The sequence below is a fragment of the Apium graveolens genome, chromosome 2 (genome assembly GCF_009905375.1).
Source record: "Apium graveolens cultivar Ventura chromosome 2, ASM990537v1, whole genome shotgun sequence".
Classification (NCBI taxonomy): domain Eukaryota; kingdom Viridiplantae; phylum Streptophyta; class Magnoliopsida; order Apiales; family Apiaceae; genus Apium; species Apium graveolens.
In genome coordinates, this window is record NC_133648.1 from 84,114,050 (window position 1) to 84,186,138 (window position 72,089).

The window sequence follows — 72,089 nt, forward strand, 5'->3', positions numbered from 1 at the left end:
TTACAAATATATATATATATTTTTTTAATTTTTATTCATATTCATTGACAACGATTTTTCTACAATTCAAATTCAATTTACAGATATTTATATATATATGAATTTTATAATTACACAAACATTTTGTGTAACAAAATCATTTCCGGTTACAATTATATTAATAAAAAAGTTCATCAAATACTACCTACAAAATTTTAACATTATTAGGCCAATCAAAGCAAAAGCAAAAGCAAAATTTTCATCTTTTATTTCTCTCACTATTTTCTCTTACCTCAAATCCAAATTCATAAATTTTATCACGTAACTTCATTTTTTGGGCCATATATTCTTTATTGATTGAATATATACTTTTAAGAAACAAATTTATTAAACAAAAATTATTAGTAAATCGTGCGTAGCGGGCAAGGCCTACTAGTTTTGTTTATTTTGGCTTCGTGTTGTTTTTATACTCCTGTCGGTGGTTTAAGTTTAACAACCCTGAAAAAAGTTCAACACCCTTCACTCCTCACGCCTCACTTCGTAAAGAAACAATAAAGCAGAAAACCAGCTGAACCACTATTTCAGGAGAATATCCGGTTTGGTTTATTATCTATAATTAAACAGACGACCTGCACCGATAATTTGGAACATTGAAGAGTTCTTTTGGGGATGCTACACCTCACAAGTTTGCACATTATACAAAAATTTATTATTTTTTTTTGAGTTAATTGCACTTTGCAACCCTAAACCTTTCATTTAAGATCAAAACAGTATATCTACTTTGCAAAATACAGTTTGCAACCCTTAACTTTCAATATCAACTAAAACATACATCCCTTGCGGTTATAAAATTGAAATTGAGATGTTAATATTAATAACTAAAATTTCAAATTAATTAAAATATTTATTTTAATAAATTTTTTACATGAAAAAAATTATAGCTATTTTCTATTAGTAATACTCTAATTTAATTATAATGCTAAATACTTAAAATATATTTATTAAGCAAAATATACGTTTATATATATATAATCATAAAGTTTCTAAATATATCTATATTTTAGAATTTTAAAAATTATACTGAGTAATAAAATAATTGACATTAATATTATTTTTATAATTTGAAATTCTAAATTTTAGTTTAATTTAAAAAAATTAAAATTATAATTTAAATATTTTGCTGAATTTCAATTTTACCATCAACAATATAAATATTTTTAACAAAATCGTTAAAGGGATACATATTGTATTTGATGTCTAAAGTTAGGGGTTGCAAACTGTATTTTTAAAAGTAAGTATATAGTTTTATTATTCAATGAAAGGTAGAGGTTGCAAAATGTAATTAAATCTTTTTTTTATACTTGGAACTTGGCAATTCCTTTACGGTGATCGGAGATTCAAGGATTTACTAGTTTTCTCCAGTAGAACTGGAGATGATTGGATTTGCAAATGGATGTCAAATCTGGAGATGTTTTACAGAATGATATATGATCACGGAATAGATACAATGGCAAAGGGAATAATAGTGACCTGCATACACTTGGCAGTTTTAGAGATGATTTCATTTAAAATAATGAATTTGATTTTGTCTATTACTTACTACATGCAAAAAATAACCATATTAATTAATACGAAAATGCATGCACCTTCCCTCGCCTTCCCTCTTTAGGGTTGTGTAGATATATAAACGATCCATAATAATAACCCCCAGAAATTGGGTGAAAGATTTACCAAAACATAGAATACCCATAGAATATACTGATGCTAGTGATATAGGATGGGGAGCAGTCCTAATAGCATATGAGAAGGATGACATAGATAAAGAAAATACACATATATGTGGATATGCAGGAGGAACTTGGAAACCTAATGAATCAAACTACCACATAAATGAAAAAGAACTATTAGCTGTAAAATATGGGATTAAAAAGTTTCATTATCATTTATTACCTGTTAAATTTGTAGTAAGAACAGATAATACTCAAGTAAAAGCCTTTATTACTAATAAAATAGAATTATTACCAGAATTAAATAAAAGAAGAAAATGGCAATCTTTTTTCTGTTGTTATGATTTTGTAATAAAAAATATATCAGGAACAAAAAATGTGTTAGCTGACTATCTTAGCAGAGAAAATAAACAATGAAAATAGAATATACAAGAAGACAAGCTCAACCATGGAAAATCATATCGGGATCTTTAATAATATGGACTACTACTTCAGAAGCTGTAGAATTTATAAAAAATTTTGCTCTCGAAGGATTAGATGAAAATAATACAGAAAAACTAGAAGAAGCATACAAAGGATTTCTAGAAATAGAAAAACACATTGGTTATTATTTCACTCCTAATAGAAGGTATATTGATGAATTATTAATATCAATTATTAGAAAATTAAATGCCATTGAATGTCATGCATTTTGTTTTTGTAAAGGGAAAATTTAATTGTTTGTTGCTCTTAGCAGGATATGGAAAATTTTGAGAAATATATCACTGATGTCACTTCTCATATCTCAACCAATAATGAGAAAATCACCAAACTCCAAAAGGAGATAGAAACCCTGGTTCAGGAGAACCAACATTTTCTGAAACAAATTATGGAAGCTATAAAAGACAAAACAACTCTACAAGCTTCAGTTGCAATCCCTACAATAAAACCTATAACATTTTCATCAAAGCTTGTAACCATGCCATCACCTTCAACCAACATATCAACTATTCTGTCAAATTTATCAATGAGTGATAGACTGAAACACTCACCTGAGATAGTGAAAACATATGAGCAAATGATGAAATATTATGATTATAAATCTAACCCTGATGTTTGCAGACTGACAAAATCTACAAAATATCCCAGATATATTTGTTGTGAAAATGCAAAACCTGACATAGTGTATAACCTGTTTATACATGGTTTTGTTGACAAGATCTTAACAAATGAAACCATGTATTGTATATCAAAGCTACCAAGTATAATTGTCAAATCCGTGGAAGCTATGATACGGGAAATGGGAGCAGGCTCATATGGAATACAAGTTTTTGATGCATCAACCGATCTAGTTGGAAAACCCATAATAATATGTCAACTATTTAAATTGGGAAGGAATATGGCAGATATTGTGGGAGAAACCAAAAGCTTGAAATTGCCAAATCCCTGTGATATTAACAAATTCCAGGAATGGTTATGTGAAAAACGAGCCATTGGACTAGCTACCCTCAGGTCCAAAATACAAGATATACTACGAGCTCGGAAAGCTATAATTATTTCTGAAAGCCATGGTGGAGGTTTCACCGAAAGTATAATAACCTTATATTATGATAATATTATACAAAATTCAGGAACTATGGCATTAGCGATAATGCTTGATAAAATAGAAAACCTGAAATATAATCATGCAAAACATACTACTGAATATTATCAAAGAATAACAGGTCCTCGAAAGAGACCTATTATCAGTCTAAAAGATGATGACAAAGGGATGAATTCTGATCCCTTTGCATAATACAAAAATGGTGTAATGCACCAGAACACTGCAAATTGAATGGTGAAAACCAAAAAGTTATATTACCAGGAGATTCCAAAAATATCATGGCAGACAAAGATGGAGAAAGAAGAAAAGAAAAAGCAGATTCCCTGGAAAAAGATGTCAGATCCTGCAAGATATCATGGCAGACACAAAAGATAAAGATGAAGAAAATATGAAGAGACGACAAAAAGAAGAAATGGCAGACAAAGAAAAGAAAAGATTCCTGAATTATTAGTAATTATGTAAAAGAAACCGGTTATCCCGGTAATCTGTAACCATATAGAAAGACTACTATAAATAAGTCCATACATGAAATGGAAAGGAGATATCTGAAAAATTTCTGAAGTTCAATTCTCTCTCTCTCTGAATATGTCTGGCTAAAACTTCTTCACTCTCTATAAACTCTACTAGGAATATATCATAATAATAGAAACAGATTATTTTATAAGTATTATATACAATCAGAATTGGTTCAGAAAAATAATATCTTGAAGAATAGCGATATGGAAGAGACCGTGTGAGGACTCCTGCATCCAGCCAAAGAATATCCAAAGGAGCTTGGAGAGCGTTATGGATAATAGGGCAAAGGTGAGTTGAGACTTCCGGTGACCAGAAAGCTATTGTAAGAGGTAAAAAATTCTGATTTAAATCTGATTGTGTATGATAGCATTATAAAATAATGTTTTCTGAGATTATGATGTATAATTATGTTGAGGTTATAGAGATGATTTCATTTAGAATAATGAATTTGATTTTGTCTATTGCTTACTACATGCAAAAAATAACCATATTAATTAATACGAAAATGCATGCACCTTCCCTCGCCTTCCCTCTTTAGGGTTGTGTAGATATATAAACGATCCATAATAATAACCCCCAGAAATTGGTATCAGAGCTAGTAATAGGCGGGAAATGAACAGTAAAACACTGTAGCAAAATGAGACCTCCGACAAGAATAAATAGAGAAAGGAATAAAAGATATAAATCTAAAATAATAGCAACTCTATTAATTTTATTTATAGTAGAAACAAAGTAACACGACAGATGTGTAAGAAAATTTTATACAGACAATTAATCTGACTTATGGAAGATTTAAGGATACGATCAATTCAGTATATAGCTGATAAAGAACCAACATATAATAGACTAATAAATCAACATATTGAAAGTTGTAAGATAAGCATGCAAATAATAAATGAAAAATTAGATATTATAGCTATATTACAAACAATGTTGGAAGAAAGAAATGAAAAAATTAGGAAACTAGAGGAAGAAAAACTTTTATTAAAACGAGAAAAATTTATTAAAGAAACTAATTTAGAAATCGAAATAAAAGACTTAAAAGAAGTATTAACTGAACAATATAGATTAATAGACGATTTAAAACAAAAAATTAAAAAATGAATTGGACAGATCCAAATGCAATAACTAGAAATAATAGAAAACTAAAGCAATTAATAAAAAATCAAGAAAAATTAGAAATAGATCTGGAAAAATTACTAGAAAGAAAAAATAAAATAACATGGACAAGAGAGAATAACGAAGAAATTATGAGAATTTACCAACAACTTGGAAATATGATAATAACATTTAGAAATGATAAACTAAGAATATAAGGACTTAAAAGAATAATTTTAACAAATAATATAACTGGATAAAATATAGATGGATAAAATGTCATTAGAAGAAATAAGTGAAAAACAAGATATGTATTATCAAATGGATGAATACGAAGGAGGAACATCACAAACCCTAAGTTTTAAACCAGATATATATAATCAAATTCAAAGTGAAACAGAAGAATTAACAATAAAAAAGATATTCAAGACATCATATTTTGAAAGAAATAAGGAAGTTAGGTATATAGCCCAAAAACATGAGAATGTAATAGATATAGATACAATAAATGGAAAAACAAGAATAAATTTAATAACAGATGGATTAATAAAAAGAGAATTATCCAAATTAAAACAAAAGGAAGCAAATAAACTAAAAAACATATATTTTGGAGCAATAGAATTTACAATAAAAGCATATTTTCACAAATATCGATACTCCTATACAGATATATGTATTGGATGATAGAATAATAGGAAATATACAAGATTTATTAATAGCAGTAATAAAAGGAAACTTGATATATCAGAAATTAAAATTTATAATACAACCCGATTTCAGTATATCACTAAGGGATGAAAATAAAGAAAGATCTTTAACATTATACTATAAGTTAGATGGAATAAAAATGCAAAAAGGAAGTAAAATTATTAGTATAGAAACCAAAATGGTTTATGCTATGACTGGAAACCATCACGTAAAGAAACAAACGGAATTAGGAATAATAGTACCAAAGTTATATAATGATATATTAGAAAAAATTGAACATAAAGAAGAATCTCAAATAACAATCTCAGAAGAAATTACAATAGATTTTAGTAATAGACAAATGATTCCAAGGCAAAGAATTAAACCAATATTAGAAGGATCTAGATTAAGTTTTAGAAAAGAACAAAATCCTATAAGATTAATTAGATCAATGAGTATGACGAGTAGAAAGATAGATTTAATAAAAATAGATACTGATAGTTTGAAAATAAAAATAATAATATTTGACGAAACAATAACAAGAGACTGTATAGCAGAAATTAATACAGGAGCTACCAAAAGTTTTATTCATATAAGCAAGGTAAATGAAGAAAATTGTAAGTGGATAGAACCTCAGACTTACAGATATGCAGAAAATGATAGAGAAATATTTATTACTAAATGTACTAATTTAAAGTTTAAAATATTAGACTTGGAATATAATATAAATATAGGAGTAATAGAATATGATAGTTCGAGTGAATTATTATTAGGAAGCGACTTCTTAAAAATGATAAATTATAAAATTAATAATAATGGAATAAAGATACTAGATCAAGGAAAAGAAAGATTTATAGAAAAACTATGAATATACAAGAAAAATTAAGGAATAAGAAAGAAAAGTTAAAGAAAATACAGAGTATGTTAGAAAGCGAAATAGATTCACAAATAAAATATTTAGAATATAAGGAAAGACAAACAAAGTTAGAAAATGATATTAAGAAATTAGAAGAACAGAGTAAAAATACTAGTAAATATTGGATAGATGTTGGAAATGGTTGGAAGAAGCGAATCAACAAATAATAAAATGTCAGACTCAGAATTTATAAAAAATTTATGGGAAGAAATAATAGTTAAGGAAAAACTAAATGCAATAATGAGATTGGTAGAAAAACAAGATAATCAAGAAAATTTGAGACAAATAATAAGAGAAGAGTTAACAAGCTTATGGAATAATTCTGAAATACCTACTTTAAAAATGATACTAGACAAGTTAATAAAATTAGAAGAAGGAAAACAAAAAATTATACCAGAAAAAGAAATTACAAATAAGCCAGAACTAAAAGCCATAAATGCATGGAGAAGAGTTAATGAGCCAATGATGATAGATATAAGTAAAATGAAACCTAATATATCTGAACCAATAGGAAAGGTATTAGATAATTTGGGACAACTTAGTAAAAAAGGAAAGTTCTAATGGAAACTAAAGAACAAAAAGAATATAACGTGATAACATTTTTAAAGAATCATGGAAAAGAAATTTTAGAAAGAGAAAAATATAAGTATGAACCATTAAAAAAGGAAACAACTAGTGAAAGCAAAGCTGAGTTTAAGATTGATACAACTGTGATAGAATATTTAAAGTCAAAATTAGAACAACAAAAGGAAGAAATAGAAGAAATAAGGATGGAGAATAAAAAATTACGATTAAATACTAATGAAGAATGGTTAGAAAAATATAAAAAATATAAAAATAAATATAAAGAAACTAAAAAGGAACTAAAAGATGTAAAAAGAGATTTAAGACAAACAAAAAAGGAATTAAATGAAAAAACAGAAGAAAATAAAAAAGAAATAGAAATATTGAAAATGCAATTAAATAAGTTAAAAGGAAAAAAAAAAGATACAAGTGAAGTTTCTAGTACTGTATCTACAAATAATAATACAAGTACTAGTGAATTGGAACAAGATAATTTAGGAAAAACGGTGAATATAATAGAAGAATATAACAGTAGTTATGAGGAAAATTCTGAAATGGAAATAGAAAATAAAAATATAATAGAAGCTTTAGAAAGAATGAAAAATGTAAATGCAGTAATAAAACAAGAATCGAATAGTGACCAAGAAGATAAAAATAATTATACTGATATAGAAACTGAAGGAATAAAAAATGAGGAGATGGATAACTACCCAGAAGAAGAAGTAACCGACCATAATATGGAAGTTATAACAAGATATAGGAACACGATACCAAAACACATACCAATAGGACAACATAATGAATTTAAAGAATTTATAGGATCAATGTCACAAGGCGTAAACTTGAATGGATACTTTTTAGACTTAGATAATGTATATGAAGAACAAGAAATTAGCAGGAGAATTACTGATTGGAATTTAGGAATGTATATAGCATTAATGAATTATACTCATACAGATGAGTTAGAATATACTTATAACTTGATCTCAAAAACGTTAATTGGAAAGGTAGCATATTGATTAGAATCCATAGAATATCAGTTAAAAACTGAAGTACTAAGGTATGCAACGGATTGGAAATCAATGTTACAAATATTTGATATGATATTAAAAAGAGAATTCTTAGGAGAACCTTGGATAGTAGCTAGAGACCAAGTTTTAATAGAAAGAAAAATAGAAATAATAATGAATCTAAATAACATGAAATGCTGTAAAATTAACAAGTTACCAGAATATACTATAAGTTTTACTAAATTCTTTTATGAAACTAGATTCTTACCCGAAGAAGGACATATATATCAACAATAATATTATGATCATTTACCAGAACCTTATAATACTGAGATAACTAAGGAATATAATAAGTTAGAACCTCGTGAGAACACTCTGGGTGAAAGAATAAGAGTACTAAGAGGATATCTAATGAGAAAATGTGAAGAATATAGGGTACAACAGAAGGTTAAAAGGATAAAAAACTAGGATTAAGAGAAATATGTGGATTCACTGAAAGAAGATTAGTATTTGGATGTGAAGATAAAAAACCCTATGGGAACTATAAGAAGAGGTATAATAAGAAAAAATCATATGATAAGTACAGAAGCAAACAAAATAGAAATAATTATCCTTATAAATACAACAGATATAAGAGAAAAAGATTTAGGAAATTTAGAAATACACCAGAAAATAGGAGAAGATATAAAAATAAGAGAAAGTTTAGAAGAAAACCTTTTAAAAAGAAAGATATAAGTGAATGTAAATGTTGGAATTGTAATGAAAAAGGATATTATGCTAATAAATGTCCTAAACTGAAAGAAAAGAAAGTAAAATATATAAATACATCACAATTCATAATGGAAATAGAACAAATTAAAGAAGATGACAATAAATGGTATGAATATGAAGAGTTTTATATTAGTGAAACTGATAATGAAATAAACTTTATAAATTATGAATCATCTAGTGAAAGCAATTGGGAGGAATGGTAGCAATATACATAGAAGCAGATGTAGAATATAAAAAATATAAATTTCTAAGACAAAAAATATTTATAGATAGTGGAGCAGATCTATGTCTAGTAAAAAAGGAAGTTTTAGCTTCATATAGATGGGAAAAATCTAATGCACATAGAACTAGGGTATCAGGATTTAATGAACAAAAGAAGGAATTATATGTAATAGCAAAAAACATGAGAATAAAGCTAAATAAAACATTATTCAGTTTACCTATTGTATATCAGAATAAGATGAAGCAATCTATATTATTAGGAAATAACTTTTTAGATTATTTTAAAACACATATAGTAACTTCAAATACCCTATCATTACAAACTCCGTGTAATAAGTGGATAGTATTAAAAAGAATTATGCCAATAAGTACTATAAATACTATAAGAATAAACAATCTAAAAATAGAAAGAAATAATAATCTACAAGAATTAACTGAAAAATATAATAATTTATTAAAATCCAACTTCGGAGAAAATCCTATGAGGTTATGGGATAAGGAAAAGATATATGCTGAAATAAAATTATTAAACCCTAATGATATAATAAGATCTAAACCTATAAGGTATAGCCCTTCAGACCAAAAAGAATTTGATAATCAAATCAATGAATTATTAAAACTAAAATTAATACAAGAAAGTAAAAGTCCACATAGTAGCCCGGCTTTCCTTGTAAGAAAACATAATGAACAGAAAAGGGGAAAAGCCCGTATGGTAATAGACTATAGAGAATTAAATAAGAAAACTATATTTGATGGATATTTCTTACCATACAAAAGAAATCTTATAAATAGACTAGGAAATAAGAAATGGTTTATTAAATTTGATTGTAAAAGTGGATTTTGGCAAATAAAATTAACCAAAGAATCAAGGCCTTTAACAGCCTTTAGTGCTCCGCAAGGACATTATGAATGGATAGTATTACCCTTTGGATTAAAAAATGCGCCACAAATATTTCAACGAAGAATGGACCAAATCTTTAGGAAATTAAAAGATTTCTGTATAGTATATGTAGACGATATATTAATATATAGTGAAACTCTAGAAGAGCATATAAAACATTTAGAGCAATTTATAAAAACAATAAACCAGCATGGAATATTACTGTCTGAAAAGAAATCTGAAATATTTAAGAATAAGATAGAATATTTAGGATACAAAATAGATAAAGAAGATATACAATTACAAGATCATATAGTAACAAAGATTGTAAATTTTAAGGACAAATTAGAAAATAAAAAAGAGGTACAACAATTTTTAGGAATAATAAATTATGCCTCAGATCATATTAAAGACTTACCTAAATCAAAAAATCAATCTGAATGCCTATAAATGCTAAATAATCTTGAAAAACAATGTACTGCAAACCAAAAATTCAAACTGTCAAACACCATGCTATCCAACATATCAAAAGCACCATTTCCAGCTACTCCTGATTGCTATCATCCCTTGAATAATTTCCCATTCTCCCGCGATTACGACCATAACCACCTCTTACCCTTCCTCCATCCCTGCCTCTAGCATCTTGATAATCTGTCAACATACAATATTAACAGTGTTAAATCATATTTTCTATTGTTACTGCACCACTAGTGAATATATAAATAATTAGGCAAAAAATAGACATCATATAATGAGCTACTAACATTGCACAGATAGTACAAGATATGTGAACTAACCACGATTGTAGCTTCCATCATGGCCACCCCTTTGTCCCCGGTTTCGGTAGTTACCAGTTTCTAAGATAGATATCAATAAAAATCATGTAAATTCAATATTAAATGGGGAACAAGACAAATATGTCATAATCCTCATACCTTGATAGTTCTCTTGGTAGTTCCCTTGGTAGTTTCCCCTATAGTTTCCTTCATCGCTTCCATATCCACTTCTACTCCACCCTCGTCCTCTCCCTCTACCTCGGGCCCCACCACCACCTCGCCCATATGAATCTAAAATTTTAATCAGATCCAATATAATTTAATACTACTAATTTGACAAAAAAATTGAGTTTACAAAACAGATGGTTTCTGTTTTAATAATATCACCTTCATCAGCAACATTGTAATTTTGTCGTGCTTGTCTAGTAAAATTTGGTTCCTGCTGCACATAATTGTTCTGTGTCCTTGATTGCTGCTGTTGCTGATAATTGTTTTGCGACCTTATGGGCTGGGGTGGCTGAGTGTTATATGTCCTTGATTGCTGTTGTTGCTGATAATTGTTTCGTGGCTTTGGGGGCTGCTGTTGGTGATAATTGTTCTGCGGCCTTGACTGCTGTTGTAAATAATTGTTCTGCGGCCTTGAGGACTGCTGTTGGTGATAATTGTCTCGTGGCCCTCGCTGCTGTTGCTGATAATTCTGTTGTGGCCTTGATTGTGGCTGTTGCCTCGCTTGTTCTGCATTAGCTGGAGACTGATACCTATTTAGAAGATAATCGGTTAAAACAAAGAAACAACAACTTCAAATGATATCACTGGGAATTAACTTCAAGGAGCAGTACTAAATGAAGAACCAAAAATAGGGTGAACAGACAAGTTTATACTTTATAAGATAGTACAAACTAGATTGCGCTAAAACAAAATGCCTACTTTACAAATTAAGACAAATTTCAAGCATTTATTTAGTTCTAAGCACAGTAGAGAGTGCAGTAATTTGTATAGTTCTGCATGTATTGGCTAGTAAAAAGAGTTACAAATTTACCCTGGAGAGTTCTTGTTCAACTCCTTAGTTGACAAGGTGATTGAAATCATTGAGACATTGCGGCTTGTCTCCACACTGCAATAGATATTAAGGTTCAAACATGGTAAGAACCTACTATATTAAATAAATAAGTCTTAAAACTGATATCAGATGAAATACTCACGGAAGAAGACCCTCCTCGATGGGCTCCCATACATCCACAATGCTTACTGAACTGATGACAGTATCTTGGTGCAATTGAGGCATTCGTCTCTGTCCAAAATAAATGCAATAAGCCAACAAGTTAAAATATTAAGGGAAAGGGAGCTTTACTCTGAGTGTAAAACGAACCAACCTTAATAATCTCTGTGATGGAGACCGTCTTGTTTATTGCTTGTCCCATAGCTTTGAGTACAATTTCACTTCCATTCCCCTCCTAAATATTAACAATTAATTGTTAAATTCCTCCTTTCTAAATTAGTTGAAGCAAACGAACTTTTATTTGTTCCAAAGAGATAGTTTGATACTCAAATAAGTTTAAAGTTGCCAGTACTTAACTGACAAAAAGAAACATAAGCCTAACAAACTCATTAATTTTAAGTTTTAACTTAAGGTGTCAAAAGTAATATTGGCCTAACAATTTAATCGAGTTAAAATAAAAATAAGTATAACAAAATATAGACTGTATGATACATTACAGAATGACAAAAAGACGAAGACACTAATATTTCATTTCCATTTATTTATTACCTAGTAGCATAAGCTGATTACATTCGATTATGTCGTAACACATAAGGTACTACCACATCGGCAAGTTGATATAACTAGTTAAAATAATCATTTATATGTCTAAGCCATTAAGGATAATGTTCTATTATATAACATATGAACTATAATATTAACAGTCTACTAAGTCACCACAGATACTGAACTATTGCCTAGGATATAATGGATGATACTGATGTGTGAAAACTTCAAGCATGACTTATTGATGTATTACACTTATTGCAAAGAAAACGTATTAAACTAAAATAAAACATCAAGCAACAAGATTAAGGTTAATTTCCATCGAACTGTATGAGTACCACAATCAGAATAGTAGAGTATGAAACTAGAGTCAACCAGTCACCGAATGACCAATACATTTAAGCAATTATCAAGTTAAGTAACAAAATTTCACCTATGTACTTGCGCAAAGAAACTCCGGCCGAAGTTACTCTTATAAGAATTTACCAATACTGGCTTCAAATAATGACATACTATTACTTACACTTAAACAAGAAAACTACAAACTAGAGTTTGGTAAACAGCATGTAATAATGACAATGAATAGATGTATCATGGAAAAGCAACATATGCGAGATGCATAGATAACCAACTATCTATACAATAACTCTAAATCCTATAGATATTTATTCCAAATTAGTTTAAACCAAATGAACTCTTTATATTGTTCCCCAATTGATAGTTAGATACTCCAATAATTTTTATGGTTACAGTGACTTAATGCCAAAATTAAATATTGGCCTGACAATTCACTGATTCATAGAAAAACAGAAAAATAAGCACAATAACGTTTCATCTCCGCACATGTCCTACCTAGATGCCTAAGGAAATTAATATTTGATTATGGCCTAAAAGATAAAAAACCTACAAAAAGCTAGTTGAAACAATCAATGACTTTGCAAAAGTAAAGGCACATACTAATTTCTAAATTTAGAGTGCATAAACGATTCCTTGATGTACTACAGCCGCAACTCATCAAGCATGACCAGAAGAACAACAATCCTAACTAATTTCTTCAGTATCAATCTCTTTAACTAAACCACAAATATATGCTATAAGAAGCAACTCGAAACATCTCGAGAAACTCAACAAGCAGTCATGTTTACACCCTACCTAGAATTAACCACATAAATAGGTATCATCTCGAAATCAAACAACAAACGGACATTGCAGTAACCAAATATAATCTACTACTATCGCGAAATCATAAAAACCGGAAAATCAACACAATTAAGCAAACATAATCATAATTAAAAGCAAAATAAAGTGAGAATCGAAGAATAAGGGGAGCGATTAGTACCTGAAGCAGAGAAGTGGCGTAGGTGATGTAGTTACGAACCAAGCCTTTAGCAGTGATTCTGATCTCATTCTCATTAATAGCGGTCTCAGCCTTAGGGTTCTGCACTTTTCTGTATCTATCCATGGAAAGAGGTCGAGCGAGTAAATTTGTGTGTATAATAGACTGTGAGAGATGAAGAATGAGACACCAATTCCCTAAAACCCTAGATTTTGCTACTGCTGGTAAAACCTCAATTTGTAGGATCAGATATTAATATTTTCTTATATTTATTAAATTATTTATTTACTCAGGAAAATATAGAGAAAGTTATACGAAGACCATATTTTTCTAGGAAACGTGTTATTCTACAATGAGAATACTATCAAATATATTATTTTATGAAGTATGTTTTACGGATATTACTAATTTATTAAAATTGTTGAAGATCATTTAAGTTTAATAAGTATAATTTATATATTCTGCAATTTAAATAGATGTTCTAGAAATAAACATATTTTGTATAATAAAATATTTTGTAATGTTCTACATGCAGTACATGTATGATTGTCAAGATTTTGAATAAAATAATGATATTTGTAGAACATAATTCACAAAATAATACGTTTTACAATACATGATTTTCTTATAACCCGACTTCAGGAAATATCCATTTTTTTTTATTTCGAGCAAATATAACCCTGCATTTATTCTTGAAAAAATTAAGATAAGGATAATTTGATAATTTTATACATTTTTTCATAAATAAAAAAACTCCTGAAATAATAGTTTCCTTTATTTATTTGCTAAAGAACTAAAATATCAAGGCTATAATGCTAAATAGCACACCCAATCTCTGTTATAGAAATCAGCCGATTTTTCAAAAATCGCCGATAAATCGCTCAAAAATCGGTCAAAAATATTGATCCGATTTGACCGATTCCCGATAAATCGCCGATAAATTAACCGAATTTTTAAAAATCGTCCGATAAATCGTAAATCAGTACCTCAACCGAATAATTTCGATTTCCGAAATCTGTAACACTGCACCCGATAAGCATATAATCAGAATAATTGATCCTAAATATAGACCAGAGTATCTTGAGATTTTCATAACGTGCATCACGGGTTTTCCTTGATTTGAGTAGGTAAAAATTGAAAATAGTAAAATTAATAATAATGCAAGATATGCACTTCTGATGCATATATGGGGATTGAAAAAATAATTAGAAATAGAATACTCTATTTTTAAAGTCTTTTAGCCTAAAATATAATGTCACTGGGAATGTCCTAAATACCCTCCGATTATGCTGCAATCTGCATAGTAACGCGTATATATACCCGACCCGCCGACCCAATTCACATTGACACATTACAATTTACGATCAAACACACGAGAGCTTCTTGAATTAAATTATACATAAAACTGACGAACACCATGGATTGAGATTCGATAAACACAATAGCATTGTAGTATTATGTTATATTCCTGCCATCTAATCACTTCTTCTTCAAGTCCGCTTGCCATTTTATGTAAGTTTAATGTAATTCACTCATTAAATTAAGATGATTTTAATCGATAAGTTTAGATTTTGTACTCCTGCTCCGTTTGGTAAGTTTGTATATATTTACACTTTGCTAGCTATCTATTTTTATTTATTGTGATTTAATGATTATTAGAATTTAGGTTTTGCTGTTTCATTGGGATTTTGGTTTTATTGTTTGGAAAGATACACAATTACAATTAGTTGTCATATAACATAATTTGTATTTGGCTATAAATAAGCTTGCATTCATTTGAAATGATTCATACAATTTTGGGCTACTTGGTTCCTTTTGTATAATCTGGTACGCCCAACTCCAGCCTTCAAGATTAACAGTTGCATGTATTTAGGAATTCCTTTTCTGACCAACGGTCTTCGCAATGTTTGTGCTAAGCTATAATTCAATTTAATGGAATAAGAAACATTGTGAGAAAATTAATAAACGCCATAATGTACCGTTGAAGTTGAGAGGGTGAGATAACAATGTCATATTCCAGAATAAAAATTCATACTTAGCAAGCTCCACAAATAACATACTAGGTAACATAGTCAAGAGTTTGATATAGCAATGACATATAACCGAATAAGAATTCATATCTAGCAATGTCATAATATATGGTACTTATTATAATCTTTGCTATAATTGATACTCTTTGTTCTTGAATCTCGCATATATGAAGCTCTATCTTCCAGCTAAATTATGTACTTGTTTTGATGCATTGATCTTATAAGTAAAATAAATCAGTAATATTAGAGATTATGCTTTAAATTAGTAATTGACCCAAATGCCCAAATGCTCGGACTTCGGAGGTATAATGTTAGAGGAGATATACATCACTCAACTAGATGATTTTCAGGTTCCTGGTACGGAAGACTATGTTAGCAAGTTATTGAAGTCTTTGTATGGACTAAAATAGTCTCCGAGACAATGATATAAGAAATCCGACAACTATATTATAGGTATTGGCTGCACCAGGAGTCTGTATGATTGATGTGTTTATTATAGTAAGACAACAAATGGTTCTTTGATCTATCCGGTCTTGTATGTAGATGATATGTTGATAGCTGCAGAGAACAAGTCTGATATTCAAAAGTTAAAGGGTCTTCTTAGTGTTGAGTTTGAAATGAAAGATTTTGGGTGCGGCTCGAAAAGTTCTTGGAATAGTGATTTATAGGGATATAAGCAAAAGAAGACTATTCTTATCACAAAAGGGATACATTCAGAAGATTTTGTCAAGGTTTGTCATGTCTACAGAAAAGCCCATTTCGTCGCTTATGCACCTAAGTCTGCTGAGGAGAAGGAGTACATGTCTCGAGTTCCCTATACCGGTGCAGTAGGAAGCTTGATATATGCAATGGTATGCATTAGACCCGATCTTGCACAGTCTGTCAGTGTTATTAGTAGGTTTATGGGTGATCCAGATAAGGAGTATTGGCAAGCCGTGAATAGGGTTTTTCGGTACTTAAAAGGTACGTCTAATGTTGATCCCATTTATGAAGATGATACAGAGGGTTTGGTGACAGGGTTTTCATGTTCTGATTATGTCGGAGATGTTAATAAGAGAATATTTATGATTGGTTATGCTTTCACTCTGGGTGGTTCAATTGTTAGTTGGAAAGCTCCTCTGCAACTTACGTTGTATTTGTCTACCACAGATGCAGAGTACATGACATTGACAAAAACCATAAAAGAATGAATCTGGTTGAAAGATTTTGTTAGTGATTTGGGTCTACATCATGATCAGGTTACATTATATTGTGACAATCTCAGTGCAATCTGTTTAGCCAAGGATCAGGTCCATCATGAGCGGACTAAGCACATAGATCTAAGATATCATTTTCTGAAAAGTGAGAGGAGAATTAAGGTGAGCAAAATGGGTACTACTGATAACCCATCTGATATGCTTACCAAGCCGATTCTACATTGCAAGTTTCAACGTTGTTTGGGTTTGCTAAATGTTAGGAGTTGTTGATTGCCCATTTAGGGCAAAATCTAAGGTAAAAGAGTTTTTTCCTGGTATATATGACATTATTATGGTGCATATGGTATATCTATTTTTGTGAGAGAATATGCTTTTACGATATCTTATGTTATATGTTAGAATTATATGTTTTGGGTCTATTTTCTGAGTTTTTCTATAATCTTCTAGAGAGTATTATATAAACTCTCCAGGGCAAAATTTAAATCTAAGTGTATGCTGTAATCTGTATTCTCAAGATTAATAAAAAATTTCTCTTCTACCTATTTGTGTTTTTTTATGTTTATTATAATCTTTCTTGTTTTCATTATAACAAGTAATACTATAACTTCAAGAAGAAGGAATCATGTAGATTTAGGGCTAATAATTGAATAATGAGAGTAATATCATTATTACTTTATGACATAAGATTATTAAATTTATTTGAGTACAAAAGGCATAATGCATTTGCTGGTATCAGCCATCACACGGAGCCATCACACGGATTAAGTACATTGTTGTGTTTGTATCCCTCCTGTTTGGAGGAGGTCTGGTTGTCTTTAATCATAAGTTGTTGTTAACCAAATTAACAACTTGTTGTATATTGTTTTAAAAATTGATTGATATCATTTTCCGAAAAGTGCACTCCGGTAATTTCTTCGATCACTGATTACCGCTGCAGATTTTGATTTCGACTGTGAAATGTTAACCAAATTTCTCCGTTAACGCATATTAATAAAGGATTAAATTGATAACTAATCAAAATATTATCTATAGTCCTTACATGTCATTCAACCCACAAAATTCTTTACTTTCAACTTTGAACATTTTTCCATCCAAGTTGGACAAATTTAGATAGTTACATTTAGTAAATAATGATTTTGATATAGTTTTCTACATATTAGGAAAGAGGTTATCTATTAGATTACTGACCTTTTTAATATTTAAATATGTAACTTCATCATTAGTCAGTACTCCTTTTTAGTTGTCCCTGTATAGTTGTCGTATTTTTATTTCAATGCACTTTTTAACAAAATTTTCCATTTTTACCTCTATATTTCTATTTACAATGTTTGATTTCATAACTAATACACACATCTAACTCAATATTTAATACAATAATTAGGGAATATTTAATACAATAATTAGGGGTATATGAAAACAAGTTATAAAATTAATTTTTTGTCATATATTTTTATGTCAATATATAATAACTGAAAGGGGATGGAGGGACTATATTATAACATAATTGGATTTATAACATAATTGGATTGCCCATGAACTTTATAGAAAAATGCACATGATTTTCATGGCTGGCTTTCATAAACAACAATGGACAAGTGTACAAATTACAAAACACCAATAGCTTTAATAAATTGGCTAAATTAACACTTGCTGCATTATACAGATTGAGGCCTTCATCAAGATCTAATCTTTATAGCTCCAGCACCACATCTGTCACAAAACATGAAAATAATACATGTACTATGAGTAAATAGTAGTAGCATAAACTTAATACATACTATACAGATGTGAAAGGTACATAACATGCATGTAATATTCTATAATGTGTTTATAGATTAAAAATAGTTGAGACATGAATTATTGAACTAGAGAGCAGAGTACTTACATTCAGAATCTGTTGTGATCCAGCTTCCTGGTTTACTATCTTGGTCAGCATTCCTAGTGGAAGAAGACACTGAAAAAGCAGAGTAAACAGAGGAAGATATGTTTGAACAATTCTCCACATCCCACCTAAAACTAATCTTCGGAGACTCATTATTTATATCATCATCTGGAATTGCTTTTAGTGTTGCCTTGTTTCGAAAATGCAAAACCTGAAACAAGATTGGAACTTATGAAAGAAGATCCTAGACCTTAAAACTTAGAACTAAGGAAAAAAATGGATTTCGTAATAATTTTAACTTGTCGTACCTTGCAACTTGTACATTTCCCTTTCATTTCAGTTTTTGCAGCCGCAACCCATCTCAAAATCTCCTTCACTTTAGATGATGCCTTTGTTTTGTCAGCCTTAGCATTCTGAGCACTTTTTTCGTAGTTTTTACAGTATTGACCGGATGATAATACAATTGCAGAATCAGAGACAGGCAAAACCTTGGTATTTCGGACGTGAGCTGCTGCAGAATCTACCCCTTTGTTGAAACTAATGCCTAGTCCTCTAGCAATATTTTCTCTCTTTATCTTCATGGTATGAATTCTCTTTAGATTGAGCGTGCTGTAGAAGCTAGTTTCTTTGTAAATGTCTAAGTTCTTGCAAGAACTGATTATCCTGAAACCTACAGTCTTCTGGCTTTGTTTGCTCCTAAAATAATTATGTGGAACAACTCCGGATTGAACTGGACAAAGACCAATGAAACAAACAATTTATTTTGTTAGTGGAAAATTGTGCAGTAATTTATGAAGTGGGAAAATGTATGTCTTACCAATGCAGTTTTTCTTCTTGATAGTTGGAGTTGAAGTAAGTCTTTCTCTTTGCGGTTCTACTACATTGAGGAGCCACTTGAAAATCTGTATATATATAGACAAGTACAGCTTATCATCAGTTATGTGTATGTCTTTCACAGCAACCAGGTTGGCAGTAATATGCCTTCCGTACGATACTAATCAGTAATAGCAGATGAAATGATTCTACTATATTTCCACATGTAATTGTAGAATTGCTGTGGACCAGCGCCATGTTGCGTGTGTGTACATGTGTCTAAAACTTATAGAGGCAATGGGTTATGTATTGAGGTATCGGTCTTTGTATTTGAAAGGTTTTGTACAATTTAATAAGAGTGTAAACTTGTGGAAAAAAAATTATATGAACTGTTATCACTGTCTCCAGGTCTTTTTGATTGTTTTTTCCTAGCGTATAACATAGATAAACTTGCAAAAACAAATTTCTACTTATAAATTAGAGAAACCTCTTATAAGTTATTGAGTTTCTAAGTTATCTGGTTGTTGCAGATCACCTAAGGGCTAAGGTTACATCTGAGTTTGAACACAAAAAAGAGTTTTGAAATAGCTAATTGCACGCATGTTATAATTGTAAGCACAAGATATATTAAAAAAGCTAGCTAATTACCTGCATGTTATAATTGTGCCTATGGAATATTGCAATCGATATGGTTAATATATGGTAACACAGAATGGACAAATGGACAGCACAGAGGAGATTTATGTGTGCTGTCTGGATTACCAGAGATTTCTTCTTCTAACAAGAGTATTTGCCTACTAAAGCCTTTTTCGAAGAACAAAACAAAGGAACTTGAACTAAATCTCAAAGATGATTAACAGCAAGGCAGTTAGTGTAGGTCGGTTGGATCATGATTCCTTTGCAATGTAAAACTATCTATATATAATAATTACGGTAACTACTAGGATTATAATACGAGATTATCATGCAGATGGTGGGGAACTACTGATTAAGGAAGTTAATCAAGAATCATGCACCAATTAGAATTAAGTCAGTAAGATAATAAGTGTAGCGTTGGTGGACCATCTCTATGCCATACACCTGAACAAATATCGATACTCTGATGCCTGTGGTCCTGTAGAATATATCTAGGAATGCTTGTTGGCTTAAGGGATTAAAGAGTTGCTCATGAGGTCACTGCTGACATTAATGTTGTACTTAACTTATTTACCCTGTGATAACTGCAGATGAAACTCAAGCTGCCCCCTGTTGAGGCCAGTTAATTTAATCAAAGGAAGTACAATATTGGAACTTTTATAGAAATCTGAACTTGCTAGTTTCTACCAATATTTGACCATGTTAATTTGGCAGTATAAAGTAGTAGTAGTATATAGGACAGGACAGACAAATTTTAGTTTTTCACTCGCCTATGGATCAGCTATAGAAGTAAAATTATTATCTTGTGCACAAGTTTCCCCTCCAGTATACAGTTTGAATTCATAATTAACACATTACAAGTACACACTTGATTATCGCGACTTGATGCATGGTCTGAATCAGTGATCTAGCTAAAAGCAGGTAGGCTTCGTAACAAGCAAAACTTTCAGAATTTAGCTATAATAATAGAAAAATTAAACTAGAAGGAACTTGTCGCTATGTTCCATTGGACCGCATGTGTTTTGCGGTTTTCTAGCCTTCTTCGGCCTTCTCTCGGTTTCCAGTGGTTTCAGGTGTTTAGGACGTGTTACTTTATTCTCCATTCATCTATGGCTTCCGAGGTTGACTTGCACATTCAAATTATATTGGTTGCAGGTTGAGATAAACAAGGAGACACTTTACAGCAAATCATTCATATACCAGTATCTAACATGAACACAAGGAAGATGTTTTGGGAGATATCAACAATAATAACTAAATTTATAAGCTTAAAGCACTTTAAGCACCTGTACTACACGCACTATTTCAAGACAAGTGCGGTAATATGATTGTTCAAGTCATTTTAGCCTCTAGCAAAGAAGAGAAAATGTGCATCCTTCGTCATTGTATGCATGAATTCTTTATACTTAAAATTACGATCACAATTCACAAGCGCATACATCGTAAAAGCTACATTGAAACTATAATTGACATCTGATTTGTGAAAATTTTACACTTGCGCACTTGCAGCTGTACAGTGTGGCGTTAACGTTTCAAAAATCTATAGTTAATGTTGACATGAAAAATTTGGTAGCAACAAAGTTTGAGGTTCGTAATCGGAAACAAGATTCACGACGGTTGTTCTTCGTTGAAAAATGTGAATAGTACTCGTCGAATTTTATGAACAGTGTTTGGTGAGAATGATTATTGTGGCTGTGAGATTACTTAGGATTAGTGGCGGCTCATTTGCGCTCTCATTTCTTATCCCTTACAATTTGCCTATGTATCACTATTTATAGGGAATCAAGCTTCTTGGGTAACAAGAAACCTAATGGGTTTAGATCTCTTGTCCCGAGACCCAGTAGAAAATCTATTAGAAACCGTCTTCTACTAGTTTTAGGATGTCCGCCGATGAGGCCCAAGCACAAAGGCCCAAGACTCGTCCGCGGCTTAGAAACTTCACGGACAAGGCATCTCCCTGGCTAACGTTATCCCTCCGCTGCCAGCTGTTTCTCTAATCCGTGGACGCAGGTATAGCCGTGGTTCACCCCAAATGTTGGAAGCATCCTTGTCCCCCAAATAAGGAGCCTAAACCAGATTGCATGACAAGTGATCCCAAGCTTTTGGGTGCAAAGTGCAGGATACTCCGAAGTCTACCAACACCCGTTGACTATAGAGACCGGGCTCCCAAAACACATACCAGAATTCACCCCGCATCCCCAATGAGGACACTCATTGACTACAGGAGGAAGCCTTCCATCCAGGCATACCCTTAGAGGTCTCTGACCACGGACACCGCCTTCCTGAGGTTGCATTACAGGAAGGAGTTCTTCAATAGAGTATCTGCATCAAATAGGTTAGTAAAAATAATCTCATTTTCTTCTTGAATCCTCCAAAGAACCCGTCCAAGTAACCAAGCTAACAAGACTTCTAAAATTATCCTCTTTACTTAGGGCGCACCCTAATACCTCAGGGGATAGCTTTAAAAATCAGTTGAATTCCTTTTCTCATATATCAACAGGGCGCGCCTCCTTCACTAATGAGGGCGCACCTTGATTATGTAAGACTTCAGCATTATTCTTCTCGTACGCATAAGGGCGCGCCTCCTCATATATGTAGGGCACGCCTTCTTCCCTCATAATAAATATATTTTCCTTAATTTTAGGCACCAATATCCCAATTCTGATCAATTGACCCGATTTTGACCCGAACAAGGTTTATACCAAATTTTGGGCATAACAACTACCCCCAAATTTCATATGCTATTTAAAATGGGATTGTAATTTCTTATCTATATTCAAAATTCGTATAAATTCATATGTATTCTTACAGTTCCTCTACAAGGCGTGCCTTGTCCGTAAGGCGCGGTCTTTGCAAATCCAGATTATCTGCATCATCCATAATTTCTAATCATTAAGGAAAGTGCGTCATCCTGAGGGCGTGTCCTTGGAATTTTAATCGACTAGTTAGTGCGTATCTTTTGATTTCGGGAATCGTGATCGACATGATTGATAAGATTGATTTTGACAGCTGTCTCATTCAGCTATAAATACAAGTAAAAAATCATTGTTTTTACTTTTCACTTTTACCATTACCTTTTCTCCTTTCTCTCTCTTAAAAACCAAAACCGCTGGAAAAGCTTTAATTCTCGAAATCAGTTCTGTTCTTAACGGTTTCAAAGCTTCATCCTTGTCAATTTACTCATCAGACGAAAAGGTACATGACCATCCTCTTCTTTTCAGATTTCACGAAGTTGATTTTGAGCAATATTTCAATGACTGTTTATTTTCCATTTCTTGTGTTCTTCATGATTATAATGTTCGTGTATGTATCTATGTATGTATTTGCACAAATCTCAAATTGGCAGGTTAGATCCATGATCCTAGGGTTTTAAATTTGAATTTATGTTTTTAGAATTTCAACCGTTGTTTGGGATTTTTTTAGGGCCAACCCTGATTTTTGAATTACGGTTTCTTTTACCTGGCGCGTCCTCTTAGCTTAGGGCGCGCCTATTGATGTTGATAGTCTAGATTGAGTACACATAAAGCAAAAAATTTTTTTAGTAGAATAAAGCGCGCCGTTTTCTCGATTATCCGTTACTCCCTCATCATCCTCTTTGTATTTAGTGTGGACCTTCCACTTTCCCTTTCATGCCTGTGTTGTATATTTTGATAGTTCTCTGGGCGCATTCTTTCTCTATTGTTCCTTATTTTATATTTATCTTTCTCTAGACGTGCCCTCAATAAATTTTGCTTTTCTTTTGACAGCTGGAAGACGAGGGCGTATCTTCTCCATTCCATCCTTTCAAGGAATTTCTTTCCAGCCTTGGGATATATTCTCCTCCCAACGTCTATTTTAAACCACAGCCTCCCAACACTCATCACACCCCTGAATTCCTAGATCGTGTATCAAACCTCGTCCAAGACTTCAAGGAAGGAAAATTTATGGAAGATTCCTCCAACAATTCTTCTCTGGATAATGTTCTTTTGGCTCGTAGGAAAGGCAAACAAAAGTTAATTCAAAAAGAGAGGTCACCAGCTCCCGTGAATACAGAGTTTGAGGATGATGACTGGCTAGAGGGGCTAAACGCAGACATATATAGAAACATAGAGATGGGCGTTAATGTAGACGCAAGACCGTCTAAAGTGTCTTACAGGTTCATTTTCTTCAAGTCCTTCTTCATCACCATCTCAGGGCGTGCCTCCTTCTCCTAACCTTGAGGGCGCACCTAGTGAGGGCTCCCCAGAATATAGGCCAGAAACAAACTTTTTTGATGGAGACAGTTATGAATTTTCGACCTCTCCTGATCCCTCACCTGTCCCTTTTGAACATTGAGAAGTCTCTGATAGTGAGATTGACTTCGATTGAAATAATTATGAACCATGCACTGAGGTAGTGAAGAAGCGCTTTAGAAAAGAACAAGGCAAGCTGTTCTATGTTGAACTACCCTCATCCTGTTCAGATGAGCAATTGGAGTGGCTGATGGAGTTCTACGACATGGAAGGTATATGGGCGCGCCCCCAAGTATGATGAGGCCCCATATTTTTAACTACGGAAGGAACTTCAGGATCCCTAGGATGGTAACAAGTCCTAAGTTGATTTCACTAGGGGTGGCGCGCCCTTGCACCCTTACCTCATGGAAGTTATTGAATTATATGATCTGGAACCAATCCAACTTTCTCCAAATAGTTACAAGTTCATCCTGGCTCTGTACATCTTGTATATGGACCCGAGTTTCCCTCAACCAACAATGGATGAAGTGAGCCATTTTTTCTGCCTAAGAAAATCTGACCATGTATACTACTATCTGGTCGTAGACAAGCAACACAACAAAAAGGGGTTCTCCTCAGGCAAAGTGAGTCACGAGAATGGATGGAAAGAGAACTACTTCTATATGTACAATGTTCCCAGGATCAGGATTCGATTCAACACTTCCCCAAGTAAGGGCGCACCTTCTTATTCCTTTCAATTTTCCAGATTTCATTTTTCATTATGTATACCTTCCTGACATTTATTTTCAATCTTATTTCTTCAGACAAACCATCTGTGAAAGCCCTTGAGGGCGCGCCAAAAAAGCGTGCAGAACCCCTGCTCAAGGTAGCTGCTGAAAGATGGAATTTGATAACCTTAGTCACTAGGACTAACCTGATACGAATAAGAATTTTATCTGATCAAGTAGGGGTAAAATGCAAATATAAATAGTTTAGGAAAGGCAATCCTATCTCTCGTGTCATTGACTTATACAGCGATGAAGATGGAGAGGAGGAGGAGGAACCAGAATATAGTACTATCCAGGGTGAGGTTCCCACGGAAGAAGAGATCCCTATAGGTTTGATAAAAGGAAACTTAAAAAGGTACGCCTTATACTGTGGGTGCGTCCTCATTGCACTACTTTTTAAGACTTATTTTCCCTTAGATCATATATTTCCCGGTATCTGTGCTTACTTTTCTGTTTGTACTTGCTACTATTGCATACTTAGTTTACTCTGAAAGTCATATTATTAGGACGCACCCTCTTTATTGGGTGCGCCTCCCGTTACCTTAACTGATGTTTTCTATGTCTTATGCAGAAATGGCCCCTCCTAGAATCCCCAAATAATTTGGGTCGCGTCCTGGTGACAAGCCCAAATCTAAGTCAAGGAAGGATGCTGAAAAATCTCAACCATCCATTCCTACTCAAGTTCCTGTCCCTCAGCCTACTCCCCTTCCAAAAAGGTCAGTTATAGATCTGACTGAGAAGCAGGGCACGCCCAAAAGGCTAAGGACCGATGGCGCGCCTTCTGGGTCTTCCTTTTCACTGAATTGTCTTGGCCCTATAGGATCCCTCCATGTTACAGATGAGGAGGTTAACCAGTGGCAATCAATGAGCTTAGAGGATGCAACTAGAGCCTCTATCAAAGCTACCTGCCAGCCGTTCATCCATTCTACTCAGGTTGTGGATAAAATATTGGAAGAGAAGGCGCTTCTAGAGAGGTTGCAAGGTGACATTAACATCTTGCAGAAAAATCTCAAAGATAAAGAATTTCTCCTTTCCAAGGACATTAAGGCCAAGGACTCTGAGATCTCTTTTCTTAAAGATGAAGTGGCAAACTTGACCTCTTAACTCGAGATTGCCAACAAGAAGGCTTCATCCCTTCCCACTGAACTGGGAGAAGTGAATCTTAGGATTGAATACCTTGAAGGACAACAGAGGGATGGCTGACCAGAGGAAAAGAGGGAGCTTACTGATGAAGCCTTCGCCCGTGGCTTTCACTTCTACAGAGTGGGGTTCGTAGCAAATGACCCGGAGTACTCTTTTGAGAAGTTTAGCGATGAGACTATCGCAAAGATGACAGAGTTCAAGAGAGAATATGCTGCAGAGATTAATGAAAGAAGGATAGAGCTTGGACTGGAAGAAGAAACTGAAGGCGCGCCTACTGAGAGGTAACAGTTCCATACTATAACAGAGTTTATTGTTTCAATAAAGTTTGTTTTCTGTTACTTGTGATATTAAAGTTCGATTTGATTGTACTTTACACTGTATTCACCCCCTCTACAGTGTGTGTGACCTAACAAGTGGTATCAGAGCCTATCTGTTAACGCACATACAGTTAAAGATCCAAACACAATCATGTCTGACACAGAAACTCCAACTAAGCCTACCCAAACTGAAGAACCACCAAAGACACAAATTCAAAGTCGGTATGAGACCATCAGAGTTCCCATACTGAGACCATCTGAATATTCCATATGGAAGGTGAGGATGACCATGTTCCTAGAAGCAACAAATCCAAAATATCTTGATAGAATCAAGGAAGGGCCTCACAAACCAACCAAGCTCGCTGTTGCAGTTGCAGGTGAAGCAGCAAAGACCGTACCAAAGGAGAAGAGTGATTATACTGCTGAAGATATAACATCAATTGCTAAGGATGCTAAGGTACGACACTTACTGCATAGTGCCATTAATAATGTAATGTCAAATAGGGTAATTAACTGCAAGACTGCTAAGGAGATATGGGATGCTCTGGAAACAAGGTGTCAGGGAACCGATACAATTAAGAAGAACAGGAAGACAATACTCACTCAAGAGTATGAACACTTTGATTCAAAGACTAATGAGTCATTGACTGATTTATATGATAGATTTGTCAAACTCTTGAATGATTTGTCATTGGTTGATAAGGAGTATGAACTTGAAGATTCAAAACTTAAATTCCTGTTAGCTCTTCCTGAATGCTGGGATTTGAAGGCAACAACAATAAGAGACAACTACAATCTTGATGAAACAACTCTTGATGAAATTTATGGAATGCTCAAGACTCATGAACTTGAGATGGAACAAAGAAGCAAGAGGAAAGGAGGAAAGTCAAGGACAATTGCTCTTAAGGCTGAAGAGAATTCCCCAAGGCAGCTACCTCAAGGAAAGAGAAGGGTAAAGCTCTTTTCACAAAGTCTGATACTGAGTCATCAAGTTCTGAAAGTGATGATGACTCAGATTCTGAAAGCTTGCCTGAGACTGATGCTGATGAAGCTGTGTGCTCTTATGGTGAAAGGGATTACAAAGATTTCATACAGGAAGTTCAGGAAGGGAAAGAAGTTTTCCAGGAAAGGCACAAGTTCTGATATGAAGAATTTCAGAAGATCTGAGGGCAAAGGAGGAAAGTCTGATAGAGGAGATTATACCAATGTCAAATGCTATAACTGTGGTGAGAAAGCCACATATCTCCTGATTGCAAGAAAGTAAAGGGTGACAAAGACAAGGCTCTTATCACAAAGAAGAAAAGCTGGACAGACACCTCAGACTCTGAAAGTGAGGAGAACTATACGTTGATGGAAAATGCTAATAAAGAAAGTGCTGAGAGCAGTTCTGAAGCTGCTGAAATAAAGGTACCTCAGACTACTTATGCTTTTCATACTGATGATATTAATGAGTTGAGAAGATATCTTAAAACCATGTTTGTTAGTTATAGAGATCAAACTTTAACATGTGAAAGATTAACTTCTGAAAATCTTGCTTTTAAGAAAAGAAATGATTTCTTAGAAAAAGAGTTAGTTATGTTCCATCAAACTCAGAAGGATAGAGATGATGCTTTTTATGTTAGGGATGAAGTGCTAAAAATGAATGAATCTCTAAAAACTGAGTTAGAAAAGGAAAAAGAGATTATCAGGACTTGGACTAACTCTGGCAGAACAACTCAAAATTTGCTAAGTAGTGAAAATTGGAAAGATGGCTTAGGTTATGGAGAGGATAAGAATGATAAAGGAACTGTAGAAATTAAGCCTGTTGCTAAGCAAAAGCCAAAATTAAAACCTGTTAAGTTTGTAACTGTAAAGTCTGATAATGAGAAATCAGAAGTTAAAGAGGAATTAACTTCTGACAAACTAAAACAGGAAAAGACAGTTGAAGTAAACATAGGCTTAATGACTAAGAAGCAGCTTAAGCATAAGCTGAAAGATGTTAAGAATGCAAACAAGGTAAAATCACCTAGGAAAAATAGGAATGTAAAGGAAGGTGTGAATAAAAGCAATGATTATAGGCCTGTTCCTGATGCTCCTAGGAAAACGTGTCATAACTGTGGAAGTTCTAACCATCTGGCTACTTTTTGCAGGAAGAATAAGAACATAAACTCCTTACCTTCAAAATCAGGAGTTAAGAGTCAGTCTGTTAGATATAAACCACAAAATCCTTGTTTTCATTGTGGTAGTTTATGTCATTCCATTTATACTTGTAAGGAATATCATAGTTTGTACTATGATTATTATCAAATAAAACATTCTTTGAAGAAAGTTTCCATTGTTCCTTCTAGTGTAAATTCTGATTCAAAGTCTGATAGTGTAAGTTCTGATAAGAAAAATGTTGACATAAACTCTGATGCTAAATCCGCTGCAAATTTTAACAAACTTGATAAGGCCAAAGGATCCAAGCAATCCTTAAAACTAATCATTAGTGGTCTTTGTGATTGCAGGGCAACAGGAAAAATATTCTAGTTCTGGACAGTGGATGTTCAGGACATATGACTGGAAATAAAGCCCTGCTATCAGACTTTGTGGAGAAAGCTGGCCCAAGTGTTTCTTATGGAGATGGCAACATTGGAAAAACATTGGGATATGGCAATATTAATCTTGGGAATGTCATCATTAGAGAAGTAGCTCTGGTCTCAGGACTTAAACACAATCTGCTGAGTATAAGTCAAATCTGTGACAGAGGTTATCATGTTGATTTCTTTGAAGAATACTGTGAAGTTGTGAGTAAATCCAAATGCAAAGTTGTTCTAAAAGGATACCGGCGTGGTAACATTTATGAAGCTAAGCTTTCAACAAGTACTGATGGTTCTGCAATCTGTCTGATGAGTAGAGCATCAATTGAAGAAAGCTGGAATTGGCACAAGAAACTCTCTCATTTAAATTTCAACAATATAAATGAACTAGTCAAGAAAGATCTTGTGAGAGGACTGCCAAAGTCAGTATTTGCTCCTGATGGCCTTTGTGATTCTTGTCAGAAGGCCAAACAAAGAAAATCTTCATTCAAGAGAAAGACTGAATCATCAATTCTTGAGCCTTATCATCTACTACATGTTGATCTATTTGGTCCAGTGAATGTCATGTCTATTGCAAAGAAGAAATATGCGTTGGTCATAGTGGATGAGTTCACCAGATACACATGGGTATATTTCTTGCACACAAAAAGTGAAACTGCATCTATCTTGATTGATCATGTCAAACATCTGGATAAATTGGTCAAAGATTCTGTGAAAACCATAAGGAGTGATAATGGCACTGAGTTCAAGAATTTGATAATGGAAGAGTTCTGCAAAAACCATGGAATTAAGCAGGAATTTTCTGCTCCTGGAACTCCACAGCAAAATAGAGTTGTTGAAAGGAAGAATAGAACTCTCATTGAAGCTGCACGTACAATGCTTGAAGAAGCAAAGCTTCCAACCTATTTCTGGGCTGAAGCTGTGCAGACTGCTTGTTTTACTCAAAATGCAACACTCATTAACAAGCAAGGAAAAACACCATATGAGATGGTGAAGAAAAGAAGCCAAATCTGAAGTACTTTCATGTATTTGGATGCAAGTGTTTTGTTCTCAAGACTCATCCTGAACAGCTATCTAAATTTGATCTAAAAGCTGATGAAGGAATCTTTGTTGGATATCCACTTTCCACAAAAGCCTTCAGAGTCTATAATTTGAGAACAAGAGTGGTCATGGAATCTATCAATGTCTCTTTTGATGACAAGAATATTACTGGTCTTGAAGATTTTATTGATCATGATCAGCTGAGATTTGAAAATAAAGACTCAAATTCTGATACTGAAAATCCTGACAGTCTAAGTCCTGATACTGTAAACTCTGATGGATTAGACTATGATGTTATTGAAACTGTGGTGACTACGCCAAAGGAAGATGCACCTATGCAGGGGGAGCATACTCAAGAACATACCACATCTCAAGAAGCATCAGAACATACATCTGGCTCTTCAAGTTCTGATTCTTCAAGTTCTGATAAGCCAAGTTCTGATAGTTCTGAAAATCTAAATTTTGAAGAATCCAACTCAGAGAGCATAGTTTCAGGGGGAGCATCGGAAAATGAAAATGAAGACAACATGGATCATGGGGGAGCATCCAGTTCTAGAGAAAACCTTCCATCTGCAAGGAAGTGGACTAAATCACATACACCTGATTTGATAATTGGAAATCCTGATGCAGGTGTCAGAGCTAGAACAGGTACTTCAAACGAATGTCTTTACAATTCTTTTCTCTCTCAGACTGAGCCAAAGAAAGTGGAAGAAGCTCTTCAAGATGCTGATTGGGTGCAAGCAATGCAGTAAGAGTTAAATGAATTTGAAAGAAACGAAGTCTGGACCCTAGTGCCAAGACCAAGAATAGATCTGTTGTTTGTATAAAGTGGGTATTCAGAAACAAAACTGACAGTAATGGCATAATTATAAGGAATAAGGCAAGGCTGGTTGCAAAAGGATATTCTCAACATGAGGGAATTGATTATGATGAAACATTTGCACCAGTTGCTAGGTTAGAAGCCATAAGGATATTTTTGTCTTATGCTGCTCACAAAAAGTTTACTGTCTTTCAAATGGATGTGAAAAGTGCTTTTCTCAATGGAGAATTGGAGGAGGAAGTATATGTTGAACAACCTCCAGGCTTTGTAGATTCCAAACATCCATATTATGTCTACAGGCTTGATAAAGCACTTTATGGACTTAAGCAAGCTCCCAGAGCATGGTATGAGACTTTAGCTCAGTTTCTTCTGGAAAGTGGATTCAACAGAGGAACTATAGACAAAATACTGTTCTACCTCAAGCATGGAAAGGACTTACTTTTGGTCCAGATTTATGTTGATGATATCATTTTTGGGTCTACAAATGACAGACTTTGCAAGAAGTTTGCCAAACTGATGCAGTCAAGGTATCAGATGAGTATGATGGGGGAACTTAGCTATTTTCTGGGTCTTCAAGTCAAGCAAAATGAAGAAGGCACCTTTATTTGTCAAACTAAGTACACCAGAAACTTGCTGAAGAAATTTGGAATGCAAGATTGTTCAAGTGCATCCACTCCCATGGCCACTGCCACAAAACTGGATAAGGATACTGGTAAATCAATAGATATTACTGATTACAGAGGTATGATTTGCTCTCTACTCTATCTAACTGCTAGTAGACCTGATATCATGTATGCTACCTGTCTTTGTGCAAGATTTCAAGAAGATTCAAGAGAACCTCACTTAACAGCTGTGAAAAGAATTTTCAAGTATCTTAAGGGAACAACTGATCTGGGATTATGGTATCCCAGAGAATCAGATTTTAAACTAATAGGTTACTCAGATGCAGATTTTGCAGGTTGCAAAATTGACAGGAAAAGCACAAGTGGAACCTGCCAATTTCTTGTAGGCAGATTGGTTTCTTGGTTTAGCAAGAAACAAAAGTCAATTTCCACATCAACTGCAGAAGCAGAATATATTGCTGCAGGAAGCTGTTGTGCACAGATTCTTTGGATGAAGAATCAATTACTGGATTATGGGTTAACATATTTCAAAATCCCTATTTACTGTGATAATCAAAGTGCTATTGCTATGACAGGTAATCCAGTTCAACACTCTATGACAAAGCACATCAGCATTAGGTACCACTTCATCAGGGAACATGTAGATGAAGGTACAGTGGAATTGCACTTTGTTCCAACAGATCAACAACTAGCAGATATCTTCACAAAACCATTGTGTGAAGCTACTTTTACAAGATTGGTAAATGAACTTGGAATGGTTTCAGGTTCTTTCTCTAAATCTGCTTAGTTTTGTTCTGTTGCATCAGACTTTATGAACAGTATTTACAGAATTCAATCTCCTTGTGTATTCTGTGCTAAATTGAAAAATATGTATAAGTACTGACTGTTGTCTGATCAATGTTTCTAAACTCTGATAGAGATATGTCTGTTTAGGTAACTATTCAATCCTATGAGGATAACTGTGCTAAATGCTGACCTAGTAGTCTTCAATAAACAAGGGATCCCATGTAAGAAGTAATTATTTCTATGGAAATCTATTGACATAAGCAAATTCTGATAATTGAGCTTAGTTGAGTTTACTTTGTCTATCTTATTACTAAGTCACAAACTAGAATAATGCTACTCATCTGTTAAATTCTGATGCTAGTAAATCTGTTGAATGTACTAAGTGCTGATAAACCTCACTTATCAAAAGAAAAAGAAAGAGAAACAAGGATTAAAAATCAGGTACTCCTTTGAGATCTAGAGTAAAAATATGGAAGGAAAGACCCAAGTGCATTGCTGGTATTAAGTAATATGCATCAGAAAAGCAAATAAAATATTTTCTTGGTGACTTTTCACACTCTATAATTACTGGAGAAATACTCTGATAATAGCATAAATTCTGATAAGCAGTCGTGACTCACTTACACTGAGAAGCCACTGTAAAATAGAATTTAAAAAGATGCACAAAATTAGCACAAAATAGTTGAGGTGGACTCAAGCATGAATTCATTTAATAGTAGGTTTCAGAATATTGACAGGTTTTTAGTAAAGTTTTAGTTATGCCTTATTTCTAAGATGTACTGAAGTGAATCAGACTTTTCTCTTTGTCTGATATTTAGCTTAATGCACACACTAACCACTTCATATGAATGATGAAAATCACTGTGGGGATCTATGTTGTTTTAGATGAACAATCATTGTGTCACATTGCACAAATTCTGAGGACAAGTTCTGATTGCATGTTCTGATGATTAAGTTTTGAAGAATATAAATCAGAATTTGTGTGAGGACTTACTAAAATAGGCATTCCTTTTTCGAGTTAAGAAATTATGTTCTGATGACTGTTAAGTTCTGATATAAGTCTAAGTTCTGATATTACAGTCTGATTCTTTACTTGACTTATTTGTGGATAAAATTTGACAACAGTCTTAATTTAAACCTGAATACTGTTGAAGTGGAAGATTAATAGTCACTATAGTTAGGGATAGTGGTACTCGTACATGAACAATCAACTTTTACTTGCTTCTTGTACGCATTAAACCATGTTTTCTCTTTCCAATGAATGTTTTTCTTTTTCCAAGTCTGGGGAGACGAGGTGGAATTAATTCCACCTGTCAGCATTAAATTTCTTTGCGTCTCCTGGCATTCTCTTGCCTATATAAACAACCACTTCACATCAGCCTTCCCATCACCTCTTTTATCACAAACTCACCTTCATACTTTTTCTATCAAAAACACCATGGTCAATTCCAATATGTTTTTGAACTATGAAACATTCAACATGGAGCTGAGCTGTGCCGATTGGCAGCAGGAATGGCACGTCACTGCCATTCCTGATGAGATATGGGACTCTGTTCCCCAGGAGGTACTTACTTCTACATGGACTACCATCGCCATCTGGAGCGATTGGAGGAGGAAAGGCTGGAAGCTCTCCGCCAGCAAGAGCGAATCATTCGACTCGCTATTTTGTTTGTCGAGAGTAGGAAGAAGAAATAATTTATTTTCTTCTTCCTGTTTTTCTTCATCCTCAGCCTTGCCCTGCTTCTTGAGCTAGGACAAAGGCTGTTGACATTAGGTTTAGCAGCTTAGGGAAATCTTATACAAATTCTGATGTAATTTCAATTTCATGAATGTATTCTCTTGATATATTAATGAAATTTGTTTTTTTTCAAGATCTTATCTCTGAGATATTTTATAATGTATTGATAAATCCTGATACATATTCATATTCTGATGACCACATAAATTCTGTTTTAACTTAAGTTCTGATTTTCTTTTATCAGTACTTGCTCATCCGATTTATTATGGTCATTTTCACTCAATTTTTTTTCAAAAATATTGATGTTGCAGTGAAAAATAATTCAATAAGTGGGAACAGTTTCCATTTTGAATTAAAACTGTTTCACCTTGATTAATGGAATAACTGGGTAAGTGGAACGGTTTTTCCTTGAAAAACTGCAAGTGGGTAAGTAATGATTACTATTTTCTCGTGCCCATTACCTATTCGTTTTTACTGCATGTCTGACAGGTGTTCAACGGTTACATTTTTTTAAAAGTATAAGTAAGATAGAGAGAAGATTTTTTAATCTTTTATTTCCTTTCATACTTTTTCTCTCTACTTGCTTTTACTCTCTTTCTTCTTCTAACGTTGGTTTTTCATATAGACATTCTATCAAACACCTAACAGGCACTTAAACCTCTCGATTACTTTCATGGCACCTAAGGATTTAATCATTGATGGAGCTAAATTTGTTCCAAACAATTATGCTGCTATTCTTGATAATGCTGAAGCTCCGTCTGAATTGCATTTTGTGCAAGACCTTCTTGCACACAGTGAAATCGGGTATGCATTGACCCAACCTTCAGTATTCTCAAGCCAAGAAGTTATGACACTTTGGAGGACTGGAAACTTTGATAATGGTGGTCCAAATGGTACTCCTAGTATTGTTTTCGAAGTGGGTGATTCTTCATATGCAGTCACTCCTGGTACAATACGCAAGACTCTACATCTCCCAGAAGGATGTACTTTTTCAATTCCAGAGGAATCGGCTCTTCAGGAGTTAATGGCCAGTTTGGGGTATGAACAGAGTTTGGCAAAGCTTGGGCAGTTGAAACGGGCTCATATCAGAAGGGAATGGAGCTTCTTCTTCGACTGCATCACTAAAGCTTTTGGGAACAAGTGTTCGAATTTTGATGCCATCCCTATAATGAGTCAGCACATCAGGTATGCCATTATAAACCAAACTCATTTTGATTTTGCAACGGCTATACTAGGTTTTATTGGGTATAGGATGACAGAGGATAGGAATGTTGTCTACTTTGCTAGATTCTGTCAACTTATATATACTTTTTGTACTGGTGTACCTCACTTAATCAGTTCCTTAACTCCACCTTTTAAGGTTGCAAAACGATACTTTAATGACCTGGTAAATGCTGACACTAAGAAACCAGTGCTTAGACCTTTACAGATTCCTCAGTCTGTGAAGCAGATCTTAGTAAATGCTGATCCTGATTCCTATAGATCTGTTAATCCTGATGTCCAACCAACAAACACCTCCCAAATACCATAACAACCATCAGAACATACCACCCATACTACTCAACCAACCCTTAGGAAATATATCAAATCCTATCTCTCCACTTCACAGACAGTTCAACCCTCATCCTCAGCACCTACTGTGAAGCCTTCATCTTCCAAACCTAAGAGGACAAAGACTGTTCCTCAAACACCTCAAAAGAGAAGGAGGATTGCTTTGAGAGATGAGTCTGACAGTGAGGAACAGGTTTCTACATCAGAACCTGTTGTCCAAGAAGCTGAGAAAGTGACTTCTCAGAAGGATTCTGAAATTGGGGGATCTAGGCTTCTCAAGAGGCTTAGAAGAATGACTATTCCTGAAACTCCCAAGGAATCCATATCTACAAAGAGATACAAGAAATAGAGGGCAAAAAGGCCAGTTTCAGATGAAGAAGCAGCAGCTAAGGAAGGAGATCAGGAATCTCTGATCTCACAAGAAGAGGAATTTGCTAAAGTCACTTCTTCTTCATCAACTCCATATCAGGAGGCTATTCCTGAATAGACCAACACACCATCTGTATCTCCTGCTCAAAAGTCTGTATCTCCTGTTAATACAGGCACAAGTGTTGATATAGGTATTCAGAACTTGGTTGTGCCTGAAGTACTTTACTTAGAAGCTCCAACAACAACTAATCCATCAACAACACCTGTTACTGATGCTGCTCAAACTCCAGAATTATCTACTACACGTTCTCTGCATCTAGATGCTGATGATCAGAATATAGGTGAGCATCAGGATATGGCTGTTGATCAGAACTTGGATCCAGATCAGCACTTAGAAGATGATGCTGAAGCCTCAATTGCTTCGCATACTGTTGTTTTGTCAGAAGATGCTGATTCTGTAAGTTCTGATGCTGCAAATGCTGGAGATACTGGTGATGCTGCTCTACAAGCAGATACTGATGAAGCAGGTCCTTCAGGACATGCCCCTCAATAAATAGTTCTTAAATCTGAACTTGTTAAGAAGTTTGTTACCAGAGAAGCACCAGTGCCTTGGAGTGAAACTCCTGCTGGTCAGGAGTGGACTAAGGAATGGAACTCAATTACTTGTGTTCCATCTGCAAAGAATCTGGCTGAGCAATTGACAAAAGCTGATGAGATGTTAAATACTGATGATTTCAAAACCCAGCTTAGAGTCACTGCATTAAGTACTAAACATCTACAAGGTCTCCATTCAACTACTCATGCAGAGCTACACAAGATTCAGGAAGAATTCATCAAACATGACCAAATTCAGAAAATTGACAAGAAAAAGTTCTTCCAACCTACCTTTGACAGGATTGCTTATATTGAGAAGACTCAAGAGAAACAACAAGCTCAGATTGATGATATTCTGAAAAATCAAGCTTTTCAGCAATCTCAACTTACTGAAATCCAAGCCTCAGTGGAATTGCTTGTCTCTCTTCTACTACCTGCTGATGCCAAAAAGGGGGAGAGAGTAATTAAGTCCAAATGCAAGACTGCCAAGACACTGAAAGGGAAGGATGATGAAAAGGATGATCAAGGAAACTCTGGAATGGGTAGAGGTCATAGTCAAGGTAGAGGTTTCTCATCAAGAAAAACTGAAATCGCAAGTTACAGGACAAGTTCTGATACTGGGAAAAGAATTAGTTCTGCTACTGGTAAAAGGATAAGTTCTGATGAACTTTTAGATCTTGATGAAGAAATGTCAAGACAGTTATTTCTTCGGGAAAATCCAGGAATGGACTTGGAGAGTTTAATGGAAGAAGAAGCCAAACTTAAATCAGAGAAAGTCACATCTAAATCTGAAGCTTCTGGTAAAAAGACACTTCCAAAACTTAAAGGCATTGTGATAAAAGAAAGGACAAATACTGAAGCAACATTGGCTAAATCACAACCGCAGATAGATCCAAGATCCAAGGGTAAAGAAAAGGTTGGTGAACCTATCAAGGTTTATGTGCCTCCTGAGAATGAAGAAATCACTGATGAAAAGGATGATCTTGCTCTGACTTCAAGAAAAGTTCTTAAAACAACCTCTGACATGACTCAAATTGTTCAGAGTCAAGAGACAGTAAGTTCTGATATTCCAAAGAAGCAAGTAACCTCTGACATAGCTCAAGTTAACTTGATATCAAAAGATAGATCAAAGACACTCCTACCAGGATTCACTAAAGCAAAACAGACTCAACCTTTGAAGACTACCGCAAGTGGTTTTGAAGCAAGAGTAGTTACTGGAAAGGAAGTAAGAGATAAAACTGGATTGGGAAGTGCTGATGAAAGAAGAATACAGAACACTACGAATGATCCAACTTCCTTGAGTGAACCAGGTATTGGAGCAACTCCTGAGAGATTGAATCAACTGGAATCTGTACAAATGGTTTACCATACCTACTTGAAAGAACACATCTTGTTGTACTTCATGACAGATGGTAGGGTTTATCATATAAGGCAAAATGCCATTCCATTGAAGTATTTTGAAGAACTGGAGCATGTACTATTCTTACTTCAAGTGAATGACAGATTAACAGAAAGTGCTGCAAACTATTTGAAGGATCAGATTCAGAGACAAAAAAGGCTTTATTCTGTTAAGTCTGACAGCACATATCTTCCAAAGTACAGAGATCACAAGGGTGATATAGTTGAAATGAAGCCCAACACTGCTAAGATTATAACTACCTTTCTAGGTTACAGGGCTGTGTAATTCAATCTTGAGTCTGATAAAGCATATTTGATCAGACTGGATCAGGATATAAGAAAAACTAAGATTAATGATCTCAGGGCTGCAATCTTTCAAATTGGTGAAGATACTGCAGAGCTTAAAGATGCTAAAATGAGGATGATTGATGAACTTAGATATGCTGAGAAATGTTTGTTGAAGAACTATCTCAAAACAACTCCTGACATCAGAGAGATAAGAAGATGAAACCAAGTCAAGATCTACAACTGATTAAATTCTGATATTTGTACAGACTGAAGCTGTTATCAGAAGTTAAATGTTGGTAAAGCTTTAAGGATTGTAAGTTATAGTTATCTAGTCTAATTCTCATGCATTTGTACTTAATGTTTTTGACATCATCAAATATCTGTTAAACTTGTATATTATGCTAATTTACAAGTTGGGGGAGATTGTTAGATATATTTGATAATGTCATGGCTAATATGATTTATGTTTAGTTTTCAGATCTTACTTAAACAGGATAAATCAGTACTTACTGGAAGTCAGGACTTAAGGATATCAGTACTTATATTATCAGGAGATAATCATCAGAAGATGGATATCAGAACTTAAGTGCTGAAGGACGTTCAGATAAGGACAGTAGCTGATTAGAGGAAAGAAGATCGAGATAAACATAAGAAGAGATATGCATGAAGAAGGAATTCTATGAAGAATAGAATACTTGGAAGAAAAGATATCTGATTGATATATTTTAGGAAGCAGAATTATATTCCATATCAATTAGCGATTATCTTGTAACTGTGTAGTATATAAACACAGACATAGGGTTTACACTATAAGTGTTATCATATTCGAGAAGATTATTCGTATTAACCCTAGCAGCTCTCGTGATATTTGTTCATCACTGAGAGGTAACAGTTCCATACTATAACAGAGTTTATTATTTCAATAAAGTTTGTTTTCTGTTACTTGTGATATTAAAGTTCGATTTGATTGTACTTTACACTGTATTCAACCCCTCTACAGTGTGTGTGACCTAACATCCTACCTGCAAGTGCTTTTCTTATTCTTCTCTTACACACACCCCAAGTGAATGTGGTTGAGATACTTTCATCGCCTATAGAATGACGACAAACCATTTTTGAAACATTTCCATACTATTTATCTATCTTTCCTATTATAAATTGACAACATGCCTTATAAGTTTTTTTTATATTTCACAGACTACATATTGTCTGGGCGTCTTCTATCATGAGGCGCGCCCTCCAATCTTTTGAGTAGAAACATGATGAGTAAATTTTATTTAGGCGCTTCTACCTTTAGGGTGCGCCTGATATATAATCTTACCATGATACTCTGAAAAAACATTTAATTAAATAATTTTTTCTTTTATTGATAATGAGCTCTAGTATAAAAATTACACCAGTCCCATGGCTACTATACCCTATGGGGAAATTATTTGAAATTTGATCCTTCAGCTAATTTCAGCTAGTTTCAAAGTTCGTAGTCATATATACTACCCCTTAGGTTAGGAGAAATTTATTTACTACTAGACTATTACATAAAAATCAGTTATAGAAGTGAGGGGGCCAAGGTCGTGCCCTACTGATAATATTTTTGCAAGTGCTCGGCATTCCAAGCCCGGGGAATAAGATTGCCATCCAAGTCTTCCAAGCGATAAGTCCTGTTTGCCCCTTGACAATATGACAAGAATTACAGAAGGGGGTTGAATGGAATTCTTGAAACTTTTTCTTGAAATAAAATGTTCTAACTCAAATATAAATATAAGTGTATTGATTAGCACAATGCGGAATAAAGACTTAAGTGAATCAAAACACAAGTAATTAAAAACAAGAGTCTTTAAAAACTTTCTGGTGGATTTCTGGTGGATTTGAATGATTCCACCAGAGATATATATTATATATCGAGAGAACCCTGTGTGCAGAAATGCTCACAACTACTTACAACAATTGAACTTCTAAGACTACAGAGAAATGCTAAGAATCCTGCTTACAAGTGTTTCTCTGCTTTCTTGCTTAGATCGATCGTCTTTTAGTTGCTACTTCTTGGTTTATATATTACCAAGATTACAGAGTAATAAGACAAGATAATAAAACAAAAACTATCTAATATATTACAATGCTACTTCATTACTATATTCCAACATCTTTGAATATCTTCAAAATAGCATGGAAATGGCAATGCTTCTTTGTTCTCGAAAACCCAGTTGAATAGGCTACCACATTCCATTTGCATCCACTCGACGCATGTGACTGTGTTGTCACTGTCAACAAATATTTGAATTCTTTATCCGTCGGGTTCATGATCATCCGTTGGGTTGTCTATTTGATCATCCGTCGACTTCATTGTAGGTTATCCTTTGGGTGGCAAACTGGCACTTGACTTCATTTTATTTATGCAGAATTACAGGACATCATCTATGTACAATTAATCAACCTATTCTGCATATCTAGTTAAAGTCAACATGACTTGAATACTACTTACATAATCTATACAATGGTGAATGCAGAAATGTGCTACAGACTTATTGTTACATAAGCTACTCACTCGATAGATAATAAGTTATCATCCTTCGGGACTATAACGAGTCATCCGTCGGGACTATAAATCTTATTCGTCGAGTGCTACATTATTTCACTAAGTAAAATCTACTAAGGTGTTTTGTTCATGAAATCATCAAGTACGCAACATATACACAACAATCTCCCCCAATTTATGTATACTGGAATTGTAGCCATAAATTAAGAGATACTTGATGATAACAAAACACCCTAAAAATATAGCTTTAAGAGAAAGTAGATATTACTAAAAAGTGCTTCAATTAACAGAAATGTACAAAGTTTTGCTCACATTCATTTTTCAAGATGCTCCTCTAGCCTGAGCAGATTTGTCTAGTTTCTTGAAGGTCTGGATCTCTTTCCAAGCTTTTTGTTGTTTTCCTCAATCTGATTTTGGAGCTGCCTGTGGAATTCCAGTTCATCAGATTCAGAGAGATTTAGCTTTCCTTGCATTTCCAAAAGAGTCTCATTGGTAGAGATACTCAATTGGTCTTCCAATCTGAAGAATCTTCTCACACCTTTGTCTTCCATGAACTCCTTCAGCCAGTAGGGCCTTAGATGCACTCTTCTCCCTGTGTAAGGGATGATTAGAGTATTTGGAAGTGCATCTTTAGCTCTAACACTCCTTAGTTCTTCAATCTTCTTCAATACCAATCTTCTTGCAGTAATGTTGAACCCAAAGTTCTTCTTGAAGGATGAATAAACTTTAATCAGTACAACTTGGCTTTCTTGAAGGATCCTGTGAAGAGGCCACTGAATCTCCTTTCCTCCTTTGTACTTGAACACTAACCTTTCAGATAGGTTTCTATATGCATCAATTCCTCTCACTTCATCTAGTTCATCCAGATAGAGGTTTAGGTCAGAAAATTCTTTAATGTCACACAAGTACATATAGTCTCCCTTACTGACTTTAGATTGAGCTTTGACTTGAGACTTGGATTTGAGAGGTGACAACTTCACTTTCTTGACTACTCTTGACTTTGTTCTTTTTAGCTTGCTAAGGATTGGTAGATTGAAGTCAGGAATTGGTATGTTCTCCCATTCTATTGGCTAATCCTTGGGCACAATAGGTTCACTATGAATATTCCTGTAGGGATCCACCACCCTGATATCTTCAAATACCACAGAGGGCTTTGATGCTTGAGTTGTAGATGGTGTGGATTCCTTAGGAAATTGATCTTCCAATTCCTTGTCAATAATATCCAGTTTCCTTTTAGTTCTTTTAGCCAATTCCTTCTTTCTTAGAGATTTCTTCTGTTGTTCAACTTGCTTCTTTGATTCAATAGCTTCAGATGGTTGAGAAGGAATTTGTTGTGATGAATTTACAACATGTAGCTTGGCCAAGATAGCAATATGCTCTTTCTTTTGTTTAGTCTTTTTAGCATCTAGAGCAGCTTGCTTCTTTTCCTGCTTCAATCTTGCCTTTTCTTCTCTCTTTGATTGAGCAAATTGAGGATGTCCAGCCACCACGCAAATTTCTTTCCCATTTTTGAAAATCTTGGCAATCCTCCTTTTGGAAGCTGAATCAGCTGGATCTTTGTATAAAGCAATTGACCTTGACATAAGCTTCTTCTCATCAGGCTTAGGTGTCTCATACACAGTGTCCAAAGGGTTCTTCAATGATGATTTTGAGTAGTTTACCCTTGGTTTAAGAATTATTTCAGCCTTTGGAGATTTGATGCAGGAAGATTGTCCTCTTTCCAGATAGTTCATGCTCATCTCATTCACACTAATTTGCTTGACTTGAGAGTGATGGATGGCTGACTTAACTGGCTCCTTGACAAGTTCAAATTTCTTATGTATTTCCTCATCAATCTTCTCCCAGTTGACTAAACTCAACTTTTCCTTATCAGCTGCTATTAAGTTGGCTGCTGCTGCATTGATCAGATCTATACTATCTTTAACTGATGGCTTTGAGATAGTAATTGAAGGTATAATTACTTTACTGATTTGAATTTGAAGCCTCTCCCCCTCACTTGATCCTTTCTCCCCCTTTTTGTTATCATCAAGTTGAGTAGAGGAGGGGGTTTGAGCAGCCACCAGTTTTTGAAGTAGATCAGTCTGTTGTGCTTGATGGAGATGAATGGCAGTTAAAGATGCTTCCATGGATAACATTCTTGTGTCCAAGGCATCTATCTTGGTTGACAGATCACTAATTTTTCCTTAATTGCCTCTTGATGTCAAGCATTATAGCTTCTGGAAATTTAGAATCTATCCTGTCTGAAATAGCCTTTTTCATCTCCTCAATATCACCCTTCATGGTGTTTACATCCCTAGCATGCTGGAAGCCCTGGATTTGTTGAAGTTGCATGGAGGCTAGATGTGCCTGAAGGAGCTTCTTGGTGCTGGCATTGGTAGTGGTTTGAAGAGCAGTATTTGTCTAATTGATTAACTGGATCAGGGTTGTCTTGAAGTAATGCTCATCACAGTGCTTTGAGAATGCCCATGATTGCAATAACCCCAAAATTTTGGACTTTTTGTAACCCTTATGAATAGTGATTTTGCTAATTATGCTGAATAAGAAAACTTTTCATGCCACACTTTGTAGAGGTTCTTTTATTGTTATTCTGAGATCTTATTAGTACTCTATATGGTATATAAGTGAATGTAGAGATCGTTAGAATCCAAATTCGAACACTTTGATTTTTCACGAAAACCCACCAGATACAGAAAGAACTGAGTATAAGGTAACATGATTAAAAGGATTTAAATTCAAGGATTATAAGAGAGGATCATAAAAGGAATATAATGTATTGAGAAAGGTTAAGGGAACCCAAGTAATAAGATCCCGGGTATGATCCCTCAAACGATAAACGAGAACAAAAGTTAAGCGAACCGTATAACAGATCAACGATCATTAGCCAAGTAATTAGGGGTTAATCAAAGGGGTTAGTGGATGATGATGTCATCACACCAATAAGAGGAAGACAAGTGTAACAAGATGACATAAGAGGATGACATAAGCATGACCAAATGGGAAGGAATTGTTGGCTGATTATAAGCCACACAATTTTTACCATGGTAAAAGGTTAATTAACAAAACAAAAGGAAGCAACCAAGCCAACAATAATCATAACACAAAATCAAATTTGAGAAGTTGACTTTGCATTTCTAACAAGAAGCTCTCGACCTCTTTTCTTTTTCAAAGAAAAGAAAGTCCAAATTCAAGTTCCAAGCTTTGATAATTAGTGAGGTAATTATCCAAGGTTCCTTGTACATGGATATAGATATTCTATGAATCTAAGCTTCCATTTCCTTCACAATCTCTTCCAATAATTAATGGAAGAAGAGAGTGAATAGTGTTTTCAAGAACTTGAAATTTTGATCTTGTGTTTTTGTTTAGATAAAGCTTTAGTAAGGATTTCCAAAGGTTGTTTCAAGCTCATTAGTTACTCCTACTCTCAAGGAAGGTATATTCTCTTAACCTAGCCTTATTATTGAATGTTAAGAGCTTGTTATGAGTAGTATAGTTCATGAGAAGCATGATTATTGTATATTTAGAGTTGGGTTGGTTTTGTAATGTTTTTGAAGTAGTAAATCTTGATTATTGGTTAATGAACTTAAGTATAGCTTTTAGTTCATGATTGAGAGTAGTATAAATTGGAGAACTTGAGATGTTGGGGCTGTTGTAGTAAAGTATGTATGGATTTTGGTTTTAGTAATGATTGTGGGTTGATTGTGGATTGATTTGGAGTAGTATAAATTTTGGTAATCGCGTAAATATAGCCGTCGTAATGCCCGATTTACCTTAGACTGCTTTTTTTCTTAACATCAGGACCCGTGAAGTCACTGTTAGGTTTTGACCATTGCCATGATTAGATAGTTCATGTTACAAGCTTCGTTTTAATATGTGGTTCGCTTGAATCCGATGTACGGTTTAGGAGAAACGACCGTTTTAAGTAACGGTGTTTCGCGAACGAACCATTACCCCTCGCCTTACTTTGAAACCTTGGTTAAGATCCTTAAATGACTAATTAGGGTATGAAACAATTATGTAAAGTGTATTAGGCAGTTGGTAGGGTACTCGCAAAAGAATCGCCTTAAAATTCTTAATGGTTAATTTATTAAAAATGGTGGAGCCGAGGGTACTCGTGCGACTTAAGTGAATCGTTAAGCGCAAAAGCGAACGTTAGGGTCTAATTGGTTAAAGTATAGATTCTTAAGCGACTTTGGTTTAATTCCAACTTATATGATGTTTATAGGTTACCAGACTCATCCCAGGCCTTTTATCACCCCCAGTCGCTCAGGAAAGTTTTCTACCCGTTATACTGTTGTTGTGATGTATATATATATGCATTATCTTGTGATAGATGCATGATGGTTATTAGCAAATCTTGCGATATATTGGAGCATGCTGATGTGGTTTATATGCATGGCTGTTGCGTAATCTTGATATCTAATTGTTGATTCAATTGCTTATAAACTGCATAATATCTATGCTAGAGATAAGCAGTAGTTGCGTATACCCTTAGTATATGGGACCCAAAGGTGAACATTTTCTAAACCGGGAGTCGATGTTCCCGAGTATATAATATATATATATATATATATATTTATATATATATATTGATATAGTTTTCAAAACTATTAATCGAATAAGGTTTATTCGATAACTTTATTTTATTTAATGAATATTATTTTGAATATTAATTCGAGGACTTATGACTCCACTTACTTTATTTAATGAATATTATTTTGAATATTCATTCGAGGACTTATGACTCCACTTACTTTATTTAATGAATATTATTTTGAATATTTATTCGAGGACTTATGACTCCGCTTATTTTATTAAATAATATTCTTTATTTTATTAAAGAATAATGTTTCGATAATCAAATTTATTTTCGATTATTCAAATAAAGATCGTACTTGCGTATAAGTATATCTTTGGTGATTCATTATTCATTTCAAGTATGAGTTTTAAAACTTGTACTTCAAATTATTTTTATAAAGATTATCCTTATGGGAATATTATTTAAATAATAATATTCAGATATTTTCTAATATATCGGGACTGATTTATTTCATTAAATCAGCATTACTCCAAACATTCTTAAAAATGTTTTCGAGTCTTCAAAATGATTTTTAAAAGTTAGAGCGGATCCCAAAACTCATTTTATATTTAAGATCTTCCTTTCGAAGGGGATTTAAATACTCGCTCAAAACCTGAGGGATCCGGCTCTGTGGTGTATTTTATATTCGCAACGAGGTTGCTGTTTTGAGAAAATATTTTTGATTACTTACCCAACGTTCGGGAAGTAAGTCCATCTACTTGAGTCGGCATAAGCAACATGGGCTCAGTGGACGTCCATGAAAGTGTAAGTGGCTCAGTGGGAGTCCATCAATGCGTAAGTGGCTGAGTGGCAGTTCAACATAGGTCCTAATGCGGCCAGGGTGATGACCAGTGGGGAATTCGTCCATCTACTAGTAGAAAAGGTTACTTATTGGTATCTTTTCCTGATCAGCAAGATATCGGGTTTATGCCAAAATTCTTTTTTATCCAAATTCATTGGATATTACAACTCTGTTCATACTTTACATGACAGAGGTTTCCAGGAAATGTATGAGAGATATATATGTGGATATATATATCGGGACTTAATGAAGTATCTCGTAACTTCATTTCATTCAATAATATTTCAAAGATTGAATCTATTCAAGTCTTAACTTGTGGTCTCATCTATGGGATGAACTTTTGAAACCTATTATACTTTAAACAGTGGTAGTTCAAGTAGTTTTCTAAAATGGTATAAGTATAGTGAAGTAATTGGTAACTTCATCTTCCTTTAAGCTTATATCCAGTAAGTAATTACCTTACACTTGATAAAGGGTTCTATTAAGTTATCCATTTAGATACTTGCATTATTGTTTACACTATATATTATCTTGCGAGCTGTGATGCTCACTCTTGCTTCATTTCTTCATCACACAACAACAGTTAGGAAAGATGGCCAGACTCAAGCAGACCCAGCGCAAGCGCGTGGGAAGCGTCCCGCGTCTTCCCGTTGATATCGTAGCTGCTATAGCTGCAGAGGTAGATCTATTGTAGATCAGGCATTCTATTTTTGGAAATCAATTATGTATAATTATAACTTGTGGCAGATAATGGCAATTAACTGTAAACTTATCAAGTAATCATTTTGGGTTGTAATAACTTTTAAATTATGGATTCAAGGACTTGTACTTATTTCAATTTCATCTCTGAGACTATAACGTGTTGTGGTGTGTGTTAGTGTGGGGTCACAATATGAGGTTATTTATTATTAATTAAGTTAAGTGATATTGTGGAAAGAAAGACCATGACGACCCGGATCCCCGACCCCGGATCTGGGGGTGTTATAGAAATGGTATCAGAGCCAAGCGTTATAAACCTCAGAGATGAAGCGACGATATAATAATAAACTCACAAAGATAATAAGAACTCTTGCCAAGTTCATCGTCGGACTACTTAAAGTAGCAGTGACAGTTAAAACCCTTACGGGAACCCTTATAAGTATCATGATAGTAACTTAACTCGTTTAATGTGTAGGCACATGAGATAGAGGACCCGCTCCGGTGTGTGATTCAGGACCAGTGATATGGTAGTCTAGTCGTCTAGTTAGTCGAGGCCATAGTAAGAGCCAATTTTTCGGGATAGTTGACTTGTATATAGCATCCCTTTCTCTGACTAGACAGATAGACTCTTGTATATCACTTTTGGGCAGATGACTGTAGCACTGTTATACTTTTGACCAGATCGAACTATGTATTTCTCGTATTATGTATGTATTTGTTTCCTTTTAGTTCAGTTCCTTAGTGACGAGATCACTATTTTTATCTTTATCATTACTGCACTTCTTATTAAAACTGTCATAATATAATAGAATTGCGAGATACATTCTCTCCATCTTAGAAACTGTGCAAGGCACAATTTTATGTATGATTGTGACCTAACGTTGAATTTTCCCAAAAATTTATCAGTACCATGCCGCCAAGAAAGATTGGAACTAGGGCGAACCCTGGATCTAAGGACCAGGGAAGCCATAACCAGGATGGTAGGAACCAAGAACACAGTGAAGAGGAAGATGAGGATTATGTTGAACAGGATGACTCCCTGTATGAAGAGGAGGAGGAGACATCTGATGTTGAAGGATTTGAGATAGAGGCTGAAGAAGGAGAAACTGAGGTTGAGCAACAAGTACCAAACCCAGACATGGATCCCATGAGACAGTTCATGCAACTACTAAGGCAGAACTTGGAACGTCAACCCAAACCACCCCCTCAAGGAAATAACAATGTTGTGGAAAACTCTTTCAGGGCTTTCAAGTCCCTTAAGCCCCCTGAGTTCCACGGATCAGCCGACCCAGTTGAGGCAAGGGCTTGGCTAAAGGAAATGGAGAAATCCTTTGAGATTCTGAGTACCGATGAGGCACAGAAGACTGTATTTGCTACCTACCTTCTGAAAGGAGATGCCAACTACTGGTGGGAGGCCAAGAAAAACATGGAGACAAATGCTATCATAACCTGGGAGAGGTTCAGTCAGTTGTTTTTGGGAAAATATTTCCCGAGGTTTATGGAGAACCAGATGGAGCTCAAGTTCTTGGAGCTAAAGCAGAATAACTTATCTGTAGCAGAGTACGAAGCAAAATTTACTGAGTTATCAAGGTTTGTGCCGGAATTTATGAGCATCGAGGAAAAGAAAGCTAGGAGGTTTCACCAGGGACTGAAACCGTGGATTCAGTGTAATAACCCCAATTTTTGGGAAATTTTTGAAACCCTTATGAATAGTGTTTTTGCTGAATGAGAAAACTTTTCATGCCACACTATGTAGGGGTTCTGATATGGATATTCTGAGATTTTATTAGTACTTTATATGGGATATAAGTGTATGTAAAGATCGTCAGAATCCAAATCCGAACACTTTGATTTTTCCCGGAAATACACTAGATACGGAAAGATTTGAGAAAAAGGTAACAGGATAAAAAGGATTTAAATTAAAGGATTATTGGAGAGGATCATAAAAGAAATATAATATATTGAGAAAGGTTAAGGGAACCTAAGTAATAAGATCCCGGGTATGATCCTTCAAACGATAAACGAAAACGAAAGTTAAGCGAACCGTATAACAGATCAGCGGTCATTAGGCAAACAATTAGGAAGTTAATCAAAGGGATTAGAGAGGATGATGTCACCCAACCAATGAGAAGAGGACAAGGAGGGGAGGATGACATCATGAGGATGACACAAACATGACATGGGAAGGAAGGAGATGTGGTGGCTTTTTAACCACACAAAATCAAGGGCAACTAGGTAATTTACTAAAACAAACACAAAAATCAAACCAACCAAGCCAAGCAAATCATTTTTCATCAAAATCAAAAAGAAACCAAGGCATTGTTCTTCATGCTCTCGGCCAAAACAGAACCAGAACACTAAAACTGCTGTATCTCCTTCATTTCTCACTCAAATATTGTGTTCTATAGCTCATTGGAAAGGTATTGAGATGAAATACAACTCTTGTTCACAAGTCTCGTCCAAATAATCATGGTAAGACCCTCATTTTTAGAGTTCTTTAAATCGGGCTTTTAGAAACTTCAAAGCCTAACTTTGTGTTCTTGATTTCTTTGGAAAGATCAAGCTTGTAGGAGGCTCCCTAAGGCTTCCTAGCAACTTAAAACCTCCTAAGGAAGGTATAAACTTCAAACCCTAGCCTTTACTTTATTTGTTAGTAAGTTTAATGGTTGGTTTTGTGAAATGAGAAGCATGGATTGTGATTATTAGTAGTTTGGTTTGATTTGGAAGTGTTTTGGTAATTGAAGCTTGATTATAGTTCATAGGTCTTGATTGTGGTTGTTTGAGTTGAAAACCTTGGATATTATGGACTGATGTGGTATGGTTTCGGTGAAGTTTTGTTGTATTGATGGTTATGAGTTGGTTGGTGGTTAATTGGAGTAGTTTAAACATTGGTAATCGCGTAAACATAGCCGTCGTAACGTCCGATTTTCTTTAGACTGTTTTTGTGCATAACATTAGGACCCGAGGACCCCCTGCTAGATTATGACCACTTCCATGTTTAGATAGCTCATGTTACGAGCTTCGTTTTGATATGTAGTTCGTTCGATTCCGATGCACGGTTTAGGAGAAACGACCGTTTTAAGTAACGACATTTCGCGAACGAAACATTTCCCCTCGCCTTACTTTGAAACCTTGGTTAAGGACCTTAAATGACTAATTGGGGTAAGAAACATTTATGGTAAGTGTGTTAGGAAGTTGGTAAGACACTCGCGAAGGAATCGCTTTAAAACTCGTAAAGGTTAAATTATTAAAAATGGTGGAGCCGAGGCTACTCGAGTGACTTAAGCGAGTCAGTAAGCGCAAAACAAGCGTTAGAGTCTAAGTTAGTTAAAGTATAGATTTACAAGTGACTTTGGTTTAATTCCAACTTACTTGTTGTTTATAGGTTACCAGACTCGTCCCGAGCCATTCGTAACCCCCAGTCGCTCAGGCAAGTTTTCTACCCGTTATACTGTTATTGTGATGTATATATGTATATGCATTATCTTGTGATAGATGCATGTTGGTTAATTAGCAAATTTTGCGATATATTGAAGCATGCTGATATGGTATATATATGCATGCCTGTTTCGTATTCTTGTCATATATATCTGTTGGTTCAGTTGATAATACCTATGCTAGAGAATGGCGGTAATTTGCATATACCCTTAGTATAGGGACCCAAAGGTGAAAACATTTTCTAAAACCGGGAGTCGAGGATCCCGAGTAGATTTTATATATATATATATATATATGGTTATAGTTTTCAAAACTATTAATCGAATAAGGTTTATTCGATAACTTTATTTTATTAATGAATATTATCTTGAATATTTATTCGAGGACTTATGACTCCTTTATATTATTTATTGAATATTACTTGGATATTCATTTGAGGATGTATGACTCCTTTATTTTATTTAATGAATATTATTTATAATATTCATTCGAGGTATTATGACTCAGCTTATTATTTAATGAATATTATTTCGAATATTCATTCGAGGGCTTATGACTCAGCTTATTTTATTTATTGAATATTGTTTGAATATTCATTTGAGGATCTATGACTCCGATTATTTGCTGAGATATATTCTTTATTTTATTAAAGAATAAGGTGTCGATAATCAAACTCACTTTTGATTATTCAAATAAAGATAGTACTTTCGTATATGTATATCTTTGGATATTTAATATTCATTTCAAGTATAAGTTTCAAAACTTCTACTTCAATTATTTTTATAAAGATTATTCTTTATGGAAATATTATTTAAATAATAATATTCAGATATTTTCTAATATATTGGGACTGATTTATTTTGTTAAATCAGCATTACTCCAAACATTCTTAAAAATGTTTTGCGAGTCTTCAAAATGATTTTTAAAAGTTAGAGCGGATCCCAAAACTCATTTTTATATTTAAGATCCTCCTTTCGAAGGGGATTTAAATACTCGCTCAAAACCTGAGGGATCCGGCTCTGTGGTGTGTTTTATATTCGCAACAAGGTTGCTGTTTTGATAAATGAATTGATTACTTACCCAACACTCGGGAAGTAAAATTCTTGGAACAAGTTAATCCATTAACAGACATCGCCTGGGAAATATTGGTGAGTTCTCCTTTCCAAATAGATATGACTTCTTGGTGGAGCCGTATCAACAAGTTTCTACTTGGGGAAAGTGGGGACGAGCTTTACGTTTCAGAGTCATGGATCTCATCTGAACTAGGAGTGGCGTAAGTGGCCGAGTAGCGCCGGCCCAGCCTTATTATATTGGCCCAAATGGCCTGGAAGTTCCGCTAAGGCGGTCCATTCCTTAGGAGTTCAGTGTTCGGTTGACAAGTAAATCCGACAGGTTCTCCTCTACATGTAGAAAATGGTGGGGTTGCACTACTACGACTGATCATCGTAAGTGGTCTTCCTGGCGCGGCAAACTCCCGTAATGAGTTCATCATCCAATTGGATAATTTCTGCAACACTACCCAGAGCACTTCGATAGAAAGGCTACGGTTGGGCGATTGTTGAGTGTTGGCAGGGTCAAGTTTTCAAAATGATGTTTACATCAAATGAAGTATCTCGTAACTTCATTTTATTTTGATAATATTTTAAAGATTTAATCTATTCAAATCTTGCCTTATAGTCTCATCTATGTGATGAACTTTTGAAGCTAATTATAACTTGAACGGTGGTAGTTCAAGTAGTATTTGGGAAAGATATAAGTATATTGGGGTATCTTGTAACTTCATCTTTTAAACTTATATCTAATTAATAATTGTCTTATGAATGACAAAGATTTTCAGAAAAACGTTGAGACAAGGTTAGATATATGAGATCACCTTGCAACGATATTTTTTTTTTATACAGTTATACACTGGGACTTTGTGTATATTGTGCATGGAAGAGGACTTCCAATATTTTGAAAAGTATATATGTATATATATATACTTAATATTTTGCGACTTCATCGCATTAAGATATCAACTTGGTTCATTTCTTTTGACCAAGACTTTCATGAGTACTATGAGAAGGCTCATATATTGTTAATCATTATACATATTATTTTGGTGGGCTTGCTGCTCACCCTTGCTTTCTTCTTTCATCACACAACATCAGATAGACAAGATGAACATAACCAAGCTCCCGATTCGCAAGTGATTAGGAGACGTTCCGCAGTTTTCTAGAAGCATTGATGCCGCCGTAGCTGAGGTAGGAACTACCAATAGGCTAGGCTTTCAACTTTTGATGTACCAGATTTATTTATATTTATGAATTGTAATAATGGCAAAGAAATGTAAATTTATTCAGAAACCTGTTTAAGGTGTATTGGCATATAATTGTGGAATAAAACGACTTGTGATTATTTTTGGATATTCATCTCTGAGACTATAACTTGTGGTGTGTGTGTTTATTGTGGGGTCACAGTACAGAGTAGTTGATTATTTATTAAGATTGGGTGTTATTAAGGGAAATGGAACTCGTGACGACCCGGATCCCCGACCCCGGATCTGGGGGTGTTACAGAAGTGGTATCAGAGCTAAGCGTTATAAACCTCAGAGATGATGGGACGTTAAGATAATAAGTTCACAAAGATAATAAGAACTCTTGCCAAGTTCATAGTCGGGCTACCTAACGTAGTACTGACAGTTAAAACCCTTATGGGAACCCTTATAAATATCGTGATAGGAGCGTAGTTCGTTATCGTATATGGTAGCGGGACTCCGAACCCTGAGGTTGAGGAGCAACAGCGTGATGATGTTTTATTACTAATTGGAGATCGGATTGTGGATCCGATAGAGTGTCCTAATGCGAGACCGGATGATGTTGATATTGAGGATGTAGCAGTTGAGGATGTTGTCCTAGAAGGGATAGTTGTTGAGGAGGATCCCATGGAGGATCCTGACAAGATTGGATAAAGGACCACTGATGAATTGATGACCATGGTTAGGTCGACTACCAGAGGTAGGATTGGCCGGTCACTACCGGAGGTTCGTTCAAGTTGTAAAGATAGTAGCCCCTTTAACGCGGCTTACTCGTAAGACTGAGAAGTTCGAATGGACAGAGAAATGCGAGAACAACTTTCAAGAACTAAAGCAGAGGTTGGTGATGGCCCCTATGCTGGCGTTGCCGGATGGAAAAGGAGATTTTGTGAAGTGTAGTGATGCTTCGCACAAGGGCTTAGGGTGCGTGCTTATGCAGCACGGTAAGGTAATCGCGTACATGTCAAGACAATTAAGGTAATATGAAATTCGATATCCCCGCTCATGAGCTTAGGCTCGTGGCAATAGTTTTACCCTAAAGATTGGAGGCACTACTTGTATGGAGAGAAGTGCGAGAATTACCTAAGCCATAAGTGCTCTAGTACATTCTTACGTAGAAAGAGCTCAACATACGCCAGAGGAGGCGGTTAGAGCTAATCAAGAATTATGATTGGGAGATTCTTTATCATTCGGGGAAAGCCAATATGGTGGCTGATGCCCTTAGTAAAAAGGAGAGACTCAAGATGATAATGTCTTTTGGAGAGTTTATAAGAGATTTTGAGAAAATGGAAATAGTAGTGAAGGTAACCGGAGCCGGTACCGAAAAGCTGTTTGAGATAGCAATACAGCCCGAAGTATTGGAAAAGAACATATTGTGCCAGTAAAAGTGATGAATGAAGGCAGAGAGCCAATAAATAGAGAAGAGATTAATACCGAGAAAGATGATAAGGGAATAATGAGGTATTCCTAAAGAATTTGGGTTCCAAATGTTCTAGAGCCTAAAGATGAAATCTTAGATGAAAGCTAGTTTGAGGAATAAGATTTAGAGCAAACCCTGAACGTGATAGTCAGGGAGGTCGCCATCAAGATAGAAGGAACCCATAACATAATGAAGTGGAAAATGAGGATTGTAAATTAAAAGATGACCCCAATTATGGGGAGTCGGATGAAATATTTCATACTAAGGAAACAGAAAGTCGAGTAAGGAAAGGAGACCCGAGACGGTACTCCTATACGGCAATTCATGGACCTATCTAGACAGAACTTAGACTATTATCCCCAACCACCACCCTGAGGAAACAATGCGGTGAGAAATTCTTTCAGGACCTTTAAGTCTCTAAGCTCCCAGAGTTCCAAGGAACAGGTTGACCTAGTCGAGGCAAGAGCCTGGCTAAAGGAAATAGAGGAATCAATTGAGATTCTAAATGATTGACGAATCACAAAAGACTGTTTTTATCACTTACCCTCCTAAGAGAGAGACCACCCGCTGGTGAAAGGCCAAGGAAGGCACGGAGCAAGAGATTATAATAAACTGATTTAAGTTCAGTCAATTGTTTTCAGGAAAGTACTTCCCAAGGTTATGGAGATAGTGTAAAAGCTTAAGAGCCAGAACAAAGGCAGACGAGTATGATGAATTATGAATCTAAGTTGTAAAAGTTATCAAGATTCATTCTGAAGACAAGAATCCAGAATGACGGGATGTTTGAAATAAATGCTTATGTTGTGTTGGTTCATGAAATAACAATAAGAGAAAGGAATATAAAGGCAAGAGAGTTTGAGGAATGATAAGGGAGTTGGGTATGAGGAAACCCTAAAGACTCGTAGAAATAGAAATAGAAAAGTAGGTAATCGTCCGGATGAGAGTGATTCACCATGAGTTAAATTGATGGTTGAAGGTATAAGAGATACATATATTTTATCCCCTGTAAGTTGGGAAGATTCGAGGAAACCTTGAGATAATTCGAAGGATAAATAATGAGACGCGGATAGACTGAGGAGACAAGAAAGTAAGAAATTAAGAAAATTGTGTGAAGGAAGTGACCTTCAAGAAGGTAAAGTGTAAGACCGGTGGCATGATACCCAGAAAGGGAGACGCCAGATATGAAAGATATCCCAACATTGAGATGACTGTTGAGATAAACAACAAAAGTAAATAAGGAATTATTAAGAAGAAGTTCACATTGAACATGACCAATATCTTCCAGAACATCCATGTTATCATTACCAAATCAAGAAAGAAAAGTGGATGACCATTGTTATCTTTTGGAGGCCATATGGATTGACCTCAATTTGAATAAGGATGCTATTATGAAGTTAGGTATAGACTATCGAGGTGGGAATGATTGAATAAGACACCCTTATCAGGGATATATGACTTGATTTATCCATGGAAGGATGCAGGTACCTTTTAAAGGTGGAATTAAGGATAGAACATCGGTAACTTAAAATGAATCCTAGGGGAATGCATAAAGGTTGGAATTTCACCCTTAATAGGGACAGTATGAGTTTTGACAGTATGATTTGGAAAGGGTTAATGTAGCAACAACCTTTAAGAATCAGTGGAGAAATTTTTCAGAAGTATATAGACAATGGTTCTAGTAATAGTAAATGGTATTTTAATATGCCCTGTATCTAGGGAATACAGGAGGAACGATTGAAGGATAACCTTAGAGGTTTTACAAGGAGAAAGGTAATATTCAAAATTTTCAAGAATAGAAATGTTGATAAAGGAAATATGACGTAATTATAATATTGCCAAGTGGGGCACGTGTTAAACCACGAGAAAGTATGGATCGAACCAGTATTGGTCGAAATTATTCAGGGCAATTAGGACTTAAGATAAAAGATGTTCTAATTATGATTGAGAGTCAGTCATGACAGTGATTAACCTCTAAAGACTGAGGCAATAACTTATGGAAAAATGGTGATTTTTTTTTACTCATCAGATTTTAAGGAAAGCATTTTCACATAAGCTGTGATTGAAATAAGGTAGAAAATTTATTTGGAGATGGTTAAAGTGACATTGACTGTAAGGAAATTTTACTATCAGGAAAGGCCAAAGAGGTGGCCGACACTTTAAAGGTAAGAGGATAATTATAGGCGCTTGTGCCAAAAGAATACGGTGATGATGGTTAAAACTGTGAAGGTTGTATTATGGTTTGGAAGATTGACATTCCTTCTGATGACTGTGCAATACCCAGCCGTAATAGTAGTTGGTAAAGGTTTAATTCGTGTAATCGCCATGAGCGGGCTATCTATCTTAGAAGGTACTATCTTGAGAATGAGCATGGACCATGTTTCAAAAGGACTAAACGAACCTTTGAGATCAGGAGTGTTCTTCATGAATCAGAAATGGTGATTATGTTACCTCCTTAGAAGGATTTGATACGACATGTATGGACTCCGTATGGTTAGATATTAAGACTTCATGGAAAATGAACGACTACAGTAGGTCAGTGGTGGACCATAGTAAGGCAGCAATGATTCTGCGAGTATTGAGCTGAATACAACCGTGAGAGTTGTATTGGAATGGGTGTTGAGATTGAGTACCACTAATCGGGTCGTGGTAGTGTATAAGTTATCATTGATAAACTAATTAAGTAGAGTATCTACCTAGTGAAATATTTATTCTTTCTTATCAATAGAGAGCCGTATTATTATACGAGGAAGGTTGCGATGCAAGCATAGAATTCTAGTAACGATGATGTCTAGAATGAGATCCCAGGTTCGATTTTCGATATCGAGGGAGTTTCAAAGGTAATTATGTATAAGCTAGAGGAAGTGCATGGGTCCATAGAATGATGGACGGAATAACAAATATTTAAGCATGTGAAATGCGATGCGATAATACTCGATGTTGATATAAATACATATATGTTTTGTTCTCCTATGACAAACCTCTATAGTTCAGAGGTAGGTTCCAAGCCAGATATTTTGTGGCAGTATATTTTTTTTCATATATACAATTCTCTTCAATTCGTTCTTTTCTCTTCTTTTCATTTCATGTAAGCTGAGAAGAACAACCCTTCCAGAAAGGGGAGGTATTGCCGAATGACTATCTATCTGTGTGATAGAAGCCTAGTAGGATACCATCTATTGTTTAATTGCTTGTCAAGTACTAAAGGTTGGCCACCTTCTGTACTAACTATGCGATATAACAAGTGTTCATGATCATAGTGATCTCTCAATAAATTCTTTTACTTCTATATGAAGGATTAAGCTTTCGAAGATAGAAGCAACTGAAAAAGGATAATAAAGTTATGGTAGTATTCAGAATGGGAACACATTCGTAATACTAAGGTTGACGTGGTTATTAAAAGGTTATAGAACGCTAACGAGCAAAAGTATAACCAGTATAATATTAGGAACGGAAGGTAGTAGCGATTACGAACTCGAAAAGAATGGGTATTGAGAAGCAAAAGCTCTAATGCTAAACGCTATAATGAGAGTCTGTGCAATAGACTTGAAAAAAATTTGGAATGATCACTTAACGCGGATTTAGTTATATCACGACAATAGATCATATGTCATTATCGAGGTGTCACCTTATGAGATCCTTGAGGGAAGATAATGTCGATCTCCCTTATGTTAGGATGAAGTTGTAGAGCGCAAGATGCTCGGACCCGCAGTAGTCCAAAGGACCAGGGATATAATAGATCTAATCAGAGGACGGCTGGTAGTAACCCAAGATGGACATAAGAGGTATGCTGATTTGACTCAAAAAGGACAAAGAGTATGAAATAGGGGGCCTAGTAATGTTATAGGTATCCCCTTGGAAACCCTTGAAAAAGGATTGATGAGGTTCGGAAAGAAAGGAAAGCTAAGTCTACAATTTGTTGGACCCTTGGATATATTAAGACGTTTGGGAAGTTAGCATATGAGCTAGCCCTACCCCCGAACCTGTAGCAAGTTCATAACGTGTTCCACGTATCAATGTTAAGGAAGTGTAATTCGGATGCCAGACAAATAGGGGCATATGAGCGCATAGACATGCAACCAGACGTAACCTATATGGAGCAACCAGGAAGGGTATAGAGTAAAAAGGAACGAGTGCTTAGGAGAAGGGTTATCAAACTAGTAAGAGTTTGATGGTAGAACCACAATGTGGGAAAATTTACTCGAGAGTTAGAAAGTGCAATGCTAAGAGAGTATCCCTATTCATTTTCTATCTGATTCCGGGACGGAATCCTTTTAAGGAGGGGAGACTGTAATAACCCCAATTTTTGGGAAATTTTTGAAACCCTTATGAATAGTGTTTTTGCTGAATGAGAAAACTTTTCATGCCACACTATGTAGGGGTTCTGATATGGATATTCTGAGATTTTATTAGTACTTTATATGGGATATAAGTGTATGTAAAGATCGTCAGAATCCAAATCCGAACACTTTGATTTTTCCCGGAAATACACTAGATACGGAAAGATTTGAGAAAAAGGTAACAGGATAAAAAGGATTTAAATTAAAGGATTATTGGAGAGGATCATAAAAGAAATATAATATATTGAGAAAGGTTAAGGGAACCTAAGTAATAAGATCCCGGGTATGATCCTTCAAACGATAAACGAAAACGAAAGTTAAGCGAACCGTATAACAGATCAGCGGTCATTAGGCAAACAATTAGGAAGTTAATCAAAGGGATTAGAGAGGATGATGTCACCCAACCAATGAGAAGAGGACAAGGAGGGGAGGATGACATCATGAGGATGACACAAACATGACATGGGAAGGAAGGAGATGTGGTGGCTTTTTAACCACACAAAATCAAGGGCAACTAGGTAATTTACTAAAACAAACACAAAAATCAAACCAACCAAGCCAAGCAAATCATTTTTCATCAAAATCAAAAAGAAACCAAGGCATTGTTCTTCATGCTCTCGGCCAAAACAGAACCAGAACACTAAAACTGCTGTATCTCCTTCATTTCTCACTCAAATATTGTGTTCTATATCTCATTGGAAAGGTATTGAGATGAACTACAACTCTTGTTCACAAGTCTCGTCTAAATAATCATGGTAAGACCCTCATTTTTAGAGTTCTTTAAATCGGGCTTTTAGAAACTTCAAAGCCTAACTTTGTGTTCTTGATTTCTTTGGAAAGATCAAGCTTGTAGGAGGCTCCCTAAGGCTTCCTAGCAACTTAACACCTCCCAAGGAAGGTATAAACTTCAAACCCTAGCCTTTACTTTATTTGTTAGTAAGTTTAATGGTTGGTTTTGTGAAATGAGAAGCATGGATTGTGATTATTAGTAGTTTGGTTTGATTTGGAAGTGTTTTGGTAATTGAAGCTTGATTATAGTTCATAGGTCTTGATTGTGGTTGTTTGAGTTGAAAACCTTGGAGATTATGGACTGATGTGGTATGGTTTCGGTGAAGTTTTGTTGTATTGATGGTTATGAGTTGGTTGGTGGTTAATTGGAGTAGTTTAAACATTGGTAATCGCGTAAACATAGCCGTCGTAACGTCCGATTTTCTTTAGACTGTTTTTGTGCATAACATTAGGACCCGAGGACCCCCTGCTAGATTATGACCACTTCCATGTTTAGATAGCTCATGTTACGAGCTTCGTTTTGATATGTAGTTCGTTCGATTCCGATGCACGGTTTAGGAGAAACGACCGTTTTAAGTAACGACATTTCGCGAACGAAACATTTCCCCTCGCCTTACTTTGAAACCTTGGTTAAGGATCTTAAATGACTAATTGGGGTAAGAAACATTTATGGTAAGTGTGTTAGGCAGTTGGTAAGACACTCGCGAAGGAATCACTTTAAAACTCGTAAAGGTTAAATTATTAAAAATGGTGGAGCCGAGGCTACTCGAGTGACTTAAGCGAGTCAGTAAGCGCAAAACAAGCGTTAGAGTCTAAGTTAGTTAAAGTATAGATTTACAAGTGACTTTGGTTTAATTCCAACTTACTTGTTGTTTATAGGTTACCAGACTCGTCCCGAGCCATTCGTAACCCCCAGTCGCTCAGGCAAGTTTTCTACCCGTTATACTGTTGTTGTGATGTATATATGTATATGCATTATCTTGTGATAGATGCATGTTGGTTAATTAGCAAATTTTGCGATATATTGAAGCATGCTGATATGGTATATATATGCATGCCTGTTTCGTATTCTTGTCATATATATCTGTTGATTCAGTTGATAATACCTATGCTAGAGAATGGCGGTAATTTGCATATACCCTTAGTATAGGGACCCAAAGGTGAAAACATTTTCTAAAACCGGGAGTCGAGGATCCCGAGTAGATTTTATATATATATTTATATATATATATATGGTTATAGTTTTCAAAACTATTAATCGAATAAGGTTTATTCGATAACTTTATTTTATTAATGAATATTATCTTGAATATTTATTCGAGGACTTATGACTCCTTTATATTATTTATTGAATATTACTTGGATATTCATTTGAGGATGTATGACTCCTTTATTTTATTTAATGAATATTATTTATAATATTCATTCGAGGTATTATGACTCAACTTATTATTTAATGAATATTATTTCGAATATTCATTCGAGGGCTTATGACTCAGCTTATTTTATTTATTGAATATTGTTTGAATATTCATTTGAGGATCTATGACTCCGATTATTTGTTGAGATATATTCTTTATTTTATTAAAGAATAAGGTGTCGATAATCAAACTCACTTTTGATTATTCAAATAAAGATAGTACTTTCGTATAGGTATATCTTTGGATATTTAATATTCATTTCAAGTATAAGTTTCAAAACTTCTACTTCAATTATTTTTATAAAGATTATTCTTTATGGAAATATTATTTAAATAATAATATTCAGATATTTTCTAATATATTGGGACTGATTTATTTTGTTAAATCAGCATTACTCCAAACATTCTTAAAAATGTTTTGCGAGTCTTCAAAATGATTTTTAAAAGTTAGAGCGGATCCCAAAACTCATTTTTATATTTAAGATCCTCCTTTCGAAGGGGATTTAAATACTCGCTCAAAACCTGAGGGATCCGGCTCTGTGGTGTGTTTTATATTCGCAACAAGGTTGCTGTTTTGATAAATGAATTGATTACTTACCCAACACTCGGGAAGTAAAATTCTTGGAACAAGTTAATCCATTAACAGACATCGCCTGAGAAATATTGGTGAGTTCTCCTTTCCAAATAGATATGACTTCTTGGTGGAGCCGTATCAACAAGTTTCTACTTGGGGAAAGTGGGGACGAGCTTTACGTTTCAGAGTCATGGATCTCATCTGAACTAGGAGTGGCGTAAGTGGCCGAGTAGCGCCGGCCCAGCCTTATTATATTGGCCCAAATGGCCTGGAAGTTCCGCTAAGGCGGTCCATTCCTTAGGAGTTCAGTGTTCGGTTGACAAGTAAATCCGACAGGTTCTCCTCTACATGTAGAAAATGGTGGGGTTGCACTACTACGACTGATCATCGTAAGTGGTCTTCCTGGCGCGGCAAACTCCCGTAATGAGTTCATCATCCAATTGGATAATTTCTGCAACACTACCCAGAGCACTTCGATAGAAAGGCTACGGTTGGGCGATTGTTGAGTGTTGGCAGTGTCAAGTTTTCAAAATGATGTTTACATCAAATGAAGTATCTCGTAACTTCATTTTATTTTGATAATATTTTAAAGATTTAATCTATTCAAATCTTGCCTTATAGTCTCATCTATGTGATGAACTTTTGAAGCTAATTATAACTTGAACGGTGGTAGTTCAAGTAGTATTTGGGAAAGATATAAGTATATTGGGGTATCTTGTAACTTCATCTTTTAAACTTATATCTAATTAATAATTGTCTTATGAATGACAAAGATTTTCAGAAAAACGTTGAGACAAGGTTAGATATATGAGATCACCTTGCAACGATATTTTTTTTTTATACAGTTATACACTGGGACTTTGTGTATATTGTGCATGGAAGAGGACTTCCAATATTTTGAAAAGTATATATGTATATATATATATACTTAATATTTTGCGACTTCATCGCATTAAGATATCAACTTGGTTCATTTCTTTTGACCAAGACTTTCATGAGTACTATGAGAAGGCTCATATATTGTTAATCATTATACATATTATTTTGGTGGGCTTGCTGCTCACCCTTGCTTTCTTCTTTCATCACACAACATCAGATAGACAAGATGAACATAACCAAGCTCCCGATTCGCAAGTGATTAGGAGACGTTCCGCAGTTTTCTAGAAGCATTGATGCCGCCGTAGCTGAGGTAGGAACTACCAATAGGCTAGGCTTTCAACTTTTGATGTACCAGATTTATTTATATTTATGAATTGTAATAATGGCAAAGAAATGTAAATTTATTCAGAAACCTGTTTAAGGTGTATTGGCATATAATTGTGGAATAAAACGACTTGTGATTATTTTTGGATATTCATCTCTGAGACTATAACTTGTGGTGTGTGTGTTTATTGTGGGGTCACAGTACAGAGTAGTTGATTATTTATTAAGATTGGGTGTTATTAAGGGAAATGGAACTCGTGACGACCCGGATCCCCGACCCCGGATCTGGGGGTGTTACATTCAGAATAGGGTAGCAATCCTTGAGCTTACTGATTATGCCACTCTGGTGTAAAAAGCAACAATTGCAGAAGCCGGAAGTGAACAGATGCAGAAGGAAAGAGAGAAGAAGGGAATAAAGAGGAAAAGTATGAGCATGTGTGGAGGTTCCGCAGGAGGGAGCTTCCCAACTAGATTTAATCGAGGAGCAGTGTCCCTACCGGGAAAGAGCACTGGGTTTAAGCGGCCAATGAGTGTGAATGTGAGCCAGAGCGGCCAGAAGTCAGGAAGGTCCTATTCCAACCAGTCTCGACCCCCATTACCAGCCTGTAACACTTGTGGAAGGATGCATACTGGGGAGTGTAAAGGAAAGCCAGTAACCTGCTTTAAGTGCGGTCGAGAGGGTCACTATTCAACTAAGTGCCCTTCGTCAACCCCTGCTGTCATTCCAACCACCACTTGTCATCAGTGTGGACGCCCAGGTCATTGGAAGAGGGAATGCCCAATGAACAAACCAGCAGTTTCAGGAGCAAGCAGAGCTGCTTCTAATAAGCCACCTACTGCGAGGACTTTCAACATGACAGTCCAAGATGCTATGAAAGACTCAGATGTGATAGCAAGTACCCTTTCCCTAAATTCAGTTAGTGCAAATGTTTTATTTGATTCTGGAGCAACTATATCTTTTATATCAAAGGACTTTGCGCATAAATTAAGACTTAAGGCTGAACCCTTGATAGAACCCTTACAAGTAGAAATAGCCAACCATGAATTTATTCTTGTTAACCAGATTTATCCCGCCTGTGAGTTAGGCATAGGGGAACAATCTTTTAGTGTTGATCTGATTCCTTTTAAATTAGGGGAGTTTGATGTAATTTTGGGAATGGACTGGCTATCTAGCAACGATGCTCAGATAGACTGTAAAGGGAAGAAAGTTAAGTTGAATATCCCAGGGAAGAAAGAAGTCATATTTAGAGGAAAGAGGCAGACACAGAAATTTTTGACCATGGCCCAGGCCAATAAGATGCTACGAAAAGGAAATGAGGCTTACCTAGCCTATGTGGTGGACACGCAGAAGGAGGTGCCCAACTTGCAAGATATTCCGGTAGTCAACGAATTTGAAGATGTATTTCCACAAGACCTTCCGGGATTACCACCCGATAGAGTGATTGAATTTGCTATTGAGTTAGCCCCAGGAACGGCGCCAGTTTCAAAGGCACCTTACCGATTAGCCCCATTAGAAATGAAGGAATTGGCTACCCAATTACAAGAGCTTTTGGATAAGGGTATGATAAGACCCAGTGTGTCTCCGTGGGGAGCACCAGTATTATTTGTTAAGAAGAAAGATGGGAGCATGAGGCTGTGCATCGACTACCGAGAGTTGAACAAGCTAACCATAAAGAACAAGTACCCGTTACCCAGAATAGACGATCTGTTTGATCAACTAAAGGATGCTGTTTACTTCTCCAAGATTGACCTGAGAACTGGATATCACCAACTAAAGATTAAACCCGAAGATATTCCCAAGACTGCGTTCCGTACCCGGTATGGGCATTATGAGTTCTTGGTAATGTCCTTTGGATTAACCAACGCCCCAGCGGCTTTCATGGATTTAATGAACAAAGTATTCAAGAAGTACTTAGACAAGTGTGTGATAGTTTTTATCGATGATATTTTAATCTACTCAAGGACCGAGGCAGAACATGCAGAGCATTTGAGGATAACTCTAGGAATACTCAGAGAGGAATAATTTTTTGCCAAATTCTTGAAGTGTGAATTCTGGCGGAATGAAGTACAGTTTTTAGGACATGTGATCAATAAAGAAGGAGTATTGGTCGACCCCTCCAAGATAGAGGTGGTCTCAAATTGGGAAAGGCCAACCACACCCACAGAGGTAAAGAGTTTCATAGGATTGGTCGGCTACTATCGTAGATTTGTACAGGAATTTGCGAAGATCGCAGCCCCTTTGACACGACTTACTCGTAAGACATAGAAGTTTGAATGGACAGAAAAATGTGAGAACAGTTTTCAAGAATTGAAGAAAAGGTTGGTAACGGCCCCGATGTTGGCATTACCAGACGGAAAAGGAGATTTTGTGATATATAGTGACGCGTCGCACAAAGGATTAGGGTGTGTGCTTATGCAACACAGTAAGGTGATTGCGTATGCGTCGAGACAACTGAAGGAATACGAGGTTAGATATCCTACTCATGACCTTGAGCTCGCGACAATAGTTTTTGCCTTAAAAATTTGGAGGCACTACTTGTATGGAGAGAAGTGCGAGATTTCACAGACCATAAGAGCCTCAAGTACATATTTACGCAGAAAGAGCTCAACATGCGCCAGAGGAGATGGTTAAAACTAATCAAGGACTATGATTGTGAGATTCTCAATCATCCAGGGAAAGCCAATTGTAATATCCCGTATTTTCAGAATTATTATTATTAATATTTGAATATGTTTATGTGATTTAAAGAATAAAATGGTGGATATTTTATTCCTATTTGATGAGTTGTGTTATTAAATGGTAATGTGCTAATTGTTGAGTGTTATATCGATCCTTGTTAATATCTGAAAATATTTACTTAAATGTATTATTTTCAAAAGTTTATTTGAAAACCGATCATTTTATTGATATCGGTAAATTGAGTTCGTTTAGTAAGATTAGGGATTGGATGGATATTCTGTCTACTATGTGTTGTATATAATATTAACTATGTGGGACTTAGTTGTGATTGAGGATTATTTGTATTATTATTTACTGAGTCGTATCGTTTTGTTTTTGTCTTTAAAAGTGATTTTATTGAAATTTAATTTCAAAAATATTTAAATTATCTTTAAAATTATTTTTATGACTTTATAATTACAATAATTATTTTTGGGATTTTATAAAATTTAGAAATCAATATTTCATCAATTATTTAGCCCTATATGATTTTCTGATTTCATTTATTTGTAAAATCCGTATTTAATTCCAAAATTCTTCAAAAATTACGAAACTCATATTTATTCAAGTTTGGAATATTACGAGAATTTTAAAATTATTTTGGAAATTTTTGGGATTAATTTCACCCACGCGTTGATTCATTTAATTATTAAAAGCGGGTATAAATTTCGTTTCAAAAATTGTCCTAAAATTTCGAAATTTATGTTTTATTAAAATTCGGGATATTTATAACATTTTAAAAAAAATATATTATTTTGGGATCATTCCGATTAATGTTTATTTGCAAATTATATCGTTAAAAGATTAAAACGATATAAAGTTGGGCTTGCACTCGGGAAAGGGGACACGTGTTTAATCCTAGAGAACCAGGCAGAGGCGTGGCATGCTAATACATGTTGTTTTATTTCTTTTATTTTCTCTATTTCTTTCCTCCAATGGCAGCAACATCGATCCCCTGTTTTCTCTGGAATCTCTCTTCTTCTTCGATTTCTTCCCTTCTTACAATCTCTTCCGTTTTTCTCTCTTTTACTCCCTTTTTCTTTCTTTCCTTTTCCCTGATTTCTTCCCCCGACTTCGGGTAAGTTCCGGCTGCCTTCCTTCTTGTTTTCCGGCCACGTTGGTTTCAGTTCCGTTTTGGTTGATTAACGTATGTATATATGCATATACGTGTAGAATAGATGCGTGTTCTGTAATGAATTGTTGCCTGGTCGGTGTTGATTTTCATCGCCGCCTGTTCTCTGTGGTTGTCGTCGGTATTTTCCGGCGAGGCGACCCAGCTGTGCGGCGCGTGCATAGTTTTGTTCCTGTGGTTTTGTTCGACTAGTTTTATGTATTCTTTTATATATAAAATCCTGTAAGGATTATTTGATTACAAATTTCGTGAAATAAATAATTTCGTGCGGGTGGAATTTTATTTATTCGGTAAAATTCGTAGTGGACACCCGAAATAATCGGGCACCGACGAATTTTGCCGCCGTCAACAGTGATTCTCGATGAGTTGACGGTGGACTATGCTGATTCGATCTGAGTCCTACGATTTAAAACACAAAATACGATTTAAAAATACAAATGACGAATAAAATAGTAAAATACAGAGTAAAACATAAAAATACGGATGATAACGATTAATACTGGTATTTAGTTGGTATTGGTGAAATGGCGAATTGGCGTTGATACTGAAGTTGGTGGTTGAATTTTGGGATTGCGATTGATTGTGTTGTTATGTTTTGACGTCGGGATGTTTGACGGGTAGGCCGATAAACAAAGGAGACGCTGCCCGATTTTCGGGAAATTAATTCCGAATATACGGGAATGTAACCTATAATTATCGGAGACGTCGAACGAGGATATGTAATTTTACGAAACCTAATTACGTGTTGTTAGGACAAGATATTTTATAAATAAACCGTTCGTCCGTTTAATACGAAACGAACGCGTACAGACTCAGAAAAATATTCCGCTTTCAATAAAAATACTTTCGAGACCCAAATCCTTTTGTTTCGAAAGGTCACTTATTTTACGAATGATTCTGAGTCGTTAATTCATCGATAAATCATATTTTTGACCTGATTTCAGTTTTAAACGTACCGAGTCGACCCTTCTGATGAACTGAGTCCTGTGTTATATGAATTATGTGATACATGAGTTATGTGCTTATGTGCTATGTGAATTATGTGTGTACGTGGGTCAAGAGTCTTGTGTTTGACTATCTTCTTTATGTGTGGGCTATCGTATGGCGATAGGCTTTTGACACGCAGTTCGTTGAGTGATTATCGTTTGGGCGATTAAAGTTCTATATTTTAATTATAGATGCGGATTTTTCGAGTTGATCAGGACAAGACATTGGATAAAGAATGAGATGGAATGGTATTGGATATCTGGCTTCTAGCAATCGCAGGAGCAGCATATCGGTGAAGTGTTGAAAAGAAAGACGGTGATACTTTAAGACAGAATGTCAGAATAGATGCGTGTTTGCGAGTGTGACTAACTGCTAAAAACCCAAAGGCAAGTACCCCTGACTTCACTTATCGTTCAAGTGACGTTTATTTCGAATCATATTATGCAAGTATTTCTATCATCACTTATTGTTCAAGTGATATTTATTTTGAATCTTATCATGCAAGTATTGCTTTCCCTATTCAGTTCAAGATAGATAAATATTTTACATATCGCTGAATTAAATAATTCTATTTATGCAAGTACTCTTCTGCTATTCTATGTTCAGAATAGATTTACAAATGTTTTGGGTTTTGAGAAAAATGATTTTATTGCAAGTATTCCTGCCCAAGTGAATGAGGGAATAAAATTATTTCGGGTGTCGAGTATTATGACCCCTTTTCAATAAAAGGTTTTGAGATTGAATGGTTACTGATTGCGTAAGAGGCCGAAGCACCGGTCCAGCGTGAGCTATTATACAGAAGTGTAATATGGAAGTGTAATATCTTACAAGGCTTGTTATGCCTTTTCTGGCGCCCTATAGGTACCGTATGTCTTCGGGATACGGGTAGTACCTATATTAACGGTATGGCTGCGGGATACCGGTGTTGTGTCATGACTGATCATCAGGAACAGCATAGTGCATAATTTGGTTCCAATCGATATTATTATATTGCTTTTGATAATCTTATAAGGAATGATTTATCAACTGTTTCTGTTTTGGAATAATGGTAAAGTGCGGTTTTGATTCAGATTTTGATTTATACTGATACTTACGTTGTTGTTAAATATCAAAGGTGGTATTAATATAGATGAATAATGTTGACTTCAGTATGGAATATTGCGAGCATCAAAGTTCGTATTGATATCTAATTTGATATGACAACAAAATAAATATTAATTTGAAGAGTTCGGTTTTGAATAAAGTTTATGATTCAATCCATAATCATTATTTCATGTTATTGTGGTTTACGATATTTCCGTAAACACTGTTTTACGAGTTTTATTCTCGTCAAGATTCAAAGTATTGCTGAAGCATCTCGCTCAAAAATATCAAATTGGTTTTGAATACAATTAAGGAATTAAATCTAGGATTCCTCAACTAAAATTTATGATTCAACAATTATGATTTTAAATGTTCTGCTCTAATGCAGATGTCGGTTTTATATCAAAAAGACCCTATATATGTCATAATGATCTTGCTGAGCATTTCTTTCACTCATACTTGCCTGTTTTTAAATTTAACCTCCAGTGAGGATTAGCTTGCGCTGTTTAGCTGTATAATTCGAGGAAGCAAAGAAGAAGCTTTTGGGAAGGTGGTTGGTCCAGGGTTTGCGGACTAGTGTAAGTTTTATTGTATAAAGTTGTTTATATTATATTATATTATAGTTGTGTATTTTATTTGGGCCTAGTATACTTCATTTCGAAGTTATACTAGTGGGTTTAATTTTGAGATTGAGATTTGTTGAAAAGAGTTTTAAAAGAAAGAGAAAAATTTATTGATGGAATTTGGATTTCTTGTTTCTAGAACTGTAACCTTAAAAGATCTTGGATTAGTTTGGGGTCATTTGTGCTAAATATCTTCCGCTGGCATTTATTTATTGATTTAACAGGTTAATTTGGATTGAAGTTTTATAGTGACGACCAAATCCTCTGACCCCGGATTTGGGGGCGTTACAGGTTGGTATCAGAGCAGAGGTTATAGTAAACTAGAAACGAGAGTGTGTAGGAGTGTGTATAGCTATGTGAGGATGTTTGAGCTCATATCGAGTTCCTGTTGGACTATTGGATATAGTACCAACGAGTAAGTTAAGATAGGCAGATTCGTTTGAGATGGTTGTGTTGAGCTGGATGGAACTCCGGGAAGCTGCAAACTTCTTTGGTAAAATTTTATGAGGCTACTACGTTTCGACGACGATGGAGATTATCGATATCCTTGGAACGTGAAGAAGTGTCTAGAAGTGGGTGACGATTCAACTGGAGAGTTCAAATTGAAGATAAATATTAAGACTTTGGCAATACCTTCTCTTTCTAAAATTCCTTTTGACATCTCTCAAAAAGAAGTAATTGTTAGAAGATATATTCCCTAACACTCATTTTCAATCATATCTGTATTTTAAATGTGCCAGAGGTTGTCATGAAGCCTATTTTTCAGGTTTTGATAGCTCTGCCAAGTTATGATAATTTAACTTCCACTTTTCTTATTTGGTGGATAGTTTCTTGGTAATGTGACACCACTTGCTCATTTGGTGTCAGAATTTTTGTTCTCTGGATTTCATTTCCTTCAGAAATATCAGCTTTGAAATCTTTTCAGTTTTATTCATTTGATTTTGAATTCTTTGATATTTTTATTCTGACTGAGATGAACAACCCTAACTATAGGGGACACAAGGTATACATGTCTGTGTGATAGGAGTCGGATGGGACGCCATCACTTGTGTGTATTGTGAATACATGAAGATTAATAACCTTTAGTAGTGTCTTAATTTGGGCACGCAATACCAAGTTCATTTGATCATATTGATCTCTCAGTTATTCTTTTATTTCAACAATACTTTTTCTCAAATTCAGATTTTGGTTCCGTTATGATATTAAATTATTTTCTTTTTGAAATTCCATGATTTTATCATCTCAAACATTCGAAGGTATGCTAATCAAGTTAAGTTGAGTTTTCCTGGTCAAGTCAAAGGAGGGTTATGTGATGGGATTATCAAGAGCAACAGTGGATTGCAATGCGATTAAAATATCAGGGGTATATAGCGAAGTCATTCTGTTTCTTTATTTCTCTATCTCTCTCTTTCTTTTGTTCCCTCTATCTTTCTCTCTATTCTTCTTTATCACAATTAGTAAAGCGATTCTATTGAGGAATTGGTCAAAAGAGGTGAATGGAACAGTGGTGCACAGTGAAGCTCCTATAAAAGTTTTATTATACAAGGAATACAAGATTTATTTGAGATTATGGAAATTGAGGTTATTTGGAAATGGAAAGTTGGCTAGAAGAATAATTAGTGCTTTCTTCTGCTGATTCCGAGGACGGAATCCTTATAAGGAGGGTAGATTGTAATATCCCGTATTTTCAGAATTATTATTATTAATATTTGAATATGTTTATGTGATTTAAAGAATAAAATGGTGGATATTTTATTCCTATTTGACGAGTTGTGTTATTAAATGGTAATGTGCTAATTGTTGAGTGTTATATCGATCCTTGTTAATATCTGAAAATATTTACTTAAATGTATTATTTTCAAAAGTTTATTTGAAAACCGATTATTTTATTGATATCGGTAAATTGAGTTCGTTTAGTAAGATTAGGGATTGGATGGATATTCTGTCTACTATGTGTTGTATATAATATTAACTATGTGGGACTTAGTTGTGATTGAGGATTATTTGTATTATTATTTACTGAGTCGTATCGTTTTGTTTTTGTCTTTAAAAGTGATTTTATTGAAATTTAATTCCAAAAATATTTAAATTATCTTTAAAATTATTTTTATGACTTTATAATTACAATAATTATTTTTGGGATTTTATAAAATTTAGAAATCAATATTTCATCAATTATTTAGCCCTATATGATTTTCTGATTTCATTTATTTGTAAAATCCGTATTTAATTCCAAAATTCTTCAAAAATTACGAAACTCATATTTATTTAAGTTTGGAATATTACGAGAATTTTAAAATTATTTTGGAAATTTTTGGGATTAATTTCACCCACGCGTTGATTCGTTTAATTATTAAAAGCGGGTATAAATTTCGTTTCAAAAATTGTCCTAAAATTTCAAAATTTATGTTTTATTAAAATTCGGGATATTTATAACATTTTAAAAAAAAATATTATTTTGGGATCATTCCGATTAATGTTTATTTGCAAATTATATCGTTAAAAGATTAAAACGATATAAAGTTGGGCTTGCACTCGGGAAAGGGGACACGTGTTTAATCCTAGAGAACCAGGCAGAGGCGTGGCATGCTAATACATGTTGTTTTATTTCTTTTATTTTCTTTATTTCTTTCCTCCAATGGCAGCAACATCGATCCCCTGTTTTCTCTGGAATCTCTCTTCTTCTTCGATTTCTTCCCTTCTTACAATCTCTTCCGTTTTTCTCTCTTTTACTCCCTTTTTCTTTCTTTCCTTTTCCCTGATTTCTTCCCCCGACTTCGGGTAAGTTCCGGCTGCCTTCCTTCTTGTTTTCCGGCCACGTTGGTTTCAGTTCCGTTTTGGTTGATTAACGTATGTATATATGCATATACG

The 72,089-nt window shown here is 34.8% G+C and overlaps 2 protein-coding genes and 1 long non-coding RNA gene across 3 annotated transcripts; 1 reads left to right on the forward strand and 2 right to left on the reverse strand.

Moving 5' to 3' along the window:
• Positions 1 to 10,191: 10,191 nt before the first annotated feature.
• Positions 10,192 to 14,064, reverse strand: LOC141706002 (uncharacterized). Its single transcript, XM_074508851.1, has 8 exons — positions 13,833 to 14,064; positions 12,102 to 12,182; positions 11,931 to 12,019; positions 11,768 to 11,842; positions 11,116 to 11,486; positions 10,888 to 11,019; positions 10,750 to 10,809; positions 10,192 to 10,603 (listed from the first exon to the last, which is right to left on the reverse strand). The coding sequence occupies exons 1-8, from the start codon at positions 13,953 to 13,955 to the stop codon at positions 10,497 to 10,499; spliced, it is 1,038 nt and encodes a 345-aa protein (XP_074364952.1). The 5' UTR covers positions 13,956 to 14,064; the 3' UTR covers positions 10,192 to 10,496.
• A 1,121-nt stretch (positions 14,065 to 15,185) lies between these two features.
• On the forward strand, positions 15,186 to 17,593 carry LOC141707600 (uncharacterized). Its single transcript, XR_012569098.1, has 2 exons — positions 15,186 to 15,341; positions 16,210 to 17,593. It is a non-coding gene; the product is annotated as an uncharacterized LOC141707600 (long non-coding RNA).
• Positions 17,594 to 18,215: 622 nt separating this feature from the next.
• Positions 18,216 to 19,831, reverse strand: LOC141707599 (uncharacterized). Its single transcript, XM_074510839.1, has 4 exons — positions 19,755 to 19,831; positions 19,246 to 19,667; positions 18,941 to 19,148; positions 18,216 to 18,765 (listed from the first exon to the last, which is right to left on the reverse strand). The coding sequence occupies exons 2-4, from the start codon at positions 19,516 to 19,518 to the stop codon at positions 18,746 to 18,748; spliced, it is 501 nt and encodes a 166-aa protein (XP_074366940.1). The 5' UTR covers positions 19,519 to 19,667; positions 19,755 to 19,831; the 3' UTR covers positions 18,216 to 18,745.
• Positions 19,832 to 72,089: the final 52,258 nt, after the last annotated feature.

Bases quoted from the DNA above. Each gene is read 5' to 3' on its own strand.
- LOC141706002 (XM_074508851.1), bottom strand. From the start codon at position 13,955: ATGGATAGATACAGAAAAGTGCAGAACCCTAAGGCTGAGACCGCTATT. The intron at 12,183-13,832 runs GTACTAATCGCT...GTTAATATTTAG, and splicing joins ACGCCACTTCTCTGCTTCAG to GAGGGGAATGGAAGTGAAAT. The intron at 10,604-10,749 runs GTTAGTTCACAT...GTATGTTGACAG, and splicing joins TGATGGAAGCTACAATCGTG to ATTATCAAGATGCTAGAGGC.
- LOC141707599 (XM_074510839.1), bottom strand. From the start codon at position 19,518: ATGAAGATAAAGAGAGAAAATATTGCTAGAGGACTAGGCATTAGTTTC. The intron at 19,149-19,245 runs GTACGACAAGTT...ATCTTGTTTCAG, and splicing joins GGAAATGTACAAGTTGCAAG to GTTTTGCATTTTCGAAACAA. The intron at 18,766-18,940 runs GTAAGTACTCTG...GTTTTGTGACAG, and splicing joins GATCACAACAGATTCTGAAT to ATGTGGTGCTGGAGCTATAA.